This window comes from Petromyzon marinus, chromosome 39, assembly GCF_048934315.1.
Source record: "Petromyzon marinus isolate PM22_M1 ecotype Great Lakes invasive population chromosome 39, UKy_Petmar_22M1.pri1.0, whole genome shotgun sequence".
Classification (NCBI taxonomy): Eukaryota; Metazoa; Chordata; class Hyperoartia; order Petromyzontiformes; family Petromyzontidae; genus Petromyzon; species Petromyzon marinus.
The window spans coordinates 2495431-2567519 of NC_133705.1; the positions used below are offsets into that span (position 1 = coordinate 2495431).

The 72089-nt window shown below is 46.4% G+C and overlaps 1 protein-coding gene across 1 annotated transcript; it reads right to left on the reverse strand.

The window, feature by feature from the left end:
* Positions 1 to 31770: 31770 nt before the first annotated feature.
* Positions 31771 to 48510, reverse strand: LOC142930457 (fructosamine-3-kinase-like). The gene is made up of 3 exons (XM_076072813.1): positions 48348 to 48510; positions 34643 to 34765; positions 31771 to 33834 (listed from the first exon to the last, which is right to left on the reverse strand). Exons 1-3 carry the CDS (start codon positions 48423 to 48425, stop codon positions 33673 to 33675), a joined length of 363 nt encoding a protein of 120 aa, XP_075928928.1. The 5' UTR covers positions 48426 to 48510; the 3' UTR covers positions 31771 to 33672.
* Positions 48511 to 72089: the final 23579 nt, after the last annotated feature.

Sequence of the window (72089 nt, forward strand, 5' to 3'; positions counted from 1 at the left end):
CTCTGTATCATAGAGCCCAATGCATATCCGACCAGGAACACATAAGCAGTGAACTCAAGCACGTACACCAAGCTCTTAGGGCTAATGGTTACTCCGACTATACAATCCGCAAAGCTATCACTCAAACCATGAAGAAGAACCCTCTTGAGGAGCCTTTCAAAACCATCACTTTACCCTACATTGCTGGGATCACAAAAAAGATCTCCAAAATCTTGAATAAACACAAGATCCAGGTCCGTTTCAACACATTACATAAAATCCGTGATCTGGTTCCGTCTGTAAAAGATGTGATTCCGGACATACAATACCCTGGTGTCTACAAACTAAGTTGCCTCTGTGGTAGTAGTTACATTGGAGAAACCAAACGCCATATCTCGGACCGCATTCGTGAACATAAAGCAGACCTTAAACACGGTAGGACCAACACCTCGGCCGTAGCAGATCATTGTTCTAATTCAGTAGGCTCACATGCCATTGACTTTTCCAAGACGGAGGTTCTTTGTAAGCCATCTGGCTTCCATGAGAGATTCGTTCATGAGGCTATCCACATATACAAACACAGAGACAATTTCAACCGAGAAGATGGATTCTATCTTAGCAATCATTGGAAAGATTTGATAAATCATTTCAGTTCTTGATTGATTGTTCACGCTTACAGTGGCTTTCAGACAGCATACATAAAAACAAATTTCGTCTCCCCCCTCCTCTTTTCAAAAAATAGATGGACTAGTCCTGGCAAACAGCCAATCGTTGCGCGTGACGCAAACGTTATTTTATATAAATAAATAAATATGCCGTTTTCAAAATAAATTTATGCAAACCGACACACCTGATGATGACCGTTTGAGTTATGGTCGAAACGTCGTGAGAATTTTTATTGTTTTATATATATTTTGTTATTTTGTTGTTTCTCTTCAACGTGACTTTACCGAAAAAACTAAGAATATGAATTACTGCAGTCACGAAAGCTTTAAATCAAAATTTAATCGCCTCTACGGGGAGGGTTTTCACATAACTTTAAGATCCTTCAACAAACTCCGGGATAAGAAAGCTCAGCTGATCGAGTCTCTCACCTTCCTGAAGAGATGCCGCGACTCTGGGGTAATACCAATCGCATTTACACTCACCTCTGCTACTGTAACTTCTTCTAATGCGAAACGAATTCTTTTCAAAACTAGCTTAGCTCTTATCTCAGAAAAAATCAGACTTATACGCACAGAACTAGATCAGTTAGACAAGACACTCTACAAATCACACTTATCATTGACGGCAATAATGTCCACATCGGATTGGGAACATGTAGACAATATGACTGCCTCTTCAGCTGCTACTATGTCGACCAAATGTAAGGAAAACCTGATTTCCAAATTTAACCTCCTATTCAACAAAAGACCGGACCCACACACCAAAAAGTTAGACGTTAATAAAGTCGTAATTAATCGCAGTAACAGTTCTATTTCCGATGGTCTGAAATCCGTTTTAGCTAAAGGTCTAAACTTTGCAGTCACACCTAAACACATACCAGTTAATGATATAATTGCCCAAGTAGACGTTGCTCTCAGGGGCCTGGGTCACATCGCTGCAGACGTAGCAAAATCTGAAATCGCTGCAACCCTCAAAAACGCTAAGATGCCAGCTAGCAACCTCAGCAAAAATGAGCGTTTTGAATTATATAAATTAAAAAAGAGGAATGATATTGTAGTTCTCTCAGCTGACAAAGGCAATGCTACTGTTATCATGGATAAAATAGAATACAACAACAAAATTAAAGAATTACTCGACGATGGTAGTTATACAAAAATAAAAAGAGATCCCACCAACAGCCTCGTCACACAAACCAACAAAATAATTTCTGATTCAACCGCATTAATTGATCAATCTAAACAGTTTTCATTGAAACCTTCTGCTACCAGGCCACCAAGATTATACGGCTTACCAAAAATACATAAAGTTGATACACCTCTTCGTCCCATAGTCTCTACTATCAGCTCCCCCACCTACAAACTAGCTCGTTTTTTGTCTGAAATCCTGCGTCCTTTCACTGGAAAGACCACCTCTGCGGTACAAAATTCTACTCACCTGGTATCAACAATCAAGGGTATTTCCCTGTCCCCAGACGACCTGCTTGTCAGTTTTGATGTAGTTTCCTTATTCACCAAGGTTCCTGTACCTGACACCATTGCAATCATTGAAGACTTGGTTCATCAAGGACTAAACACTGAGGTACCCCCCCTGGTGAGACACTGTTTAACCAATACATACTTCACTTGGAATGGAACTTTCTACAAACAAACTGAGGGCACCCCAATGGGCTCCCCCCTTTCTCCAGTTATAGCTAACATTTTCATGGAGAAATTTGAGACTGACGCCATCCAGACTGCCACTCTGCGCCCAACCTTATGGAAGAGGTACGTGGATGACACTTTTGTCATCTGGCCACATGGCCGGCCTGCTCTAGACCAATTCTTCGACCACATCAATTCCATACACCCAGCCATCAGATTTACCATGGAAGTCGAAATAGATGGCAAGATACCTTTTTTGGATGTCCTAATTAAAAAGAGACCTGATGGTTCAATGAGCCACTCTGTCTACAGGAAAGCTACCCATACGGATGCTTATCTGAAACCGGATTCCCACCACCATCCATCACAGAAGAATTCTCTCATCAAGACTCTGTATCATAGAGCCCAATGCATATCCGACCAGGAACACATAAGCAGTGAACTCAAGCACGTACACCAAGCTCTTAGGGCTAATGGTTACTCCGACTATACAATCCGCAAAGCTATCACTCAAACCATGAAGAAGAACCCTCTTGAGGAGCCTTTCAAAACCATCACTTTACCCTACATTGCTGGGATCACAAAAAAGATCTCCAAAATCTTGAATAAACACAAGATCCAGGTCCGTTTCAACACATTACATAAAATCCGTGATCTGGTTCCGTCTGTAAAAGATGTGATTCCGGACATACAATACCCTGGTGTCTACAAACTAAGTTGCCTCTGTGGTAGTAGTTACATTGGAGAAACCAAACGCCATATCTCGGACCGCATTCGTGAACATAAAGCAGACCTTAAACACGGTAGGACCAACACCTCGGCCGTAGCAGATCATTGTTCTAATTCAGTAGGCTCACATGCCATTGACTTTTCCAAGACGGAGGTTCTTTGTAAGCCATCTGGCTTCCATGAGAGATTCGTTCATGAGGCTATCCACATATACAAACACAGAGACAATTTCAACCGAGAAGATGGATTCTATCTTAGCAATCATTGGAAAGATTTGATAAATCATTTCAGTTCTTGATTGATTGTTCACGCTTACAGTGGCTTTCAGACAGCATACATAAAAACAAATTTCGTCTCCCCCCTCCTCTTTTCAAAAAATAGATGGACTAGTCCTGGCAAACAGCCAATCGTTGCGCGTGACGCAAACGTTATTTTATATAAATAAATAAATATGCCGTTTTCAAAATAAATTTATGCAAACCGACACACCTGATGATGACCGTTTGAGTTATGGTCGAAACGTCGTGAGAATTTTTATTGTTTTATATTTATTTTGTTGTTTCTCTTCAATGTGACTTTACCGAAAAAACTAAGAATATGAATTACTGCAGTCACGAAAGCTTTAAATCAAAATCTGTTCATGATTATTGAGGGCGGCTGTTCGATGTGGAGTGACGTCACTTGTTCATGATTATTAGTGAGGGGGGGAGTACTGCATCTTGAGTGACGTCACCCGCTTATGATTATGAATGAGGGGTGGGGGTGTGTCCATTTGGAGGACGTCACCTTCTCATGAATATTAATGAGGGGGGCTGGTCGATGTGGAGTGACGTCACGAACGTTAAGGACATACATTCCTGGGTGATTACAGTAGATAAATAACAGTTATGGTTAACGTTTGCGTGAGTACAAGCGCAGGGAGAGTTGCCACTCGTCGGATTGTTGTCGTTTCTTCGTCACAAATTAATGTTTGCCTCAAATATTTGTTCAGCTGAGGTAAAATAACCACGTGCCCGTGGGCGGCGTGTAGGCACGCGGGAAGGCCTCGCGGCCTCTGTGTCGGTGTCTGCTGAGAGTAGAGACGAGGAACGAGAGACGCCGCGTCGCTCAACAGGGAGAAGAGTGTCGCGCGTCACAGTCGGCTTCTGCCATTGTCTCTCCACTGCTGGATGAAGGCATCTTCCACCGGTCGTCGCTCACGGTCCCTCGCTCCCAGCGTGCGTCCGTCTCTTGCACGTCAAACTCGTTCCGTCTCTCCGTCTCCGCCCCAGTGGAAAGGGCTGAAATCAAAGTGTCGCTTTTTGCGTGCAGGTACGTGAAATAAAGGGTCACTGGGTTGGTTTAATGTATTATACTTGGAGTTAAGTAGCAGTGGGATACGGTCACCACTTGTACGCATAAGAGTTATTTGATTAAGGGTTTAACGCGTCTGCAAGCGTTCTGAGGTAAATCTTTAATAACATTACAGATTAAAGTTGCTAATGTCAACATTCATAGTAACAGTTATATAGTTGAGGTAATTCTCAAAACGCGGAATTATGACTAGAATCAAAAGTCGATATGATTGGTAAGAATTCTGTATAAAAAATATTTTTGAAATAAATATAGCATTTATAGCTGTTAAAGTCTATAAAAGCATGTTAAATATGTGATATGTATATTTAAACACTCACAATAACATAGTTCCGTAGCTTACACGATAAAAAAAAACTATTTTGCATGTTTGTATATGATTACAATAAAATCGATAGGGAAATATGCTGTAATTAAAGTTTTGAGGCAAATCATTAATTATTTGTCTTAAGGCTTAAATCATAATACTGTAATGGTTTAACCATTTTACAATAATTCTATATTTCAGTTTATTTTGGTATAGCCCTGTGAGCCATCCGGCTCTTGAAGCGGGTGCACCAAACCCTAGAAACATAGCTGGCTGCATTAGTTACTCCACAACAACAGAAGCATCGGTCGGAGTATCAAATTTTTCAATGCACCTTTAAGATCAGCACGCTAAATCAAAATACATAATACTTGGCAGCGTCATCCGGAGCGAAACATTTTATTTTATTTTACGCCAATGAATAGCAGTGGCAGCTAGGGGTGTACAACTCCTCTAGAGCAGTTTTGAGAGAAGATCTCATTGGTAGAGATTCAAGTTGCAGTTTATTGGCAATAGCATTCCAGACTCTGGGGGCATCAATAGCAAAGGCCCTTCCTCGAGTTTTTGTACGGCAATATTGAAGGTGAAGCTGGCAAATGAGCGAAGACCTGAGGTCAAATTTGTTCTTTGAAACAGAGAGGAGATCCAGCAGGTAGTCTGCGGATTTTTTTGTAAGTTCATCGTGAATAAATAAGATCTGGTGCACAAGCCGTCGAACATTAAGATATGTTAAGTTTGACCCAATGTAGAGATCACAGTGGTGAGTCCTATATGGGCAGTTCAATGTAAATCTTAAGGCCGAGTGATAGATGGAATCAAGCTTCTTCAGTACAGTGCTTGGGGCTGATTTATACACGATGTCACAGTAGTCAAGTAGAGGCAGAATGGTAGCTTTTATCAATTCCAAACGGAACATTGGGGGGAAGCAGTGCTTGTGTCGATATAGAAAACCAATTTTTATTTTTGTCTTTTTTCCAATATAATCAATGTGATCTTCAAAATTCAGTTTTGAATCCAGATCAGAAAGTAATTTGTTAAATGTTTATTTTATTAAAAGTGACTGCTGTATTAATTTATATGATTACTCGCGACCAATAACAGTGCGGATATTTGAAGCGGTCCTGGGCATCTCCTAGGTCGACTCAGCCTTCGAATGAGTTACCCGGTGCGATGTGTAAATATCAGCACTGGGGAGACACAGAGGCGGCCGGGTGAAGTTTTGGCCACCCACCCCCTCATATGCCGTATTTGTCTTCATAGGTGCTAGGGAACAGCACTTGCCCCAACAGTCTGTTAAGTTCATGTAGGGGTTTTGTATTGGCCCGCAAAAACTCCTATTCGGTCCTCAGTAAGGAAAATGTTCCCCACCCACTGCTCGCTTCAACGTTGATATATATATAAACTTGACTTGAAGAACGACAGACCCATTGGCCTCATCACAAGGATAGAAATTGAAGACAAGCTGGGTTGAAAATGCATTGGCTCAGTTACTATGTAGACAGTCTTTGAGTACTGCAATAATTAAATAAAAATAATGTATAGTTTACAGCGCCTTTGTCAGTCCCCTGCTGGATGAAGACCTCCCCCACGCCATGTTGGCGATGGTTGATTTTACTTCCCCCACGGTGTTCAGTGTTGGTGAAGTTGAGCGGGGTGGGGGGAGGGAGAAGTGGGCAGGATCGGTTCTAGTATTACTTTCCACTGTTAACCGTGGCCAAAAATCAAACTCCGTTCATAACACAGCACGTTAACCACTGCACCACCGCTCCTCTCGTCAGTGAAGCCAGCCACACAGGACTCGTCACGAGAAGAGACGACGACCAGTGGTCGAGACTAACGACGGAGAGACACCCAAAGGGTGTGAACGCGCCCGCGGGGAGGAAATCCAGCGCGGAGATGGAGCGACGACATCAGCTCACGCGCTGGAGATGACATGGATTGTTGCGGCACCAGTTCGAGACAGGTGACGACGGATTTGGAGGAGTCCACCATCCAGCAGTGGATAGATCATAGCCGATTATTCTGATGGGTGGGTTGCCAGCACCTCGTCCGGCCGTCTTTGTCTGCCAAATGCTGGTGTTTACACAGGGAACCAGGTACTCATTTGAGGCTGAGTCGACCTAGGGGGTGCCCAGAACCGGTTAAAATATTCTGGACCCCCCCATGGACGCTTATATCCGCCTATTTTGGGTGCCCCGGTGGCGAGATATTAACTACCTCGCCTGGTGTGCAGGAGGTCGTGGATTCGATCCCGACCCTAACACCTTCTGTATATTTGATGTTTGCATGTCTCTCTCCCCAGGGTCGCGTCGTTTTTCTTCTCCGGGTTCTCCCCTTCACATTTATAAACATGCGTTTAGAGCAGTGGTTCTTAACCTTGTTGGAGGTACCGAACCTCACCAGTTTCATATGCGCATTCACAGAACCCCTCTTTAGTGAAAAATAAAATGTGATTTTTTTCAAATTCAAGACATAGATATGTTTTTTACTGGTACACAAAATGAGCCGTGCATGAACATTACCTTGTTCAAAGAATAAAACCAACACAATGCATAAACTCACAACAAATTACATACCTGGAAATCTATGTGACTTCTGCTGTTGCCTTTGAGAGATCAGTTCAGATATGCGTGGCTTCACCTTGGCAAGTGCCACTCTCATGTCATTTTCACAGCAAAGTCTGTTCCTTTTCTTCGTTTTTATGTCCAGCATCCTCGAAAAGGATTGCTCACAAAGATATGTTGTAACAAATGGTATAAAAAAAAATCCAGGGCTTTCTTAGCAATAACTGGATACTTGTTCATTTGTCGACACCAAAACGTTGAGAGCGTTGTTGTTCTGAAGAGTTGCTGTTGAACCTGGCTCTGCTGAATTTCAATGATTTCGTCGAGGAATTCATCATTGACATCTGCTGTTTCAACAGCAAACGTGAACGGCTGTCTCACCCATGCTGGATATGACTCTCTTGTAGGGAAATATCCGTCGAGAGACTTTGCAAGCTCATCTAAGTGCGTGGCAATTGTTTGCTTCAGTTCCGTGGATACAGAAATATCTCCGATTCCAGACACATCTTCGATCTTACTTGCACAGTCGTCCAGAAGCGGGAAGTTTGCGAAGTTATTGTTCTCTGTTCGTCGTTTCCATAACGGTAGCTTTTTTTGAAAAGCCTTCAGGTGTTCTTCCGCTTCCATGATATTGACTCCACCACCCTGCATCTGCTGATTGAGATGATTGAGAGCTGCGAATATATCAGCCATGTACGCTAAAATGAGAATGAACTCAGGATTTTTGAAGCAATCTGCATGGCAGTGTTGGTGCTCTTGCAAAAACAGGGCTAATTCCACACGCATGGCAAAAACACGATTCAGCACCTGTCCCCGGGATAACCACCGAATATTAGAATGGAGCAGAAGTACCTCAAATTCAGAGCCCATTTCTTTACACAGCTCACTGAAGATGCGGTGCCTCAGAGCACTTTTTCGCACATAGTTCACACATTCCACCACAGTTTTTAATACTTCTGCCATTTTTGGAGGTAAGGTTTTTGTTGCCAACGCATGCCTGTGCAGAATACAATGCGTCACAATGATGTGTGGTGCATCGGCCTTTACTAGCGCACCAAAACCAGACTTTCTTCCCAGCATGACTGGAGCTCCGTCCGTACAAACTGCAGAAACCATATCCCATGAAAGATTGTTGTCTCTGAAGAAGTCATCCACAAGCTTCTTCACATCGGCTGCCTTCGTTGTTGTTGTAAGAGGCTTACAAAATAAAAACTCTTCTTTTATCATGTCGTCTTTCACATAGCGTACAAAAACAGCAAGCTGGCTTAGATCAGAAACGTCTGTGGTTTCGTCGAGTTGAAGGCTGAATTTTGCCGGGCTTGAAATCAGATCCGCGCTACTTGAGCCAAGATGTCTTTACTCATGTCTTCTATTCTGTCACTGACGGTGTCATTTGAAAGGGGAATTTGGGATAATTTACCTTCGGCCGCTGTTCCGAGTATCAGATTTGCCATCTTTAATGCAGCTGGTTTCACAAGTGTTTCCCACCCAAAACAAGGGGAGAGAACAAACTCCACACAGAGAAATTGGCCCAAGTTGGGAATCGAACCCAGATCCCTCTAGCTATGAGGCACAGGTGTTCCAGCTCTGCCACCCGCACAAACACACAGACAATGCAAACCCCACATGTACATTCGGCTATATAAATGTTCTCCATAATTGGTTTCTGGGTGAGACCATGTAACAATGCGGCCATACATTCACCATGTAACCCTACATCCACTATATTGTTGCCAGACTAATGCTCGTTTCATGGCCAACTGCCAAGTTTATTTGTACTGCACAAGGATAGCTGCCATTGGGAGGAGGGTTGCCCCCTTTCAAATGCATTGAGACGAGAAATGCAAGATGTGAGTGGCTCATCACGTGTAAAGCGCTCTGAGATGCCATCAAAGTCAAAGGGGGCGACTTAGTCGACCACGAATCACCATAGATATTTTCCACAATCGTGCATGGGTGAAGCGGGCCAGCGATAGCAGGTTCATCACTCACTGCTCACAGTTCCGCTTTGGCGTCCTGCCCTGGGTATTACTGCTGCTGCGTTAACCACAAAGACACGCACACCCTCTCCTTCGTAGCAGACGTTAAAAATCTCCCCTGATGTCATTGGAAATGAGTAGGCCATTGTGTGCCAGGGATCAATTATAATACACATATACAAATGTCACTGCAAGTGATTCGATTGTATTTACACAGCAATGCCAGCCACTGCTGTGAAACTACAGGAGTCTGTGTTAGATTCAGCAGCATCTTTCTTCGTGCTAGCCTTGCATTGAGAGAATGACAGCTGCAATGCCAAGCGTACTCACTGATTGTGTTGTTTTGTGTGGTTATTAAATTCGAATTAATCCGCCACATAGTCCACCCACAGATTATAAGGAGACGACTGCGATGTCTGCCGTAGCAGGAAGGTTGAACGGTGTCATGTGCGTCTCTTCACAGAGCGGAGTCAGCGCAGCAATCCTCGCAGGCCGTTGAAGAGAAGAGAGAGGTTGTGGAGAAGAAGATGAAAGAGGAAGTGAAGGAGGAGGTGAAAGAGGAAATGGAGAAGGTGGAGAGGGAGTTGGAGAAGACAAATGAGGAGATAGCGGTGGAGGACGAAGAGGACGACAAGGAGATGGAGGAGAAGATGGCTGTGGAGGAGGAAAAGGAGAAGATGGTGGTGGTGGTGGAAGAGATGGTGATGCAGGAGGTCGAAAAGACGGAGAAAGAGAAGACGGAGGAGACAGAGGAGGCGACGGGGAAGGAGACAGAGGAGGAGACAGGAGACAGAGTGGCAGGAGGCGGTGGTAGTGCAGGAACGAAAGGGTCTGGCTCGTGTGGCGAACGCGATCCGTGCGCTCTTCCGCAGCATGATGCTGTTTGGTTGCGGCCGGTCGACCGCACAGTTGGGGTGATGGAGGTGCCACTGGGACCGCAGCCAGGGAAGGAAACTGAGCAGCAGATGCCAGGGCTGTACTGGACACTGACTGCTGCCAACAGACTAATTCTGTTAAGAGTTAGCATCAATCCAATGCATTATGTAATAATTATCATTGTTGTTTTTATTATAAACTTTATGACATAAACCTATGAGGAAACAATGTAACTTTGCATTGCTTGTGAGCGCTGCCTGGGTTGGTTCAATGTGCCTTGGCTCGTGTGCAGTGTCCCGGCTGTGTGTGCGGCGGTACAATGACAACTATGTCATGAGAGAAGTTTCAGGCAATGGCCCTTCTTCAGAACGTGTACAAGCAGTGGTGGGAAAAGATCATCAGGCGATTCGTCTGACACATCCACCCCTTCACTGCCCCTCTGCCAAGCTGCTTCCGCTGTCCTGCTGCCCCTCTGCCCACTGCCCCATTGCCTCACTGCCCCTCTGCTCCGCTGCCCCACTGCTTTGATGCCACTCTGCCCTAATGCCCCGCTGTTCCATTGCTCCACTTTCCCACTGCCATCACATCCATCACGAAGCAGCGAGACGTCCATACCACCTCATTAAATATTACCCTGATGTGCACGCAGAGAGAGAGAGACCCTCGTTTAGCATTGCATACTGAAGGGGGCTGCTATGATGCAATGGCTCGTAAACTTCACTGGCAATAGAGAGATTGCTGGTTCCACCTTCTGGCACAGCAGTTGAAACAAATGGTCGAGTATCTGAAGTTCCCCTGCCTCTGTCCGCCAAACAGTACAACTGGGTACACCAAAATCGAGTGGCAAGTTGCGTGTGGTGGGTAAAAGTGGGGTACTCCTTCCTCTTCAAAATCATCTGACGAGTATGGAAGAATAGACCAAAATATCGTTCAAACGCCTTTCTAGAGGTCTCTATTGTGTAAATTATTCTTGCCAGCAGAGGCATGAGAAAGCAATTGCAGGACTGCTCCACAATACCAATTGTCTTGGCAAAGTATTCCAATAATGCTTCTTACTAAACAGGCTGCATATGTATTTAACATGGGGGGGGATGTTGATTGTTTAGAAATGGTCCAGTGGCTCAGAGGTCAGAGCACTAAAATGGGGTTGAATCCAGGCATTCACCTACGATTAAAGCAGGTTCTCAAGTCTGGTGAATTAATGGTCTCAGCGTGGTTGCCATTGACTGCACATTATAAACCATCACATTACTGCTTGGGTGAGTGGGAAATTGAGTAAGTGGGTGGGTAGGTGGTGGATGAATGAGTGCATCGGTGTGTGGATATGTGGGTGAGTGGATGGGTAATTGGATCAGTTGGTGCCTGGGTGAGTGGATGGTTGGTGGTTGAATGGGTGGATGGGTAATTGAATGAGTGGGTTAGTGTGTAAATTGGTGGATGTGTTAATGAGTAAGTGGATGGTTGAGTTGGTGAATTATTAGGTGGGTGGATGAGTGAGTGGGTGGGTCAGTGAGTTAGTTTGAATGAATCAGTGGTTGAGTGGCTAATTAAATGAATGGGGAGCTGGATACATGATTTGGTGCTTGGGTGGGTCAGTGGGTAATTGAGCGAGTGGGTGAATGAGTATAGGGGTGAGTGGATTTTTGAATGAGTGATTGGGTGAATGGGTGAGTTCGTGAGTCTGTGTGTGAGAGGGTAATGGAGTGGTTGGATGTGTGAGTGGGTAAATTAGTGGGTGAATGAGTGGTGGGTGAGTGGGGAGGTGATTGAGTGAGTGGGTGAGTTAGCTGGTGGGCAAGTGGGTGCGTGGGTGGGTGGGAGAGCGGGTGGGTGAGTTAGTAGGTGGGTGAGTGAGTGAGCGGGTGAGTGAGTGAGTGGGTGGCTGGGTGAGTGGGTGGTTGAATGGGTGGGTGGGTGAGTGGGTGGGTGAGTGAGTGGGTGAGTGGGTGGGTGAGTAGTTGAGTGGGTGGGTGAGTGGGTAATTGAGTGAGTGGGTGAATAAGTACGTGGGTTTAGTGGTATTTGAATGATTGAGTGATTGGGTGAGTTGCTGAGTGTGTGTATGAGTGAGTGGGTGGGTGAGTGAGAGTGGGTGGGTGGGTGAGTCAGAGTGGATGGGTGAGTAGGTGGGTGGATGGGTGAGGGTGAGTGGGTGGGTGGGAGATTGAGTGAGTGGATGAGTGGGTGGGTGAGTGAGTGTGTCGATATGTGGTGAGTCTGTCCCTGGTGAGTGTCTCTGGTGAGTCTGAGGACCAGACACTGTTCTGACCATTCCGTCCCTTTCGAGCGCCTTGCTGGCCTTCATCGGGGCTCACTACCAACACGAGCTGCCCCAGATATGTATATAAGAATCAAAATCTGAATATGTAATCATACTGGAGGAATCCGATGAGCTATAAAGCTTTTTTCAGAGATGTCCAGTAGGGACGGCTTTGTACGTTACAGCAACAATCAATACAAACAAAAACGATCGGAGTGCAAGGTATAGGAAAAGTAAACAAATCACTAAAAAAAGAATAAACTAAGCAATTTTTAAAAATATTATCAGGTAAAGTCCAATGAGGCATTAGCTTATTTTTAAGAAGCCACTTGACCACAAATGATAACTCATGTCTGGGGGCAGCTATTGAAGGCTGAATTTCTTTCGCACCGTACATAGCCAACCGTGCTAATCGGAGGTGCCGGGGAAGGACACCAAAAGTATTAGGTTAGGGTCAGGGCTATAGGGTCAGGGCTATAGGGTCAGGGCTATAGGGTTAGGGCTACAGGATGTAGGGGCACTGCAGGTTCTCCACAAGGCACGTGATGCCCTCTAGTGGACAAACGCATAACTACAGCTGCTGCTGCTGCAGCTCAAGGAACAAGATATCCGAGCTGTACAGCCTCCACATCGCCACTTCTCCACGCACACAATGCGAGTGGTGCTACTCAGCCGCACAAGCTTCTAAGAGTGCATCTCATCATCAACATTAACTCAACACAAGCAGCACCCTGAAACAGGCTTCGTCTCTCAGTGTCTCATCAGCAGTCAGGCTCGCTTGAACTGGTGAACTGCCAGATGTTACTGAGATGGGGGGGGGGGTACCATGTGGAGGACGTAACCTGTTCATGATTATTGAGGGCGGCTGTTCGATGTGGAGTGACGTCACTTGTTCATGATTATTAGTGAGGGGGGGGGAGTACTGCATCTTGAGTGACGTCACCCGCTTATGATTATGAATGAGGGGTGGGGGTGTGTCCATTTGGAGGACGTCACCTTCTCATGAATATTAATGAGGGGGGCTGGTCGATGTGGAGTGACGTCACGAACGTTAAGGACATACATTCCTGGGTGATTACAGTAGATAAATAACAGCCGCCATTCGCCACTAATTGGCGGTGACGTCACCACGACGCTTGTGCCAGGCCATGTGCACCTTGAGGCCACGTGAAGTGTCGAACGCCCGCTGGCAGGTCACGGGGCAGACCCAGGTGCCACGGGTCGACTGACTGAGATGACTGAGATGACTGGCTGATGCACCACCTGTGCCCCCTATTGTGCCAACCTGCTGTGCCCTAGCCACCCGGCGCTCCGCTCGTTGTTGTGAGCGTCGCTCCTCTGCCCTCCATTGTTGTTGGAGGGCGACTACCTCCAAATGCCCAGTAGCGTCCTTCATGAGCCTCCTCCACAGAGGCCGATTTTGACACTGCTGGTACCAGTCATCGGCAACTCCACTCAGCTCCACGTCCTCCTGTACCACATCACTCCATCTCTTCTCTAGCCCATGCCGCGCACGTTTAGCCCCCTCGATCCGGCCGAACAAAAGCTGTTTCGGCATGCGGTGGCTGGGCATGCGGGCTACATGACCCAGCCATCGCAGCCTTGCCCGCCGGAGGAGCTCACCGATGGGACCTTGCCCAGATCTTTCAAGGATTTGTGAGCTCCTCACACAATCCAGTCTGGTTAAACCCAGGATGGATCGTAGGCAGGCCTGTCTAAATGTTTCTAACCGGCGAAGATGTTCCATTAGGGGGGTCCACGTTTCGCAAGCGTAGAGAAGTGAGGAAATGACCGTGACCGAGAAGACCCGAAGCTTCGTGTGGCGCGACAGACCAGGCAGCTTCCACACAACGTTACGCAACCGATGAAAAGATATTGCCACTCGACTTATTCAGAGTGAGACCTCTGCTGTTAAACTGGAGCCGGTCATAAGCACATTACCCAAGTATGGGAAACTCTCTACTCTCTCCACAACTGCCCCATCACCGATTGGGAGTTGTGGGGGTGGAGTGTCCGATGGTACAAAATACCCAGGCAGGTGCTTAGTTTTGGTGTTGCTGATGGTAAGGCCACATCTATTAGTAGTACGCTCCAGTCTCAGCAGCAGCATCTCCAACTCCTCCTCTGAATGAGCAGCTATTACCAAATCATCGGCATACATAACGTGGTTGAGCAATAGGGAGCCATCCCTTGACCGCACCCGGGCATCGATCAGCCTCCCATTATATCTGTACCATATGGAGATTCCCCCGGTACAGCTATTGAAGGCTTCACGAACTACGTGGTCAAAATAGATGTTAAATAATGTGGGAGCTAGAGGACATCCCTGTCGTACCCCAAGGTATACAGGGAATGGCTCGGACTCCCGGCCACGTAGTTTTACCCGGGCCCGCTCACCCTCATGAAGGTCCTTAATGATCGTGAGCAAAGGGTCAGGTACTCCAAAAGCACGAAGAACAAACCAGAGCCCAGGCCTACTGATGGTATCATAGGCCTTGACCAGGTCAATAAAGCAGAGATGTAGGTCTTGCTGGAATTCCCTACACCTCTGCTGTAGCAGACGGACAGAAAATATGGCATCTGTGCAGGACCGCCCTTTCCTGAAACCGCATTGGGGCTCTGCAAGCCTCTGCTCAGCGTGCCTGGAAAGGCGATGTTGAATAATCCTTGCCAGGACCTTTCCCGGCACACTGAGGAGTGAGATGCCCCTGTAGTTGTTACAGTCTGTGCGGTCTCCCTTCTTAAAGAGGGGGACCACCAGGGCATCCTTCCAATCCTGCGTAACCTGTCAAGTGGTCCTGACTGTTGTTATGATGTCATATAGGGCAGTCTGTGCACCAACGCCACCCTCCCTCAGCATTTCGCTTGGGAGATCATCTTTGCCCGCTGCCTTTCCTGATCTCAGACTCCGGATTGCCTTCAGTACTTCCTCAACAGATGGCACTTCAGCCAGCCACTGACAGGCGGTGACTTCTTCCAATATTTGAGGCACCGCAGCCTCAGCAGAGTCATCCTCACTTTGTGCCACGATTTTTTCCTGGCTGAGGGATTTTCCTTCCCCCAGGACCTCACAGAAATGCTCAGCAGATCTGCAAACCTGTTTCACCGGGGGGTCAGAGATTGGATCACCGTTTTTTCCCCTAATGATGGTAATAGGTGTGGCGCTGCAGGTTACTTTTTGATGGAGTTAAATAGAGATTTGTGATCGTGGGCCACTGAGGCAGACTCCATCTCCTCAGCAACCCGCGACCACCACCCATCCTTGCAGTGCCTCACGGCTCTCCGAACCTCCGAGCGAAGGCTGCGGTAAGCCTCCTCATTCTCTGACGTGGGATTCTGTAGCCGATGACAGTGGGCCTGTCGCTTTTTCTCAACCATCTTGAACGCCTCCTCTGTCAACCAGGGTATCTGGGGAGGTCTGGACCGCGTACCCAAAGCAGCCATTGCAGCTGCATGAGTCACAGTCCTAAACCTCGCCCATTTACCCTCGACATCAGGAGGAGTGGGGGACGATGCCAACCCCAGCCGCAGGCGATGATGAAATTCTCAGTAGATATATGGGCCCTGCTTCACCCACCCACCCATTCACTCCCTCATCCATCCACTCACCTACTCACCCATCCACTCACTTACTCAATGAGCCGCTCACCTTCTCACCCAGTACTTACACATTAACTGACCCTGCCACCCACTCAATTTCTAACCCACCCACTCAATTTCTAACCCACTCACTCACCCAACCAGCTGCCCACTCCCTCAGCCACTCACCTACTTACCCACCCACTTACACATCCACTTACCATGCAACCCACTCAATTTCTAACCCACCCACTCACCCAACCACCTGCCCACTCATCTACTTACCCATTACCACGGAATTATTCACCCACTCACCCATCAGTCAACCACCCAATAATTCAACCACTCACAAGCTAAATCACCTATTAATTAAATCACCCACTAACTCAACCACCCACTAACTCGACCACCCACTAACTCAACCACCGAGCCACTCACCCACTCAGCAAGCCACCCACTACTATATCTCTAACCCACTATTTCACTCACACACCGACTCACTCACCTATCCACTTATGCACTCACTCACCCACCTCCCACTCACCTACACACTAAACTAAATCTAAATTATGTTTATTTTACCAGGTAAGGCACACTGAGCTATATAGCTCGTTTTCAAAACAACCTTCACCACAAATGATAGCTCAACAATGTGGCGTATCACGGATACATTTATAGCAGACAACTCCTCTAAATGCATGTTTCTAAATGTTTAGACTTTAAGGAAATAGAGACGCAACAAGGTAGGGATTGAACCTAGAAGCTCCTGGATACCAGGCAAGATAGTATCTCGTCACCATGGCGCTACGCTCTTGGACTCTCTCACCCACTCAAACACCTACCCACTAACTTAACCACTCACTAACTCAACCAGTCACTTACTCAACCACCCACAAACTCAACCACCGAGCCATTCACACACGCACCCACTCACCATGCCACCCACTGTTGTTATTCTGTCTCTCACTGTTCAAATAAACCTACCATTAAAATTATAGACTGATCATTTTTTTTGTCAGTGGGCAAACGTACAAAATCAGCAGGGGATCAATTATCGATTTAAAGCTTTCGTGACTGCAATGATTCATCTTCTTTGGTTCTTTCGGTAAAGTCACGTAAAATGAGAATAAAATAATAAATTGATAAAATAAAATAACACAATAATATTCTCACGACGTTTCGGCCACAACACAAGCGGCCTTCATCAGGTGAAGGGACGAGACTGTCTGGTAGGACAGCGCTGGAGTGAAAGAGCCACGTTCAGATCACGGCCTTTAAGCTGTGTGAGAGGAACAAAGCGCCTTGACAAAGGAATTAGCATATAATTTAGCATTGAAATGGCTGAATGATTAGCTTGTGACTGGTCACAGAAATAGTTATGTTAAAAGTTAAAGCATACACATCCGCAGAGGCACCCCTTGACAATGGAATTAGCATAGAATTTAGCATTGAAATAGCTAAGTTAAAGCATACACATCCGCAGAGGCACCCCTTGACAATGGAATTAGCATAGAATTTAGCATTGAAATAGCTGAGTGATTAGCTTGTAACTGCTCACAGAAATAGCTACTTTAAAGTCAGACCATACACATTCACCGAGGCACTTAGTACAAATCAAACAGGAGAATTTAGCATTGAAATAACTAGGCGAATTTAGCATTGAAATAACTGAGTGATTAGCTAGTGACTGGTCACAGAAATGACTATGTTGAAGTCAAGGCCTACACATCTGAGCTATTCACAGTACTATATAGTGAACCAATACAAAACTAAAATATAAATTACCTTCATGTTATCAATAAACTCTATATTCTCCAATCAGCTAAGCTACCAACAATAAGTCGTTATATATCACAATGCTATATGGCGAAAAAATGGGTGGATTCTTACCCTCAACTTCAGCACCACGGATAGCTACGGGCTCCGTTCAGACGGACGAGTTCGTCCATGGTCGGAACAGAGGAGGGGGAGAGAGACAGCTGCGAGGCCCTAGTTTACTCCATGTTGTAAAACCATACCATTAACCGTGGTGTGAGAGGTATTAAGAGGCAATGCTGGCGAAAGAGCTGCGGTCTGAAGGTCATCGTAAAAATACAATTAATTAAGAACAGAAATGATTTAAAACATCTTTCCAGTTGTTACTAAGCCAGAATCCATCTTCTCGGTTGAAATTGTCTCTGTGCTTGTATATGTGAATGGCCTCATGAACGAATCTCTCATGGTAGCCGGTTGGTTTGCAAAGAACCTCCGTCTTGGAGAAGTCAATGTCATGTGAGCCCACTGAATTATAACAGTGATCTGCCACGGCAGAGGAGTTCGTCCTACCATGTTTCAAGTCTGCTTTATGTTCGCGGATGCGGTCCGAGATATGTCTTTTGGTTTCTCCAATGTAGCTACTACCACAGAGGCACTTTAGTTTGTAAACGCCTGGGTACTGTATGTCTGGAACAGCATCTTTTACAGATGGAACTAAATCACAAATTTTATGTACTGTGTTGAATCGGACCTGGATCTTGTGTTTATTCAGGATTTTGGAGATCTTTTTAGTGACCCCTGCAATGTAGGGTAAGGTGATGCTTTTGAGTGGCTCCACAAGAGGATCCTTCTTCATGATTGGAGTGATGGCTTTGCGGATTGTGTAGTCGGAGTAGCCATTAGCCCTGAGAGCCTGGTGTACGTGCTTGAGTTCACTGGTAATGTGTTCCTGGTCGGAAATGCATTGGGCTCTATGGTATAGAGTCTTGATGAGGGAGTTCTTCTGGGATGGATGGTGGTGGGAATCCGGTTTCAAGTAAGCATCTGTATGGGTAGCTTTCCTGTAGACAGAGTGGCTCATTGAACCATCATGTCTCCTTTTAATGAAGACATCCAAAAAGGGTAGTTTGCCATCTTTTTCGACCTCCATGGTAAATCTGATGGCTGGGTGTATGGAATTGATGTGGTCGCGGAATTGGTCTAGAGCAGGCTGGCCATGTGGCCAGATGACAAAGGTGTCATCAACGTACCTCTTCCATAAGGTCGGGCGTAGAGTGGCAGTCTGGATGGCGTCAGTTTCAAATTTTTCCATGAATACGTTGGCTACAACCGGAGATAGGGGGGAGCCCATTGGGGTGCCCTCAGTTTGTTTGTAGAAAGTTCCATTCCAGGTGAAGTATGTGTTGGTTAATCAATGTCTCACCAGGGGGGGTACATCAGTATGCAGTCCTTGATGAACCAGGTCTTCAATGATAGCGATGGTGTCAGGTACCAGGACTTTGGTGAACAAGGACACCACATCAAAACTGACAAGCAGGTCGTTTGGGGACAGGGAAATGCCTTTGATTGTCGATACCAGGTGAGTAGAATTTAGTACCGCAGATGTGTTTTTTCCAGTGAAAGGTCGCAGTATATCAGCGAGAAAACGTGCCAGTTTGTAGGTGGGGGAGCTGATAGAGACGATGGGACGAAGGGGTGTATCTTCTTTGTGTATCTTTGGAAGGCCATATAATCTTGGTGGTCTGGCAGCAGAGGGTTTCAACGAGAACTGTTTGATCTCATCAATTAATGCTGTTGAATCAGAGATGATTTTGTTCGTTTTGGTGACCAGGCTGTTGGTGGGATCTCTTTTTATTTTTGTATAGCTGCCATCGTTGAGTAGTTCTTGAATTTTGTTGTTATATTCTGTTTTGTCCATGATGACAGTGGCATTGCCTTTGTCGGCTGAGAGGACGACAATATCATCCCTCTTTTTTAATTGAGATAATTCAAAACGTTCATCTTTGCTGATGTTGCTGGGTGGCAACTTAGCGTTTTTGAGGGTTGCAGCGATTTCAGATCTTGCTACGTCTGCAGAGATGTGACTCAAGCCCTTGAGTGCAACGTCGACATGGGCAATGATATCATTAACCGGTAAGTGTCTCGGTGTGACAGCAAAGTTTAGACCTTTAGCTAAAACGGATTTCAGACCATCAGAAATGGAACTGTTACTGCGATTAATTACGACTTTGTTGACGTCTATCTTTTCGGTGTGTGGATCCGATTTTTTGCTGGAGAAGTGATTGAATTTGGAAATCAAATTGTCCCTACATTTGTTCGACATAGTGGCAGCCGAAGAGGTAGTCATATTGTCTACATGTTCCCAATCCGATGTAGACATTGTTGCTGTCAATTTTAAGTGTGATTTGTAGAGTGTCTTGTCTAACTGATCGAGTTCGGTGCGTGTAAGTCTGATTTTTTTTCCGAGATAAGAGCGAAGCTAGTTCTAGCTAGAATTCGTTTTGCATTGAGAGAAGTTGCAACAGCAGAGGTTAGTGTAAATGCAGTTGGTATTACCTTAGAGTCGCGGCATCTCTTCAGAAAGGTGGGAGACTCGATTAGTTGAGCCTTCTTATCCCGAAGTCTGTTGAATGATCTTAAGGATGTGTGGAATCCCTCCCCGTAGAGGCGGTTAAATTTCGATTTAAAGCTTTCGTGACTGCAATGATTCATCTTCTTTGGTTCTTTCGGTAAAGTCACGTAGAATGAGAATAAAATAATAAATTGATAAAATAAAATAACACAATAATATTCTCACGACGTTTCAGCCACAACACAAGCGGCCTTCATCAGGTGAAGGGACGAGACTGTCTGGTAGGACAGCGCTGGAGTGAAAGAGCCAACGTATTCATGGAAAAATTTGAAACTGACGCCATCCAGACTGCCACTCTACGCCCGACCTTATGGAAGAGGTACGTTGATGACACCTTTGTCATCTGGCCACATGGCCAGCCTGCTCTAGACCAATTCCGCGACCACATCAATTCCATACACCCAGCCATCAGATTTACCATGGAGGTCGAAAAAGATGGCAAACTACCCTTTTTGGATGTCTTCATTAAAAGGAGACATGATGGTTCAATGAGCCACTGTCTACAGGAAAGCTACCCATACAGATGCTTCCTTGAAACCGGATTCTCACCACCATCCATCCCAGAAGAACTCCCTCATCAAGACTCTATACCATAGAGCCCAATGCATTTCCGACCAGGAACACATTACCAGTGAACTCAAGCACGTACACCAGGCTCTCAGGGCTAATGGCTACTCCGACTACACAATCCGCAAAGCCATCACTCCAGTCATGAAGAAGGATCCTCTTGTGGAACCACTGAAAACCATCACCTTACCCTACATTGCAGGGGTCACTAAAAAGATCTCCAAAATCCTGAATAAACACAAGATCCAGGTCCGATTCAACACAGTACATAAAATCCGTGATTTAGTTCCATCTGTAAAAGATGCTGTTCCAGACATACAGTACCCGGGCGTTTACAAACTAAAGTGCCTCTGTGGTAGTAGCTACATTGGAGAAACCAAAAGACATATCTCGGACCGCATCCGCGAACATAAAGCAGACTTGAAACACGGTAGGACGAACTCCTCTGCCGTGGCAGATCACTGTTATAATTCAGTGGGCTCACATGACATTGACTTCTCCAAGACGGAGGTTCTTTGCAAACCAACCGGCTACCAGGAGAGATTCATTCATGAGGCCATTCACATATACAAGCACAGAGACAATTTCAACCGAGAAGATGGATTCTGGCTTAGTAACCACTGGAAAGATGTTTTAAATCATTTCTGTTCTTAATTAATTGTATTTTTACGATGACCTTCAGACCGCAGCTCTTTCGCCAGCATTGCCTCTTAATACCTCTCACACCACGGTTAATGGTATGGTTTTACAACATGGAGTAAACTAGGGCCTCGCAGCTGTCTCTCTCCCCCTCCTCTGTTCCGACCATGGACGAACTCGTCCGTCTGAACGGAGCCCGTAGCTATCCGTGGTGCTGAAGTTGAGGGTAAGAATCCACCCATTTTTTCGCCATATAGCATTGTGATATATAACGACTTATTGATGGTAGCTTAGCTGATTGGAGAATATAGAGTTTATTGATAACATGAAGGTAATTTATATTTTAGTTTTGTATTGGTTCACTATATGGTACTGTGAATAGCTCAGATGTGTAGGCCTTGACTTCAACATAGTCATTTCTGTGACCAGTCACTAGCTAATCACTCAGTTATTTCAATGCTAAATTCGCCTAGTTATTTCAATGCTAAATTCTCCTGTTTGATTTGTACTAAGTGCATCGGTGAATGTGTATGGTCTGACTTTAAAGTAGCTATTTCTGTGAGCAGTTACAAGCTAATCACTCAGCTATTTCAATGCTAAATTCTATGCTAATTCCATTGTCAAGGGGTGCCTCTGCGGATGTGTATGCTTTAACTTAGCCATTTCAATGCTAAATTCTATGCTAATTCCATTGTCAAGGGGTGCCTCTGCGGATGTGTATGCTTTAACTTTTAACATAACTATTTCTGTGACCAGTCACAAGCTAATCATTCAGCCATTTCAATGCTAAATTATATGCTAATTCCTTTGTCAAGGCGCTTTGTTCCTCTCACACAGCTTAAAGGCCGTGATTTGAACGTGGCTCTTTCACTCCAGCGCTGTCCTACCAGACAGTCTCGTCCCTTCACCTGATGAAGGCCGCTTGTGTTGTGGCCGAAACGTCGTGAGAATATTATTGTGTTATTTTATTTTATCAATTTATTATTTTATTCTCATTCTACGTGACTTTACCGAAAGAACCAAAGAAGAGGGGATCAAATACTTTTTTCCCTCACTGTATATGTGATAAACCACTTTTTTTCCTGTCATTTGTAACAAGGTCGCTTTTGAAAAAGATCTATATATCTCTGTGGGCCTTAGCTAGTACGATGAAAAATAGTTCAGTTTTAGTTTATTGAGTGGGTAGGTGTGTGATTGAATCATGGGTGGTTGGGTAGGTGGGTGAGTAGGTAAGTGGCTGGGTGAGCAGGCGGGTGAGCGGGCGTGTGAGTGTGAGTTAGAGAGTGGGTGGGTAGATGGGTGGGTTTGTGAGTGGGGGAGTGAATAGGTGAGTGGGTGGGTGAGTGGAGTCTTGAGTGAGTGGGTCAGTGATTGAGTGAGTGGGTTGGTGGGTGGGTCGTAGAGTTAATGAGTGGGTGTGTAGGTGGGTGCACAGGTAAGTTTTTGAGTGGCTGGCTGTGTCCATGAGCGAGTGGGTTGGCGGCTGAGTGGGTGGCAGGGTGACTGGGTTTGTGAGTGGGTTTGTGAGTAAGTGTGTGGGTGGCTTTAGTAGTTGACTGGGTGGTGAGTCAGATAATGAGGCGCCACAGTGGCGAGATGTTAACTCCCTCGCTTGGTATATTGGACATTGTAAGAAATAAAATAAAACCCCTCTTATGGATGATATTGGTCGCGAAAGCTGACGTGTTAAACTGGTATATTGGAATTCATAGGTTTGACCCCAACCCTGATGCCTGTATATTTGGAGTTTGCATGTTCTCCCTGTGGTCGTGGGCATTTTTCTCTGGGTTCTCTGGGTTTTCCCTCCACATTTACAAACATGCCTTTATAGGAAATTAGCTGCTATACATTTATATGTGCTAACCCACTTGGTTGAACCATCATTTGTGGCCACGTCGCTGCTGAAAAAGATCTATATAACTAACTTGTAGTTTTTTTTTTTTTATTGAGTGAGTGAGTGGGTTCCTGGGTGGTTGGGTGGGTGGGTTTGTGGGTGTTTGAGTGAGTGGGTCATTGTGTGAGTGGATAGGTTAATATGTGAGTGGTGAGTAGGTGAATGTGTGGGTGGTTGAGTGAGTGGGTGGTTGGATAAATGGTTGGGTGACTGGTGGGTGGGTAATTTAGTGTGGGAGGTTGAGTGGGTGAGTTAGTGTGTGAGTGGGTGGTTGAGTCAGAAAATGGGTCACTATGGTGTTGAGATGTTAACTACCTCGCCCAGAATACAGGAAGTCATCAATCCCAACCCTGAGCCTGTATATTTGGAGTTTGCATCTTCTCCCGTGGTCGCGTCCATTTTTCTCTGATTCCTTCGGGTTTGTTTAACACGTAGACTTTCATGACCAATATCATCCATAAGAGGTTTCTTTGGGGGTTAGATCGCGTAAATCTATAAATGTGTCGTTAAAACCCACCACCACCCGACACAGCCAACTAGTAAGGGTTGTCACGTAAACAGAACATTCCAATTTGTAACTAGTACAGCACACCGGTGTGTTGGAGAGTCAAGCCACAACATTTACAATCTGAGTACGACGTTTCGCCAGTAATTACAACTAGCTTCAGCAGGCGACTGCCAGATTTGTGGAGGCGTTCACCCTGTTTCGTTCCTTATATAGAGACGTAGATGTCGTGCCCGTCTTTATCATTTGCCTGTTATCAATTTAAAAGTAGAAATAGTTATTATTGTTGTAATCACGTTATAAGGAGAAAAAATTGTGATTATTTCGTTAAAAGAAGAAATAATTATTGTTATCAAGTTGTAAGTGGAAATAATAATTATTGGTATCATTCGCCTGTTCTTACCATTCGTCTGTTCTCATTCGCCTGTTGTTATCAAGTTATAAGTAGAAAGTTATTATTGTTATCATTCGCCTGGTGTTGGTAGCGCACGTCTCTAATCCAGCACTGTGGAAGGTAGCGAGGGTTGGCGAATCACCGCACAATGATGTTGTCAAATCCCCTTCCCGTGGGCGTCAAGGTGCTATAACCTGACTCGCCAGGAGAAGGCAGTAGAGCAAGTGGACTAATCACCATCTTCACCTTGTTGTATATCTGTACAGGGATAGAGTGTTTCACCCTCGCACGCATGGGTTTTCTATGGGTACTCCGGTTTCCCCCACGTGTATAAACACTCGTAATTAATTGGCGCATAATGCCTCCATAGAGGACTGCAGAGCTTGGACAATCGTTGGTACTGGCTCACCACGTGGCTTCCTTCCTGCACGTGTGTGGTTCCTCATGCCTCTGAGTCGTTCTTGTGCGCGCTATAAAACTTTAAATAATTACTATTATTCACCAGGCGGTCGTGTTGCAAGCCTGTAATCCAGCAGTGGAAGGCAGCAAGGGTTAGTGGACCACACAGTGAATGTTGTGAAACCCCCTTCCCGTGGGCGTCGAGGTGCCTTCTCCTGGCTGGCTGGCCAGGAGAAGACGGTACAGAAATTGGGATAATCGCCATCTTTGCATGTACGGTTTAAAGTGCTGCCCCCTCGTATGCGTGGGTTTTCTCCAGGTGCTCTGGTTTCCCCCACTTGTGTAAGCACTCATCATTCATTATAGCTTCAACCGAGAGGATGGTTTCAAATTAAGCAACCACTGGAAGGACGTTTTAAATCATACCAAACGTCAACTAATTTCTAACAGCAATTTCAAGTAGTGGTATACCAAGCATATTCCTTCCGAACTTTCTATTTCCCTTTTTTATACTTCCCCCTTACAGCACTTTCTTGCCGATCTTTAATTTTTATATTTTTTTCCCGTTTCTATTGCACACACACAGTGACCCATCCCACGCACCCTCTACACAACAAAAGACGGATTAACTCAGCCCCGCACCCCACCAAGGTCCCCCTACATGGCTCCTCCCCCCCCCCCCCCTTAACCTGCATTTAAGCTTTTCTATTTCCACGGTTTTCTACTCCGCACCTTGCTGCACATTCTTGCCGATCTTTATATTTTTTTCTATTGTTCCTTTTCTATTGCACACACACAGTGACCCACCCCCTCACCCTCTACACAGCAAAAGACGGATTAACTCAGCCCCTCACCCCACCAAGGTCCCCCTACATGGCTCCTCCCCCCCCCCCTCCCTTAACCTGTATTTAAGCCAGAGGTTCCCAGAGCCTCGCCACTTGGTGCAGCAATTTTTTGCTGTGACTGTTTCCACCTGAAGACGGAAGCTTGTGTTGCCTCCGAAACGTCGTTTTAATTTTTTCATTTATTTAATTTTAATTTGTTTTTTACCTACGTGACTTAACCGAATAAAACCAAAGAGTATGAATTCTTGCAGTCACGAAAGCTTCAAATCTAGAATTAACAACTTCTACGGGGAAGATTTTCACCTATCTGTCAGAGCTTTTAACAGACAACGAGACAAGAAGTCACAGCTCATCGAGACGCTGACCTTCCTCAAAAGATGCCGCGACCAGAAGGTAATACCCATCACTTTCACTCTCACATCTGCAGCTGTATCTTCACCGAACTCTAAACAGATTCTATTTAAGGCAAGTCTATCATTAATCTCAGAGAGGATTAGGTTAATTCTAGATTTAAAGCTTTCGTGACTGCAAGGATCCATACTCTTTGGTTCTATTCGGTAAAGTCACGTAGGTAAAAAATAAAACAGCAAAAATCACGACGTTTCGACCACAACACAAGCGGCCTTCATCAGGTGAAGGAACCAGGCTGTCTCGAGGACAGCGCTGGAGTGAAACACAGCCACGCTCAGACCGCGACCTTTAAGCTGTGTGCGAGGAAACAAGGTGCCTTGACAAAGGAATTAGCATAAGAATTAGCATTTGATTGGCCGACTTAGCATGATGAACGGTGTACATGCGGGTGCACATGCCGGTTGGCGCGGGGGGGGAGGGGGAGTTTACCTATTGATGGTGTGAAAAGGGAATTTTTAAGAGCTGCGAAAGTTTGGGGTACCACTACTTGAAAAATATACTGTACCATTGAAAATTAGTTTAATGTTTGGTTCGATTTAGAACATCTTTCCAATGGTTGCTTAATTTGAAACCATCTTCTCGGTTGAAATTGTGTCTGTGTTTGTAGATCTGAATTGCCTCGTGAACAAATCTCTGATAAAAACCCGTGGGTTTGCAAAGAACCTTGGTATCGGAGAAAATTATATCATGATCAATCACAGCGTTGTAACAGTGATCAGCTACGGCAGAAGAATTCGTTCTGCCGTGTTTCAAATCTGATTTGTGCTCGCGAATTCGGCCAGAGACATGTCGCTTTGTCTCCCCGATATAGCAATCACCGCAGGTACAACTCAATTTGTAAACCCCGGGGTACTGTAAGTCAGGAATGACATCCTTCATGGATGTGATCAGATCACGAATTTTGTCTACTGTGTTGAACCGGACCAGGATCTTGTGTTTGTTTAGAATTTTGGAAATCTTTTTGTAACGCCTGCTATATATGGTAATGTGATGGTTTTGACCGGAGTATCAAGTGGTTGTTTCTGTATGGAGGGAGAAACAGCTTGGCGGTTGGTACGGTCAGAATATCCATTCCTTTTGAGGGCCAGTTGTACATGTTTTTCATTCACTGGTCAGGTGGTGTTGGTCCGAAATGCAATGAACCCTATGGTATAAAGTTTTGTTGAGAGAATTCTTTTGGGCTGGGTGGTGGTGGGAATCAGGTTTCAAGTAGGAATCTGTGTGGGTGGGTTTCCTGTAGACAAAATGCCCCAATGAGCCATCAGGTCTCCTCTCAAACAGAACATCTAAGAATGGTAGCTTGCCATCTTTCTCCACTTCCATGGTGAATTTGATGGCGGGATGTCTGGAATTGATGTGGTGTAGGAAAAGGTTCAGAGCTGGGAGGCCATGTGGCCAAATGACGAAAGTGTCATCCACATATCTCTTCCAAAGGGAAGGTCTGAGGGTGGAAGTCTGGATGGCATCTGATTCAAATTTCTCCATGAAAATATTGGCTATCACTGGTGACAAGGGGGATCCCATGGGGGTACCCTTATTTTGTTTGTAGAAGGAGCCATTCCAAGTAAAGTAGGTATTGGTGAGGCAGTGCCTAACCAGTGCAGGTGTATCGGGGTCTAGTCCATGTTGGACCAAATTTTCAATTATTTCAATGGTATCAGGTACTGGGACCTTGGTGAACAAAAAGACCACATCGAAGCTGACAAGAATATCATCAGGGGAGAGTACAACGTCTTTGACCATAGAGACCAATTGGGCTGAGTTAAGTACTGCTGAGGCGGTCTTGCCAGTGAAAGGCAGCAAGGTATCTGACAGAAAATGGGCTAGTCTATAGGTAGGGCAGTTGATCGTGGATACGATGGGTCGTAGTGGGGTGCCTTCTTTATGAATCTTGGGAAGACCATAGAATCTAGGGGGTCTTGCAGCAGAAGGTTTTAGGGAGGGACGTTTAGTTGGGTCGATTAGGGAGGTCGAACTTGTGATGATCTTGTTGGTTTTTATCGCTAGGCTATTGGTAGGGTCATTTTTAATTTTTGAGTAACTTCCATCGTTGAGCAGATTCTGGATTTTGTTGTTGTATGAATCTTTATCCATAATAACAGTAGCGTTGCCTTTATCGGCTGAGAGGATGACTATATCACTTCTGTTTATTTAAATTCGCGAGTTCAAAGCGTTCATTTTTGCTGATGTTACTAATGGGTTTCTTAGCATTCTTAAGAATAGTGGCTATTTCAGCTCTCGCAACGTCTGCTTGGATGTGTCCCACGCCTTTGAGGGCTACATCGACCTGAGAGATGATATCATCTACTGGTATGTGTTTTGGGGTGACAGCAAAATTCAGTCCCCTAGCCAGTACTGTTTTCAGATTGTCCGAAATCGGCGTGCTACTCTGATTAATGACGATTTAGTTGACGTCGAGTTTTGTTATATGTGGAACTGGGTTCTTCTTTAATAGCTGGTTGAATTTAGAAATCAGGTTAGCTTTACATTTGACTGACAATGAATCAGCAGAAGAAGCAGTCATGTTGTCTATGTGATTCCAATCCGCACCAACCGGCATGTGCACCCATATGTACACCACCTCTACACCGTTCATCATGCTAAGTCGGCCAATCAAATGCTAATTTTTATGCTAATTCCTTTGTCAAGGCACCTTGTTTCCTCGCACACAGCTTAACGGTCGCGGTCTGAGCGTGGCTGTGTTTCACTCCAGCGCTGTCCTCGAGACAGCCTGGTTCCTTCACCTGATGAAGGCCGCTTGTGTTGTGGCCGAAACGTCGTGATTATTGTTGTTTTATTATTTACCTACGTGACTTTACCGAATAGAACCAAAGAGTATGGATCCTTGCAGTCACGAAAGCTTTAAATCTAGAATTGATAACCTCTACGGGGAGGGCTTTCACCTATCTGTTAGAGCTTTTAACAGACAACGGGACAAGAAGTCACAGCTCATCGAGACGCTGACCTTCCTCAAAAGATGCCGCGATCACAAGGTAATACCCATCGCTTTCACACTCACTTCTTCTGCTGTATCTTCTCCGAATTCTAAACAGATTCTGTTTAAGGCCAGCCTATCTTAAATCTCAGAGAGGATAAGGCTACTCCGATTTGAACTCGATACTTTAGACAGGACTCTCCTACAAGCTCATTTAATGTTAACACAAAAAAATGTCACCTTCTGATTGGAATTACATTGACAACATGACTGCTTCTTCTGCTGATTCACTGTCAGTCAAATGTAAAGCTAACCTAATTTATTTCTGATTGAGAGGGGGTCAAATATATAACATTTTTGACATGCGTTTTTTCTGGATTTTGTTGTTGTTATTCTGTCTCTCACTGTTCAAATAAACCTACCATTAAAATTATAGACTGATAATTTCTTTGTCAGTGGGCAAACGTACAAAATCAGCAGGGGATCAAATACTTTTTTCCCTCACTGTATACATAAATAAATAGTGCATATTTAGTGTATTATTGAGTGCATGTTTACGTGCTCTAACCCAAAAATCTCGATCATGGACTCAAAAAAACGCTGGGAGACTTCTCACCCAGACCCGTAGCAAGACGATATCGCCCCAATATTCAAATTGTTCAAATATCCCCCGAACGAGTCCAGGATCAATTTAAAGATCATACTCGGCATTCTGAAGGTCCTCCGTGGTCTGACAATGATCACGTTGCCATGTTTACGCTTCTTACAAATATTTTTGCCCCGTTGAATCGATCGCCAAACCCAAGTGACGGTAATGTTACGATTAAAAAAATCTCAGTGGGTGACCTCTGGGCAGAGCATGACCTTGCAAACAGACGACCAATCGAGTGAAATAAACATGGGAAACGCACCTCGATGAACAGGCTGACTTCCCTGTGTGTTTGGACAAACTCATTCATCACAGGCAAAACGAACATGTCCCGAATGCCCACGTCCTTCAGGAACTGCATCTGGAGGTGTTGGCACACCAATTGCATCACCTAGCAAAAGAGGAAAACAGCAGGAACGACGTGAATACATCATCGCCATGCAGCAGTCTACGCCCGTCAATTTCTCACAGCGGTAGTAAGGTCCTTAGGTGTCTGGGAGCACAAGGCAGGTGCAGGTGGGTGAGTCATAATTTCCATCCCTGACGCCAAAACTTATTTCAGGCTGTGCAAGAGATAATGACATGGGTTAATTGTCACACAAGCCAATTAGAAAGCTGCCATGCTGTTAATGGTTAGTAAACTGAACTCACAGACCAGAGGTCGCTAAATGGGTACACCACAGTTAGCTGATCGGCAAGTCACGTGTGATGCAGCCAAGTGTGGCTTTCAGCCGGCTCTTCCAACACACCTGGTCAACGTGGAAAAGTAGAATATGGGACCTTCCTGGTGTGGACTAATCAGTTTCAAAGACAATGCATATATTATCAGAGCATGTTTGCATGTTCACCACAAGTACGTGTGGTTAATGCAGACAGGATTCCTTGAATAAGGATTCTGTTTGGTGTTTTAACATCTTGACACCTGTTGTATTGCCAGAAAGGGTAAAACCTATTGTTATATGGAAAAGTAGACCAAATACTCGTAAAGAGTTTGCTCTCATGAAGGTCTTTTCACCAGCGGTGGTGTGACCAAGCAATTGCAGAGCTGCACTTTTATATAAGTCAGGTCAGAGCCAGATACACATTGGAGGATAAACATCCCACGGTGGCTGGGCAATTGTTGTGCAATAATGTCAGGTCAAACTTACTTAGGATATTTACAGGTGCGTTTTATTCATGCCGTATATATTAATGCACACATTGTGTAGTAGTGGTATTATTATTAAACTCACCTTTAATGACGATGACCATAAACATGATTAAGAGTGTGACTATTAAAGAATGTGCGACTGTACAATGTGGACGTAGCGGAGGGGCCCCCCACGGTGAGCGGTGACGCAACGCGCGCAGTGGCCCGCGTCACGTGGTTGGCACCTCACGTGCACAGAGCGAGGCAGGCAGAGCCAGAGGGGGGCGGCGTTGCCTAGGCGACTTTGGCGTCCTCGCGGTCTACTCCACGGTCAAGCTGCGTGTCACTTGGTGACCCCCCCACCGCCTCTTACTGGACACCTGTGAGTGAGAGCTTGATAGCGCTTCGGATTTCTCCAGGGTCAAAACAGATTTTGATTCCGAGTACAGTGTGCACAGCACCTGTATGACGGGTCCTCGTTTAACGCAGTAGATGCGTTCCTGAAAAGTGGCGCATTAAGCGAAAACTATTTCCCCCGTAATGAATGTCCAAGCGCAGTCAGAATTGGGTTACAAATAACTTGAGGGGACGCCGCCGCGTTACCGTCTCGTCTCGCTCAACCGCGCAGCTCAAGAAAGTAGTTCGGCGTCGACCGCTCACAAGTCGCCTTATGGCGGTGCGCGTTCCCTAAATGAAGGCAGCCGCATTATAGCATGAACACGCGGGACAGACCCAGTTGTCGTGTGCGGGTCAACTCCCTGAGATAAACTTGCTGCCGACTTCATGCGTTGTATACGCCCAGTGCTCAGCCAATTGTTGTGAGCGTCGCTCCTCTGCCCTCTGTTGTTAATGGAGGGAGACTGCACCCAACTGCCAAGTATCATCCTTCGCGAGCCTCTTCAAAACGCTCATCTTGACACCGCTGGAAGCAGCCATCGGCCTTGACCTCACCCCACAACAGTGCAAGTTTAACCGCTCAACATTAAAACACAACGATGGGTCGCTTGCACCAATCGCACAACATCACAGCGTTGACTCTCAGCTGTTGCTTGTGTAGAGGGGGTCAGATTGTCCAGACATTCGGTTGATACTAATAGGGTTTATTTGCCAGTATTGTAGATTATTTGAATTCCATTTGTTTGGGCGTCAGGGTGGTGCAGTGGACACGCCCGTGCATGGCATCTTCTGAAGGAGTGCCTGGCTTCGCTTTCCTAATTCTGGTCCCTTTCTCTGCATGGGTTTACTCCCATAGCAAAACAACAACAAAAACATACACTGTAACTGGTACTAGCCAAACATCTGGGATTGTTTTTGTTATGCTGCATTGCCCAAAATGGCATTTGGTGATAAAAAAATTTGGCAGGAATTGATGCACTAATGCAATTTGAACTCTTATATATTTTTATTTCATGACTTGCTTAGCGTTCATATTCTTGGTTCTTTCGGTAAAGTCACGTAAATAGAAAACAAGAAATAAAATTCAAATGAAATAAAAAAATAAGAAAATAAATAACCCCCAAAAAATCAATTGAAAATAATAAAAGCAAAAAACCCAGGACGTTTCAATCGCAACACAAGCGATCTTTATTTTATTGTTTTTGTTTGTTGTTTACGTGACTTTACCGAAAGAACCAAGAATATGATTTCCTGCAGTCACGAAAGTTTTAAGTCAAAATTTGCTTCGCATTCCTTTACTTTGCCCTCCCATCTGTTTGTACTGTTGTTTGTTGTTGTAACTTTCTGACTCACCCCGACTGGACATATGTGAAAAAAAGAGCTTCATAGCTCATCAGATTCGTCCAGCCTAATTAAAGATTCTGATTCGGACATTAACTGACCCAGTTTTCGCGTGGAGATCACGGCCAGGATGTGGAACAAAGGGACCCCCGGTCACACTCACGTGGAATGCCTAGGGCATTGCACAGCATTTAAATGGACAAGTTTCGTGAGATTTAGTGGTGGCTTAGGGAAGGCCTTTATTCAACAATGTATATCATGGCCGATAAGAATTTTTATAGTCATACACCATAGCCCACGATTTCCTGCACCGTTCATTCACTTGAGGAGACTGCGCATGGTGGAGATGGATGACCCTCGGTATCCTGTCCCAAAGTGATTCCAGTGGTTCAGGTAGTGGAAGAGTTGCTAGCGCTTCTGGCTCTTGCCGAAGCCTTGTGACTTTGGGATGAGAGCGTGGTAGGATGAGTGAAGCGTGGAGCTAAAGCTCCTGGAACATCCTGTACCCAAACAACACCAAACATTCAAAATCTTACAATGCTGCTGTTCCAGCACGAACAACATAACAATGAACAACATTTTCACAAATTCAACGTAATGCAGAAAATTGAGTGGCTCGAGGTTAATTTCAATGTCAGAGCACCGACCCAATGCCATTGAGGTCCTCCGTTCAAAATTCAGTGAGCCATCTATCAACAAACGTTCCTGCGAATTGAGGGCAGGAATGCTGTGGTCTCAACTTGGTCACCAATGGCTGCACAGTAAACATCATGTCAAATGTGTTTTTGTTCACTGAAGCATATCCCAGCTCTGAGGGTTTGAATTCCATTTGACGTGTAATGAATTATCTTCAGCTTGGATTTCTGGTAAAGCACATCAGTGGCAACTTGTCTCTGAACCAGGGGTTCCTTGTTCGACAAACTGTGTTTTTGGAACATTCAAGCATCCTCAAGTGCCGTGGATAAGTAAGAGTTTTATCGTTCCACTATTGTTTTGTGCACCGTATCAGCTTTAACAGGATTTGCCCAAAAAGCCTTAGCAAGGAAGGATGAATCTTTGTAAGTTAGCAAATAGAGAGGGTGGAGACCTCAGCATGTAGACATCTCAACCACAACTCTACCTGGTCTCTGTTATTTATTTAATGAGCCAGCCCTTGCCACACTGAGGTTATACGAATGAACCTTGCATGCCACAGACAGGGCAGTGAACGGCAGTTGCTGCTATTGTTTTGGTTGTTTGTAGTTTTTTCTTACCCAGCGATGGCAAGCTCGTACTCCGAGTGCCCATAGAAGGAGGCTGGGTCAAAGATGACGGGCCCTTCATTTATCTCTGCAGCGTTCCCAGTCCATAGGTCACCGTGGAGCAGTGCCGGAACCACCTCTACGTCCCGGAAAAAATCCCCCAACCGAAGCTGCACACCACGCAAAAAACAACACCATTTTATTCATGATAACGTTTTTTTCGAGTTAGATCGCATAAATTTACATGCGTCGTACACCCACTCCAATTGCCATTAGGCAATTGCCAGAAGTCAGAACGCTTCTGGCAATTGCTTGATGATGCTGGTTGTAATCACCAGCTAAAGGTCGTACTCGTTTGAAAATGTTCTGCGTTTCCTCTCTAACACACCAGAGTGCCGAGCAATAACATAAATGGCACGTTCTGTTCATGTCAGAAACATTACTAATGGGCTGTGTTGGGTGGATGTGGGTGTACGACGCATTTACACTTACGCGATCTAAGCCAAAAAAAACTTTATCATGAATAATATTGGTCGCGAAAGCCTGCGTGTGAAACACCACTTTACCTTTGTGCACATGATGAACTACACTGCTGCATGTATTAACTCTTTCCTGCTCCGAGATGACTGCAAGTTGCGGGGTGCATCCCATTCACCGCTGAATCTCGTGTACGTCATCGGAACGTAATAGGAAGTAAATATTAAATAACTTTATCGGTACCGAGGATCCCACAAGGCCGTGCGGGAAGGTGTGTAGCACAGTTTGGTACCAGCTATAACAGAGTGCTGTCCTGTCGCTACGGTGCTCTGTGGTGTGTACAATGTCTTTAAAAACAACGGCGCTATGCCTCTCTAAATAAAATTACCGCTGAACCGCTTGCGCGTTCCGAGATTCGGTGGTGAACGAGACCCATTCTGAAATGAGCAGTCGTCTCGGAACGGTAAAGGGTTAAGGGCGAGAGTGAAACGGCTTACGAACCTGAAGCCGAGACCAGAGCTCGCGGGTTTCCCGTTCACCGTAGTCCTTCTCTATCATGTCCAGCTGAAGCTGCAGTCGCTGCCGTGAGAAGAACGTCACCCAGTCCTCCTGCCACTCATTCAGCTGGTGGCATAAATATAGTTTTATTACAGACATTTAAAAACATAAGCAAATAATACCTACTTTATTTGGCCAATCCTTGACCTAAAACAGTGATATTCACTCATTTTCGGAGGGGGGCCACTTTCGCGAATAAGACATTATCAGTGAAAGAGCCATCTCACATTTGAAACCATTGGGGGGTTTGACAGCATGATGGGGTGTTTTCACTTGTGTGTATTGTCGGGGACTGCACGTCAGGGGTCGCAGTAAAAAGGACACCAGGGACTGCCACCGGCCCGCGGGCCTTGCAATGAAGAACACGGACTTAAGATGTCACCCAGAAACGTTGAATTTTACGTACAAATGGCTGGGTAATTCTTAAGACATAATTCGACACTCATGTTATGTACCGATTATCATGCTGTAGTCTTTGAACATCTCATTTTAGCCACCAATTGATATCCTCATAAAAAATTACAACAGCATTGATCCTAACGATAGGTTCTGCGCTTAATTCCCGCACCTCCGCTTAGCACGGTTGGCTATGTACGGTGGAAAGGAAGTTCAACATACATTCATACAAGTCTGTCATACCCGGCTGAGTGTAATTGGTAATTAGCGAAAACATAACTGATTATGTGAACACTGGTTATGCAAGATCGATCTCTCAGGGAACTTGAGTGACATCTGGTGATGTCAGTTGTAACTGTTTGCCCTGTTATCAATGGTACAACTGTGTGCAATGGAAGAAAATATATGCATTCTTTAATCAAATATATTGTTTTATAAATTTGTGTACTTATGCAAGATAAAATGTAAGTCAATCTAGTTCTTCTTAAAATGTAACCTTAAACCAATGTTACCATCATCAGTGGTTAATAGACTATTACACAAAGGACTCTCATATTTCTACGATGTAATACTAATTAGACTGACATCTGAACAACAGCTGATTTCACCGCTCCATGATAAAACTAATTTAATCAAGTAAACATTATTGCCGTTCCTATAAAACTTTGGTCACCCAGGCTGTCCTTCAACAAAAGGGTATATTAAATCTATAATATAGTTTTTTCTGGGTTAGATCGCATAAAAATAAATGAGCCGTTAAACCTAGCACCACCTAACAGCCAATTAGTAAGGTTGTCACGTAAACGGAACATGCCAATCCGCTGCTAGTACAGTAAACCGAAGTGTTGGAGGGAAAATCCACAACATTTACAATCTGAGTATGACGTTTCGCCAGTAATAACAACTATCATCATTAGGTGGACAGCCAAATTCGTAGAGAAATCCTCCTGTTTCATTCCTTGGAGGGATAGATGTGATGATGTCACTTGTGAGCCCTTCACGAATTGGAATGTTCTGTTTATGTGACAAACCTTACGAATTGGCTGTGTCGGTGGTGGCGGGTTTAACGACAAATTTATATTTCAACGATCTAACCCAAAAAAAAACGATATTATGGATGATATTGGCCGCGAAAGCCTACGTGTTAAACGGGTATATTAAAATTTAAATGGGCTACAACCAGTTTCATGACTTTAAAGCGGAGATCACATGTGGAATGTAACCACAGCATATAGCCGTATGAAACCCACATACTCTACATCCTCCTGCCCAGGGTCCATACCTGTTGGGAGAAATTCAAGACTGAAATTTTTATCAAAATCTGTAAAGCACATGAGAACCTTAATTTAGCAGTGTCAAACTGACTGGGACCCCTGTCGTGACGGAGCAGCTGAACATTGCACAAAATCATCAACGCATATACAGATATATACCAAGGGTGACCAACTTTCCTGACCCTACCAGCAGCATACCATAATCTTCAGATGGCCGCGGGAGCCACAAGAGATAAAGATTAGCCATACAGAATTTGACTCGTGTCGACTGGCTGTGGAATTTTGAGTTTAGAAATCTGAGTGCCCTGAGAGTACTCATGGCCTGCCTCCGATACCAGATTGTTCTCACTTCATATAAAGTTAAATTGAAGAGTTACAAATTAGCAGCGCCTCTGCAGAGCCACACTTGAACTGCCCAGGAGCCACATGCAGATGCCGAGCAATGGTCTGGCCAACCATGGTATTTTCTGTACATTACAGACTTGTAAATCTGGCGTATATAAAAAAATTAGCTGGAAACATTTATTTTAGCATTTACTGTATTGCCCTTTAATGAATGAATAGCAAAACTACATGAACTCTCTCCTAAAGCCTTCTTTTGGCTAGCAGACCTTGACATTTATCTCCTGAACATATTGCGATTATATTCTTGGTTCTTTTGGCAAAGTCACGTAGAAGGGAAATAATACAAATAAAACATAATATAATAAAATTCTCACGACATTTCGGCCACAACGCAAGCAGCCGTCCTCAGGTGAAGAAACAGAGCTGTCGGAAAGACAGCGTCTTAATGAACACTGGGCAGTGAACACTGGGCAGTGTTCATTAAGACGCTGTCTTTCCAACAGCTCTGTTTCTTCACCTGAGGACGGCTGCTTGCGTTGTGGCCGAAACTTCGTGAAAATTTTATTATATGTTTTATTTGTATTATTTTATTATTTCCCTTCCACGTGACTTTACCGAAAGAACCAAGAATATGAATCCCTGCAGTCATGAAAGCTTTAAATCGAAAAAAATTGCGATTAGCAAAAATATAAAGGGACGCAATGTTGAATGCTCTAAGTCTCCTTTGCAGAAGAGTTTGCCCTGATGGACTTAAATACAGATACTTTTAATAGCCATAATTCATATATTACCCAACATAATTCATATTCTGAAAAGTACATTGCACACACATGAACAATACAGTTCCCTTCATCACAAAGATGGCTAAAACAAAGAGATGAATGTGATTAGGTGTGGAAAATCATGACCGCTGGCTGGCTGGTTGTGTTCATGTATGAAATAATGACAGCATGTGTCTATCTCATTCACTAGCTCAATCGCTTGATTTTTACGATTAATAAACAGCTGTATGAAATGTGTGTTTGTTTACACATATTCATTAGATCCGATTAGCATGCCTACTCTCAGTGCGAAGGAATGTCAACATAATACATAGTTGACATGATGCTAGGGTTGGATCAGTGGGCCTAGTTTTACACATGTTTTACATTTTCATGATTCAATACCGATAGTTTTCTCTTCCTTGTGAAGCCTCTCTCCAATCTTCCTGTTGTGAAGGTGCATTTCAGCCAGATGCTGCCCCAACAAGCCTGAGCCCCTGTCAGAGTGTACAACACAATAGACCTGTCAAAGAAAACATTAACTTTATCATGTCAACAAACCCCAAGTAATAATTCATATGCAACCTAAACTACATCATATTTGTCCAGGTGGTCTGTGGCCGAGAACCTCGCTGGAAAATACGAATATATCAGTTCACATTCTGGTTTGGGTGACTCAAAACAATATTCTTCTGGGGTTTATACAATGTGTGTTACTTCCTGGGAAGTCAATCCTATGTAGACTATAAATGAAACCATTTTTTATTTTACAAGAGCTATTTTTCAGAACCGACCTGGCCACAAATGATAGCCTAACGAAGTAGCTTATCACATGGAAATTTATAGCAGCCAAATGCTCAAAATACTCATGTTTCTAAATGTGCAGGGAAAAACTGGAGAAACTGGAGAAAAACCTGCACGACCACGGGGAAAACATGCAAACTTCAAATATACAGCAGGCGTCAAGGTCGGGATCGAACCTACGAAGTTCAATATACCAGGCGAGGTAGTTAACATCTCGTAGCCACCATGGCGCCCCATTCTCTGACTTATCCACCCACCCACCTACTCGTAAAGCCACCCACCCACTCACTCACCCTGCCACGTACTGAATCTCTAAACCAACAACTCAACCACCCACCCACTCACTCACCCTGCCACGTACTGAATTTCTAAACCAACAACTCAACCACCCACCCACTCATCCAACCTCTCACTTACTAAACCAGCCACTCACCAACCCACCGACCCACTCATCCACCTATTCACTTAAAATAGTTCAACTACAATTGAATTATTTTAAATTCACCAGGTAAGGCCCACTGAGCTATACAGATCCTTGTCGGAAACGACGTGGCAAACAAATGGTAGCTCAAAGAAGTGGCTTATCACGTGGACATTTATAGCAGCCAAAGCCTCTAAATGTATATTTCTAAATATGCATGAAAAACTCGGAGGTCCCAGAGAAAAATCCATGCAACCACAGGGAGAACATGCAAACTCCAAATATACAGGCGTCACGATCGGGATCGAACCCACGATGTCCTATACAAATGGCGAGGGAGTTAACATTCCGCTACCCTGGCGCTCCACTCTGACTCAGCCTCCCACCCACCCACTCAAACACCCAGCCAAGCACTCATGAACCCAATCACCCTGGCACCCACTCAATCGCGAAACCCACTCACTCATCAACACACCCAGCCACTCACTTAAGCACTTACCTACGAACCCACCTGCATACCCCCCACTCACTAACTCAACGACCCACTTCACTCAACACTCCACTAACCCACCCACTCACCTATTCACGCCCCAAATCACACACTGACCCATCCACCCACTTAATCTATAACTCACGCACTCACCCACCCACATGCTCACCAGCCACTTATCTACTCACCCACCCACTCATCCTGCCACCTACTCAACCTCTAACCCACCCACGCACCGAACTACCCACCTACCCAATCACCCATCCAATAAACTACAACTAAACTATTTTGTCATTTACCAGGTAAGCCCCACAGAGCTATATAAACCATTTTAGAAGTGATCTGGTTACAACTGATACGTGAACGAAGTGGCTGATCACGCTGACATTCATTGCAGCCAAATCTTCTAAACAAATCTTGACTCTAAATGCGGAGGGATAAATCTGGAGGACCGGGAGAAAGATCCACGAGGACACAGGCAAAAACATTAAAACTCATAATATACAGGCAGCAGGGTCAGAATCGAATACACGATTTCCTGTATACTCAGTGAGGTAGTTAATATCTCACCATAGTGGCACCCCGCTCTCTGACCCACTCACCCAATTACACACTAACTCACCTACTCAACCTCCCACATTAACTTACCCACCCACCAGTCACTCCCCCATTCACCCAACCACCCCCTCACTCACCCAACCACGCACCAACTCACCTACCCACTAACTCACCCACCCATCTTCTCCCGCACTCAGCCAGCCACCCGCTCAATCACGTGCCGACTAACTTACTCACACACTCACCGACCAATACACCCATTCACCCACTCACTTACCCACCCACAATCTCACTACCCAAGCCAACTACCCAGCCCCTCACTCACCCACTTATTCAATCACTCACTACCCCACACACTCACCCAACCACTTGCTCACCTACCCATACGCTAACCCAACCTCTCACTCACCGACTCACCCACCCACTAACTCATCAAAATTAATTCTCAACCACTCACCCAACCACCCACGCAATCTCATACCCACTAACTCACTCACCTACCCATTTATGCACTCACGCACCCACTTACTCACTCACTCACGCACCCACCAACCAACCCACCTACCCATCTCTTCACTCACTCACCCATCCACACAGTCAATCACTCACCTACATACCTACCCACTAATACTCACCCACTCATCCAACAACGAACTCACCAACCCACCCGCCGACTCACTCACTCAGGTACTAACCCACTCAACTTCTAACCCACACACTAACCACCTAACCACCTACCCACACACTCACTCACTCACCCACACACTCACTCACTCATCCACCCACCCAAACATCCACTCACCCACCCACTAATTCACCCACCCACTCACTCCCTCATCCATCCACTCACCTACTCGCCCATCCACTCACTTACTCAATGAGCCACTCACCTTCTCACCCAGTACTTACACATCAACTGACCCTGCCACCCACTCAATTTCTAACCCACCCACTAACCCAACCAGCTGCCCACTCCCTCAGCCACTCACCTACTTACCCACCCCACTTACACATCCACTTACCCTGCAATCCACTCAATTTCTAATCCCCCACTCACCCAACCACCCGCCCACTCATCTACTCACCCATTACCACGGAATTATTCACCCACCCATCAGTCAACCACCCAATAATTCAACCACTCACAAACTAAATCACCTATTAATTAAACCACCCACTACCTCAACCACCACTAACTTAACCACCGAGCCACTCACCCACTCAGCAAGCCACCCACTACTATATCTCTAACCCAATATCTCACTCACCCACCGCCCACTCACCTACACACGTATGCACTCACTCACACACCGCTCACTTACCTACACACTAAATGATGTTTATTTTACCAGGTGAGGCCCAATGAGCTACATAGCTCGTTTTCAAAACAACCTTCACCACAAATAAACCGACCATTAAAATTATAGACTGATCATTTCTTTGTCAGTGGGCAAACGTACAAAATCAGCAGAGGATCAAATACTTTTTTCCCTCACTGTAAATTGTGGGGGTCACAAAAATATCTCCAAAATCCTGAATAAACACAAGATCCAGGTCCGATTCAACACAGTACAAAAAATCCGTGATCTGGTTCCATCTGTAAAGGATGTGGTTCCAGACATACAGTACCCGGGCGTTTACAAACTAAAGTGCCTCTGTGGTAGCAGCTACATTGAAGAAACCATGCGACATATATGGGACCCCATCCGCGAACATAAAGCAGACTTGAAACACGGTAGGACGAACTCCTCTGCCGTGGCAGATCACTGTTATAATTCAGTGGACTCACATGACATTGACTTCTCCAAGACAGAGGTTCTTTGCAAGCCAACCGGCTACCATGAGAGATTCGTTCATGAGGCCATCCACATATACAAGCACAGAGACAATTTCAACCGAGAAGATGGATTCTGGCTTAGTAACCATTGGAAAGATGTTTTAAACCATTTCAGTTCTTAATTGATTGTATTTTATGGTGATTTTCAGACCGCAGCCCTTTCGCTGGCACTGCCTCTTAATACTTCTCACACCACGGTCAATGGTATGGTTTACAACATGTAGTATAATAATTAATAGTATAACATTGTAATGTTTAACATAACTCATAAGGCAATATATAGCATCGTAATTGCATAATGAATCTACATCAGTGTGGTATATAGTTGGGTTCATAGAATAAGACAGTGTAATATCACAAGTCTAATAGTTTATAATCTAAAGTATAGGGTAGTGTAAAGTAACGCATTGTATAATTCAAAAGTGGAATTTGTCTATGATATGATGTTATACCATGTAGTTTAGATTGGAAGGTATACTATTGTATTATATAGTAGTCCAGTTTACAGCATAGTCATAAGGCAACTCAGGACACAACAGCGCACCTTGGCTGTTGCACTTGCCCCTTTTCTTGTTTCCTCTCTGCCTGTGTTCCCAGCCCCCTCCCTCCTCCTCTCCGGAGGTGATGCAGGTAACATGCAAATTCATATTTTAACTCCGCCCACACAGCTTAATAGACGCGGTCCTTGCATGTCAGCGTTCATTCAAGCTCTGTCTTCCGGACAGACCTGTCTCTTCACTTGAAGAAGGCCACTTGTGTTGTGGCCAAAACGTCGTGAGAATTTTATTGTCTTATTTTATTTTATTATTTTATTCCCATTCTACGTGACTTTACCAAAAGAACCAAGAAGATGAATCCTTGCAGTCATGAAAGCTTTAAACTGAAATTTACTTTTTATTTCACCAGGCAAGGCCCATTAAGCTATATAGATCATTTTCAGAATAGACCTGGCTACAAATGATAGATATACGAGTGGCTTATCACAGATACATTTATTGCAGCCAAATCCTCTAAACGCATGTTGCTTCTAAATGCAGAGGGAAAACCCTGAGGTTCTAGAACAAAATCCAGGCGACCACGGGTGAGAACTTTCAAACTCCAAATATACAGGCGACAGGGTCGGGATCGAATCTACCACCTCCTGTATACTAGGCAAAATAGTGAACATCTCACCACCTTGGCGCCTCACTCTCTGACTCAACCATCCACTCACTTACACGCTAACTTACCCACTCAACTTCCCATGTTAAATTACCCACCCAGCCGTCACTCACCGATTCACTCACTCACCCAACCTGTCACTCACCCCTCCGCTTACCCACCCACTCACTCATTAACTTGCCCACCTATCTTCCCAACCACTAACCCAGCATCCCACTCAATCTCATACCAAACTAATCTACACACCCACTCACTTATGCACTCGCCCAACCACCCACTTACTCCCTCATGCACTCACCAACCCACCCACCCATCTGCTCACTCACACACCCACCCCATCAATCACCCACCCACTAACTAACACCGACACACTCACCTACTCACCCACTCACCGACCCAGCACTCACTCACCGAGCCACTCAATTGCTAACCCACCCACTTACCCACCCGCCTGCCCACTCACTCACCCAGTCACTAACGCACTCACTCAATGTATAACCCACCCACTACCCACCTAACCTCCTTCCCACACACTCATTCACCCAACCACATACCCACCCACACTCACCCATACACTCACCTACTCGCCCAGCTGCTCAATAATTTACCGAGCCACTCACCTAATTACCCAGCCACGCACCTACTCACTCACCCACTTACACATCCACTCACCCTGCCACCCACTCCATTTCTAACCCACACACTCACCCAACCACCTCCCACTCCCTCAGCCACTCACCGACTCACCAAATCACCCACTACCCAAATAACTAATCATCCACCCACCCATCACTCAACCAAACAATAATAAAGCCACCCAATAATTAAACCACCCATTAACTCAACCACCCACTAACTCAACCAGGTTTATTTTACCAGGTCAGGCCCACCGAGCTATAAATATCGTTTTCAGAAGCACCATCGCCAAAAATTATAGCTCAAAAAAGTGGCTTATCATGTATACATTTATAGCAACCAACTCCTCTAAATACATGTTTCTAAATGTGGAGGGAAATATACAGGCATTAGGGTCAGGATCGAACCCACAACCTTCTGTATACGAGGCGAGGTAGTTGACATATCGCCACTGTGGCCCCCCACTATATGACTCTCCCACCCACTAACCCACACAGTCACCCACTCACTTAAACACCCACCGTCACATGCATCCAGGCACTGACTCACCCAGCCACTCAGTACCCATAAACCCACCCAGGCACTCACCCATGCACTTGCCCACTCATCCACCCACCCAATTATCCACACACTAAACTAAATTTTGAATATTTTTTTTTATATTTTACCAGGTCAGGCCCACAGCAAAATAGATATTTTTCAGAAGCCACGTGACGACAAATAACAGTTCAATGAAGTGGCTTTTCACGTAGAACGTTATAGCAGTCACATTCTATAAATGCATGTTTCTAAATACGGAGGGACAACCCGGAGAACCCGGAGAAAATTCCACCCGACCATGGGGAGAAGATGCAAACTCCAAATGTATACAGGCTTTAGGGTTGGGGGGAACCTACGAACTCCAATATACCGGGCGAGGGAGTTAACATCTCGCCACTGTGGCGCCTCATTATCTGACTCACCCACCAACTCAACTACTAAAGCCACCCACACACTCACTCACCCACTCACAAACCCACTCACTCACTAACCCACTGACTCATCAACACACCAAGCCACTCACTCAAGAACTTACCTATGCACCCACCTACACACCCACTCACTCTAAATATACAGACGTCAGGGTCGGGATCGAACCCATGACCTAGTTTATAAAAGACGAGGCAGTTAACAACTCGCCACCATGGCACTCCACTCTCCGGCTCAGCCACCTACTCACCCACCCACTCACAAACCCACCCACTGGATCTCAAACACACTCACTCACTCACCAATTTACCCACCCACTCACCCTGACACCCACTCAATCTCCAACTGACCCACCCACGCACTCAAAATCCCACCTACCCACTCAACCATCCAATAAACTGAAACTAAACAATTTTTTTTTATTTTACCAGGTAAGGCCCACAGAGGTATATCAAGTGACCTGATTACAAATAATAGGTCGACGAAGTGGCTTATCACGTAAACATTTATTGCATTCAAATCCTTTAAACGCATGTTGATTTGAAATGCGGAGGGAAACCCCGGCTATTTTAATGCACACAATGGACCGGAAGGACAAGCGCAAAGGGTTCGCATAATGCGCATGCATAATGTACGTTGACTCATTAATCTCCCCCCCCTCCCCACTTTGCATCAAGAGCGCCAAAGTGTGGTCACCACATCTATGCCTCTTTATAAGAAACGAAACAGACTAACTTCTCCACAAATCTGGCTGTCGCCTGATGAAGCTAGTTGTAATTACTGGCGAAACGTTGTACTCAGATTGTAAATGTTGTGGCTTGACTCTCCAACACACCTGTGTGCTGTACTAGTGATAAATTGGCATGTTCTGATTACGTGACAACCCTTACTAGTTGGCTGTGTCGGGTGGTGGTGGGTTTTAACGACACATTTATATATTTACGCGATCTAACCCAAAAAAAACCTCTATTATGGATAATATTGGTCGCGAAAGCCTACGTGTAAAACAAACCCCAAGGAATCAAAAAAATCGACGCGACCACGGAAGAAGATGAAAACTCCAAATATACAGCTTCAGGGTCGGGATCGAATTGATTACAGCCTGTATTCTGGGCGAGGGAGTTAACATCTCGCCACTGCGGCGCCTCATTATCTGACTCACCCACCCGCTCAACTACAAAAGCCACCCACACACTCACTCACCCACTCACAAACCCACTCACCCTGCCACCCACCCACTCCTACAAATCGGGCATCAATACCGTTGCTTTGTATGATCTGTGAAACGCAGAATATTGCAGATAAAATCGGACATTTTGAGCTTGCTGCCGGATCGATTGAGTGGAATCAATACAATTAGTCTCGATTCACGATCAACAAAGACCATATATAGGAAAATCTCTGATCTGTGATTTTGATTGCATCATATTGCAGCGCCCCTTTGATGATGTTATAAAGCACTTGCCCCAACAGTCTGTTAAAGGCTACACGGGGGATCTTTGTGTGCGAGTAGCTCACAGATCCTTGAGAGATCTGGACACTGTCCGATCATCAGCGAGCTCCTCCGGCAGGCAAGGCTGAGTTGGCTGTTGTCTGTGCATTAAGAGGTGTTAAATATCCCACGTAGAGGAGTCTGCTTACAGGACAGATAAGAGGTTCTTCACGTACCGTGCCCCGTGTCACCTGAACGTTAAATGGGGCCCCGGTAATTCAGTGTCCACCGCTGAATCATCTTTCACCATCACCACTCGTCCATGAAGGCCAATGCGACGAGGCCATAGATAGACGGCGCGTTATAACGGAGGGGGGGGGGGACCAGGATAAACGTCGTACTACGTGACATCACAACACCCTGCACACAACCGTAGTGGCAGATTAGGGTGCGCATCGTTAACGAATATGTGGTGTAAGTGGTTGAGAGTAGATGGGCGGGCACGCCATGGGCTGGAGTGGAGGTGGACTGATGCGGTACGGGAGGATGTGGAGTTGAGTGGGCTTTGCCGACGACTGGTACCAGCGGTGTCGGGATCGGCCTCTGCGAGGGAGGCTCGTGAAGGACGCTTCTACTGGACAGTTGGAGACAGTCGCCCTCCACCAACAACAGAGGAGTGACGCTCACAACAACGAGCGGAACACCGGATGATAAATATGCAGCAATTTGGCACAGTACAGGGAACAGGTGGTGCATCTGCCAGTCATCTCTGTCAGCGAGCCTTCGACACTTCACGTGGCTTCAAAGTGCACCTGGCCTGGCACAGGCGCCGTGGTGACGTCACTGTCACTTATTGGCGAATGGCGACGGTCGATAACGCAGCGGTGGTTGTGAGAAATGCCATTTTGGGGGGGGGGGGGCGCCAAATCTGACCAGCTGTAAACCTCACGTCGCCTCGCAGCCACACAATGGCAACAGGGAGTTCTGGATGGGTGCAATGGGTTGGTAATCCCCCTCCACCTTCAACTAAATAACCACACACGCGAGCCCTTGGGTCTCTCTGTGAGTCGATGGATCTGTGTGTGGTGAGTCTATGGGTTTCTGTGAGAGTCCGTGGGTCTCTGTGTGGTGAGTTTATGTGTCTCTGTTTTATGAGTCTATAGGGCTCTGTGCGAGTCTGTTTGATTCGGTGGTTCTCTGTGTGATGAGTCTATGCGTTTTTGTATGACTCTATGGGTCTCTATGTGGTGATTCTATGGGTCTGTTTGGTGAGTCTATGGGTCTCTCTCTGAGTCTATGGGTCTCTGTGGTGAGTCTATGGGTCTCTATGTGAGTATGGGTACGATTGAGTCTATGGGTATCTGTCTGGTGAGTCTGTCTCTCTGTGGTGAGTCTATGTCTCTGTTTGGTGAGTCTATAGGGCTCTGTGTGAGCCTGTGGATCTGTTTGAGTCTGTGGTTCTCTGTCTGATGAGTCTATGGGTCTCTGTGGTGAGTCTATGGTTCTCTGTGCAAGTCTGAGGGTATGTGCGTGGTGAGTGTATAGGTCTATGTGTGATGACTCTATGGGTCTCTATGTGATGGATATCTCTGGTGCACATATCCTGGCACAAGCACCGTGGTGTCGTCACCACCACTAAGTGGAGAATGCTCCTACCCCTGCTCCTGCTTGTTGTTGTGCTCGGGAAGGAGAGAGAAAACTAGACTAAGGTCCACTGAGCTAAACATCTCTTCTTCAGAAGCGACTTGGCACCAATGATAGCTCAACGAAGTGGCTCATCATCACAGTCACTAAAGTTTTAAGTCAAAACTTTAAACGAATGTTTCTAAATGTGGAGGGAAAAACCGGAGGACCCGGAGAAAAAGTCCACACGACCACAGGGAGAGACAGAGACACGCAAACTCCAAATATACAGCAGGCATCAGGGTCGGGGTCGAACCCACAACCTCCTGTACACCAGGCGAGGTAGTTAGGGGGGAAAGCAGAGACAGCGAGAGGGAGGAGAATTAGTCAAACTCACACTCAGTATTACTAACTAACCATGATACACTCACCATTATACTCACCATCATACTCACGCATTCACCATCATACTCACACACAAGCCCACACACACCATTCACCACTACGTGGCGGTGATGTCCCCACAATAACTCAGGTGCCAAGGTTTGACGGCTGTGCCAGGCTAAGTTCAGGAGGAGGTCACGGGCCAGACTCAGGTGCCATGGGTTGACTGCTCTGCCTGGCTAGGTACAAGAGGAGGGCTAGACCCTGGTGCTATGGGTTAACTCGTGTGCCACCACCTGCACAACCACCACAATAACAACCACACAACAATAACCACGACCAACAACTGTAACCACAACTATAATTTAACCACAACTATAATTCCCATCAGCCACACGGCCCTCTGGGAGTGCCTCTCAACAGCAGCAGCAGGGCCGAGCTCCGCTTGAAGCAGCGCCGTGAACTCAGCAGAACGTGACGGCTGTGGGCCAGGCGCCTCCTCTGTCTCCCCCCACCGCCGCCACTGCTGATGTGGACACACCGCGCGAGGTTCTCACCTTCAGGCTGAGTCGACGTAGAGGAGGCCCAGCGAGCCGCCGCTTCAGAAGCTTTCGCGAGCCACTGACGGTGGCCATGAGCGGGAAACCAAATCAGCCGCTCGCCACCCACAATCCACAGCGCGCGCCGCCTCCACTCGGCCCCGGCCAAAGCGGAAGTAGCAGCGGGGGAGGGGGGCGGGGCATGGGGGGTGAGGGGGCGGGACACGAGGGGGAGGGCAGGGGGGGCAAGGGGGGGGCATAGAGGGGGTTCGTTAGGTGGAGAAAAAGGGGGGGCATGGGGGGTTGTGAGGGGGCATGGGGGGGTTGCGAATGTGGAGGGGCGGGGGGGGGAAGGGGGGTCACGAGGAGGGGCAGGGGGAGCAGGGGGGTAGTGAGGGGGAGGGAAATGGCGGACCATGGGGCGTGGTCGCGAGGGGGGGGCAGAGGGGAGGAGCTCAGATGTGAGGGGGAGGAGCTCATGGCTCTGACGTCACGGGGGGCGTGGTTACCTTGGACCACCACCCGCGTCTCGCGCCACGTGATTCCCACTGGCAGTTTGGCCGTTAGAGAGACGCGGACCGACCCCAGAGCAGGAGTGGAACCGAGCTGTGGGTGAGTGGTGGCGGTGGTGGTGTGAGTCTCTCTGTGCGAGTCTGTGTTTGTGTGAGGCTTTCTATATGAGTCTGTGTGTGTAACTCTCTGTGTGTGTGTGAGGCTGTGTGTGTGTGTGAGTCTCTCTGTATGAGTCTGTGTGTGAGACTCTGTGTGTGTGTGCCTCTCTGTATGTGTGTGCCTCTCTGTATGTGTGTGACTCTCTGTATGTGTGTGAGTCTCTGTGTGAGTCTCTGTGTGTGTGTGAGACTCTCTGTGTGTGTGTGACTCTCTGTGTGAGTCTCTGTGTGTGTGTGACTCTCTGTATGTGTGAGTCTCTGTGTGTGTGTGTGAGTCTCTGTGTCTGTGTGTGTGTGTGTGAGTCTCTGTGTGAGTCTCTGTGTGTGTGTGTGAGTCTCTGTGTGAGTCTCTGTGTGTGTGTGTGAGTCTCTGTGTGAGTCTGTGTGTGTGTGTGAGTCTGTGTGAGTCTCTGTGTGTGTGAGTCTGTACGTGTGCGAGTCTCTGTGTGAGTCTGTGTGTGTGTGGAACGGTCGTAGAGCTGACAGCGCGCCGCGCTATGAACCCGGCGACCCCGAGTTGGATTCCCTCTAAAGGCCAACAGCAGTAACGATTATCTGAACCGGTGCTGGGCCTCCCCTAGGTTGACTCAACCTCGAATGAGTACCTGGTGTGGTGTGTAAAGATCGCCACTGGGGAGACAAAGGCGGCCGGGCGTGGTGCTGGCAATCCAACCCCCTCATGTGTCGTGCCGGCCTTCATACGTACTGCTGGCTAACAGCACTTGCCCCTACAGCCTGTTAAGTCTCTACGGGGATCTTTGTCTTTGGTGTCCCATACTGGCAGGGGGAGGAGTGGTGGTGTTAATGTTGGTGGTATTAGTGGTGGGGGTGCTCGTGATGGTGTTAGTTGTGTTAGTGATGGTGGTGTTAGTGATTGTGGTTGTTAGTAGTGGTGATAGTGGTGGTGTTACTGGTGTTAGTGATGGTGGTGTTGGTGGTATTAGTGATGGTGGTGTAAGTGAGGTGATCGGATGCCATGGTGGTCCCCATCTTTAAGAAGGGAGACCGCACAGACTGTAACAACTACAGGGGCATCTCACTCCTCAGTGTGCCGGGAAAGGTCCTGGCAAGGATTATTCAACACTGCCTTACCAGGCATGCTGAGGAGAGGCTTGTGGAGCCCCAATGTGGTTTCAGGAAAGGGTGGTCCTGCACAGATGCCATATTTTCTGTCCGTTTGCTAAAGCAGAGGTGTAGGGAATTCCAACAAGACCTACATCTCTGCTTTATTGACCTGGTAAAGGCCTATGACACCATCAGTAGGCCTGGGCTCTGGGTTCTTCGTGCTTTCGGAGTCCCTGACCCGCTGCTCACGATCTTTATGGACCTTCATTATGGTCAGCGGACCCGGGTAAAACTACATTGCCGGGAGTCGGAGCCATTCCCTGTTCACCTTGGGGTCCGACAGGGATGTCCTCTGGCTCCAACATTATTTAACATCTATTTCGACCACGTAGTTCGTGAGGCCTTCAGTAGCTGTACCGGAGGAATTTCCATCTGGTACAGATACAGTGGGAGGCTGATCAATGCCCGGATGCCGTCAAGGGATGGCTCCCTATTGGTCAACCACGTTATGTATGCCGATGACGTGATAATTGCGGCTCACTCAGAGGAGGAGTTGGAGGCGCTGCTGCTAAAACTGGAGTGTGCCACTAAGAGGTGGGGCCTTACCATCAGCCCCACCAAAACGAAGCACCTGCCTGGGTATTTTGTACCATCGGGCACTCCACCTCCACAACTCCCAATCGGTGATGGGGCAGTTGTGGAGAGAGTGGAAAGTTTCCCATACCTGGGCAGTGTGCTCATGACCGTCTCCGGTTTAACAGCAGAGGTCTCACTCCGAATCATTCGAGCGGCATTATCTTTTCAGCAGTTGCGTAACACTGTGTGGAAGCTACCTGGTCTGTCGCTCCACACGAAGCTTCGGGTCTTCTCAGCCACAGTCATTCTCTCCCTTCTCTATGCTTGTGAAACGTGGACCCCCCTAATGGAACATCTTTGCCGGTTAGAAACGTTGAGGCTGGCCTGCCTCCGATCAATCCTGGGTTTAACCAGGCTGGATTGTGTGAGGAGCTCACAAATCCTCGAAAGATCTGGACAAAGCCCCATCAGTGAGCTCCTCCGGCAGGCAAGGCTGCGTTGGCTGGGCCATGTAGCCCGCATGCCCAATCACCGCATGCCTAAGCAGCTTTTATTTGGCCGGATCGAGGGGGCTGAACGGACGCAGCACGGGCTAGAGAAGAGATGGAATGATGTGGTACAGCAGGATGTGGAGCTGAGTGGACTTGCCGATAACTGGTACCAGCTGTGTCAAGATCGGCCTCTGTGGAAGAGGCTCGTGAAGGACGCTACTGGGCAGTTGGAGGCAGTCGCCCTCCAACAACAACGGAGAGCGCAGGAACGACGCTCACAACAACGAGCAGAGCGCCGGATGGCTAAAGCACAGCAAGTTGGCACAGTAAGGGGCACAGGTGGTGCATCAGCCAGTCATCTCAGTCAGTCGACCTGTGGCACCTGGGTCTGCCCCGTGACCTCCTGCCAGCGGGCGGGCGTTCGACACTTCACGTGGCCTCAAGGTGCACATGGCCTGGCACAAGCGTCGTAGTGACATCACCGCCACTTAGAGGCGAATGGCGATTGTTGTTGTTGGTGTTAGTGATGGTGGAATTTTTGTTGCTGGTGTTAGTCGTGGTGGTGTTAGTGATGGTGGTATTATTGGTGCTGGTAGTGGTGTTCGTGGTGGTCTTAGTGGTGGTGTTAGTGTTGGTGGTATTATTGGTGGTGGTGTTAGTAGTGGTGTTAGTGATGTTGTTAGTGGGGTAGTGTAGCGGTTAGCGTGCTGCGCTAAGAACCTGGCGACCTGGGTTTGATTCCCGCTCACGGCCAACATTGGTGACGATTATCTGAACTGGTCCTGGGCCTCACCCTAGATCGACTCAGCCTTAAATGAGTACCTGGTGCGAGGTGCAAACATTGCCACTGGGGAGACAAAGGCGGCCGGGCGTGGTGTTGGCCACCCACCCCCTCGTGTGCCGTGCCGGCCTTCATAGGTGCTCGCGGACAGCACTTGCCCCAACAGTCTGTTAAGGCTATACGGGGGATCTTGTCTTTGTTCGTGGTGTTAATTGTGGTGTTAGTAGTGGTGTTCATAGTAGTGGTGTTCGTAGTGGTGGTGTTCATAGTGGTGGTGTTCGTAGTGGTGGTGTTGGTGGTGTTAGGAGTAGTGTTAGTAGTGGTGTCCGAACAGAGGAGCAACGCTCACGACAACAACCTTTGAGCCGGGCATCTAAAATGCAGCAAGTTGGCACAGTCATCTCAGTCAGACAACTCATGGCACCTGGGTCTGACCTGACTGCCTGTCAGTGAGCCTTCGGCACTTCACGTGGTCTCAAAGTGCACCTGGCCTGGCACAGGCGCCGTGGTCACATCACCGCTACTTAGTGGCGAATGGCAGTTGTTGTTTTTTGTGTTTTTCGTATTGTGTGTGACTGGTGAGGATGTGAGTCCGTGTTGATGATGAGAGTCCGCATTGTGACGTGACGTGCGTTTAGACGTGGGTGTGTCACGCCCCTTCAACTCTGCGTGTCCCTCACCTCTGTCTCCCGCTCTCCATGCAGAGACCCGGACCGCGCGAGAGACACCGTGAGCTCTGAGCACCCTCGTCTGCAAGTTGCTACCATGGAGGTACATGTGGCTCCTCGACTCGTGTGGTGAAGTATGGGTGGACGTGTGTTCTCCCCACTGCGTGTGCCTACCTGTCACCTGTATACCTGGGTGTGCTTCTCCTTGCCCACCTGAGTGTGTGCGCGTCTATCAGAGTGTCTCTCCGAGATCCTGTTGGTGTACGTGCCCGTCTACGCGTGAGCATCTACGGCGCTGTTTTCTATCCACTGATGGATGAACGCCTCCCTCCCTGAGACCCTGCTACCCTTCGCATGCTGTCATAGAATAATCCGCCAAGCGCCGATTTCATCGCACCATCTCTCTGGCGGCTCGGCTCTCTGATGTGTTCCGTTCCTTGGTTGTCGCTCCGTTATTATTCTTGACCGTTAGCCATTGTTGTCCCTCCTAGCCATGGCTCGTCCTGCCCGAGTCCCACTCACTCCTCTTAACAGTTTGAACGATCCCATTGACCTGCGTGTGACCTCGAAATCCACACGTCTTTCATTGTAAATCCAAGCATGGCAACTGATATTGGCCAAATATCCCAACGCTGAGAACTGGCAACATCTCGGCAGGACCCTCCTGAATGTGGAGCCCAGGATGTCAGAGATGCTGGCTCAGTGCTCGCCCACTGCACTTGCTCCAACATCTTAATCAAGCCCATGTGGTGGACCTTTGTCTTTGCATGTGTAGATCAGCCGAGCTGGAGAGGCTCGGAGTAACTGCGAGTCTTGCACCACGTGGAGTGCGCTGTCCTCAGCGCGCACCGGCTCCATCCGCAGCAAATCGCCACAAGGTAAGAACAGAAATGAGTGACGTCAAGATGGCCACGCTGAATGGTGGGACATCACGACGGTCATGTTTCAAGGGGGACGTCACAGTGACCATGATGCATGGGGGACTTCATGGTGGCCATGTTGCATGGGTGATGTACCGTTCGAATTTTGCCGTTCTCTCGTCTAACACCGGCGAGACACGGTCATAAAGAAGGCTGTCTCTGGTGCAGGCCAGTCAGTTTCAAAGACAATGCCCATATATTATCGGAGCATGTTTGTTTGCATATTTTTCCACAAGTACGTGTGGTAAATGCAGACTTCATGCCTTGCAAAAGGTATCTATTTGGTGTTTGAACATATTAACACCTGTTTTTGTGCCAGAAAGGGTAAAAGCTATTCTTATTTTTTATAAAATCCTTCTTGCATATCTGTGTTATATTTATCTAATTCATTAACCCCGTTTTCAAACCCAAGCAACCTAAGATGTCCTCAGAGCTGCATATAGCTGGACATCGAACAAAGATGGTCACTGCATGGCACGCTTTCAGATGTGCTTCTGCAGTCATCTGGAATGCTCTTCCGACATTAGGCAGCCACTGGAGCGATGCACTTTTACATCAATAATTTTTGCGAACTTGTTAGTTTGTTGTCTTTCCCCCTCACTTCTGATTAGCAGGGCTGCCGAAGCACAGTTTAACATACGGACATAACTGGTATTGGCCAAAACATTCAAATCCCCTGCAAATTCCTCAAATTGGGATCACACAGCAGACGTAATGGCAGCAGCGTCGCCCCCATTCTCTGTAAATCATCTGCAGGAACCTCCTAAAAAGGAATCTTGAGACTTTTTGAGGCTGTGCTGCTTAAACGAAAGATCACCGACAGCTGTTTTTATTCTCTTGCCTGCAGCAATCCTGGCTCTCTTTGGCCCACAAATGACCCACCGGGAGAAGCTGGAGCTTGTCGCCATACAGAAAGTATGGTACTTTGCGCTCAGCAACAGATCCCGGGGACACAACAATGATGGATACGACGACCACGAACATCATTACATTCCGGTGAGACTCGCCACAAAGCCCCCACCGTGGGGGCGGTCACAGGGCGCAGCGGTCGCGGGGTTCGTGGCTTCTTGTCATTGCAACTTAAGCACCAACCAACCAGAAAAAGCACACGTGCACTCTCCCACACACTTCACAATCATAAGTTTATTTCCCAAGTTAAGCCCATTGAGCTAAAGAGCTTTTTTTAGGGTGACTCGGCCAGCAGACATCAGAGCATTCCACAATTACAGATTTAAGAAAGCCAAACACTTAATAAAAGCAATTATTTCGTAAAATAATGCTCACATGTTGTGATTTTTAAAATATAGTCAGTCTAAATTTGTGTAATTTTGTGCAGGTCCACCATGAGCACCTTCACTACCGCTATGAGGTGCTGAAGAAGATTGGGCACGGAGGTCAAGGCCAGGTGATCCGGTGCCTTGACCACAAGATGAACACCCTGGTGGCCGTGAAGATCTTGGTATCACCATTGAGGTAAGAATTCAGAATGGTGTCGTCACAAGGACGACGTTGTTGTTACGTCCAGTGCTGTGGGCGGCCGTGTGATGAGGTGGTGACAACTCGTGCCTCACGTAGAGGGTCCCCGGTTCGACTCCTGACTCGGGTGCCCTCCTGTGTGGAGTTTGTATGTTCTCCCCCTGTTCTGGATCAGTTCACTCTTACATTACATTAAGTCTTCATTTAACCTAGTAGAGGCATTCCTGAAAAGTGCCACGTTAAGGGAAAGCACATTAAGCAAACATAATATCCCCATATATAATGTAACTATAAAGTTTTGCAAGATATAATACATGCACACAGTGATGTGAAGAGACCAATAACGGAGGGCATGCTGTCATGTCACGTGATCATTCCGCATTCCGACTACTGTGTCATACCGCTCAGCTGTGCAATTTTATAGTGGGCACATTCCACGTTATAATGGGCGCTTTCCTGCATTAGAACAGAAGCATTCCGGATTATAATGGGTGCGGTCCGCGTTATAACGGGAGCCTTCCACGTTATCATGGGCACGTTCCACGCTATAAAAGGCGTGTTCCACACTGTAATGGAGTTGTCCCATGTCATAACGGGCGCGTTCCGTGTTATAACGTGTGCGTTCTGCGTTATAGCAGCTACATCATGGGACCTCCTTTGCCAGTACCAAAATATACTCCCAAAGGAGGTCCCATGATGTAGCCATTCACCCCGAGCTCTCATTACTCTGAAAACGCTTGTCTTTGTGCTGTACGCCTTTTGGCGTCCCCTGGTCTAACACCGTTTTTGAGACGAGGCTCAAAAGAAAGGTGTTTCTGGTGTGGACCAATCAGTTTCAAAGACAATGCATATATTATCAGAGTATGTTTTTTGTTTGCATTCTGACCACAAGTATTGTGGTTAATGCAGACATTATTCCTTGTAAAAGGTTTCAGTTTGGTGTTTTAACATCTTAACACCTGTTTTCTTGCTAGAAAAAAGGAGAAAATATATTCTGATATTTTGGTACTGGCAAAGGAGGTCCCATGATATTCCACGTTATAATGCCTTGCTCTGTGAGAGCCACATTCAGTCACGACTCAGCTGTGGCTCAGTCTTTAAAACTCAGGCTCAGCTCTAGCTCAGCCATGGTTTGGCCCAGGCTTGAGCCGCTCAGCTGCTGTTAAAGATACATGAGTGGCTCAGCCGTGGCTTGGCTCAGCTCCTGGGAATCCTGAGTGTGGCTGGGGCCATGCTCAGAGTCGGTTCAATTCACACATTAGGGAATCACTACGTTCAGGCAGCACCCCAAACCCCCTTCTATCCCTTGCTTATTTGATCCTCTTCCCGATCCTTTCTGGAACCTTCCATGAGCGCACTACTGGAACTCACAATGCCATTACACTTGGGGAACTAATATTTATTCATTAATTCTGAATAGAATTTGTTTCTGGTCATTCCTTAAGCAAGTCTAAGTCATGATTCATTTGTGGATTTTCTCTGCACAGCTCCAAGCATGATAAATTTCAGAGAAAGGAGCTCCAGATGGCTCTGGAACTTCAGGGCGAGGGCAGTGATGAGGACTACAACGTCATCAAAGTCCTGAACCATTTTGACTTCAGAGGACACCACTGCATTGTCCTGGAGCTGTTGAAGTACGTACCATGTGTTCCCACCGCCCCCCCCCCCCCCATAGCGTGGTTAACTTCATTAGCTAAACTAAAACTTTTATTTAACAGGTAAAGCCCACTGCCCTATCAGTTATTTTTCACAAGCGGCCTGGCTACAAATGATAGCTAAAAAAAGTGGCTGATGTGGAAATGTATAGTAGCCAAATACTCTAAAAGCAAGTTTCTAAATGTGGAGGGACAAACCAGAGAACCCGGAGAAAAATCCACGTGACCAGGGGTAGAACATGCAAACTCAAAATATACATGCGTCACGGTCGGGATCAAAGCCCCGATCTCTTCCACACCAGGGGAGGGTGATAACGTCACACCACCGGGGCTAGATGTTACTTTTGGGATTCCTGTGCCACCCACGCATTGTGATACTGTGGAGCTGTCATGTGTCCCGGGTGCACGAGGCCACACCTCTTTTCTCAATCAGCCCCGCCCACTTTTATATAGCCACGCCTCCACTCGATCAGCGCAGTGGTAATGCTTGAGCCCCTCGGTGAAAATCCCTGAGTTCGATTCTCAACCCGGACGCCTTTCTCTGTGGAGTTTGTATCTCCTAATGGATAATTCCACCACCCGGAAACAGAGCCAATGAAAGCAAGTGGACAAATGTGCTAACTGATTTGGTTTATCAGCAAACCGATGACCTAAACCCACACTGAGCTATGAATCATATTAGTCGTGAATGTGCAAATAGAATATTAATATTGTCGTTATCAGAATCCACGCAGTATTGCAGGGTATGACACTGACGCTGGTTCGTTGTTGTCATTGTTGTTGCTGCTGCTGCCTCTTTCACAGGGAGAGCCTCTATGATGTGATTACGGAAGGGAGGCTCCGGAAATTGCACATGGGGATGGTGAAAACTTACACCAGGGGCATCCTCAAGTTCCTTTGCCACACCAAGGCCAGGAGCATCATCCATGCAGACATCAAGCCAGTGAGTGGACACAGCATTCAGCGCGACTTTGTTCCGGAGTTGTGTCATTATTGGGGACTCGGTCCATAGAGAAAACTTACCACGTTGGTCACAGGGTCGATGTTTTAGCTCTGTCCGTCTATCTGGAAGGAAGCAGGGTCACGTTACCTCTGGTGATGATCTGGTATGAATTCAACTGTCGTGTAGAGTCGTGTCGCTATTGCGGGACTCACCACAGATAAAACCAGCAATGTAGATCACAGCGTTGCCCCAAACTTTGGGAAACACAAACCGGAGCTGAAAAGAATGAATTTCAAAACGTGCCAAATACGCGTTTGAACTGACAGCTGCTCATTGTCAGCTTCCCAAGACAAACACGCGGTGGAAAGCGTCACGAAATCCGTGCGCCCTTGAGTGTGGTTTTTGGTCCGTAACTTGTTATCAGGCAGCTGTGAGCATCTATGATAAGTTGTCTATAGAGCTGCACCCTTTTACTTAGATGGTGCTTCAGAGAGCTTTAAATGTGATGAGCCTCGACTAACATCGCTCATCTTGACACATTTGAAAGGGGCACCCCCAGTGGCAGCTGTCAGAAAACAGCGAATGTTGCACTTGACTCAAGGTTGATGACGGTGCTACGCCTCACCTAGTTCCCTGTTTAGCTTGTACCGTGGTACGTAATTGATCCACTGCTGGCTGAATGCTATCGGCGTAACCTCCGAGTGTGAATTCCTTCTGCCTTTCTTCCTTTAGGAAAATGTTCTACTCAAGGATACCGTGACTGGCACCGTCAGGGTCACGGACTTCGGCACCAGCTTTTTTGTGAAAAGGCAACGTGAGTAACCTCACCTGGGTGTGAGTTTCTGCGTGTGGGTGTGAGTTTCTGCGTGTGGGTGTGTCTGTGTTCCAGTGTGTGTGTGTGTGTGCAAGTCTCTTAGTGTCTGTACATGTGACAGTGTGTGATAACGATGCTGTTCATGACACAGTGAGTATACACACACACGTACATATATATTTGTTGTTGTTGTGCAGCTCTGCATGTTGGTGGGACCCTGCCATACCTATCTCCGGAGGTATTGCTGGGCTACAGATTAACGTGTGCAGTGGACATGTGGGCACTGGGCTGCACAGTGGCGGAGTTGGCAACCGGCAGGGAATTATTCCATTCGGACAGCCGCGACGACCACCTCCCGTGCTGCATGGAGGTATTTCCAACTGGGCGTTCACCCGCTCGTGATTCCCCCCTCCTTTCTTGAAGTTGTAGGCTATGGGGGGGGGGGGAGCCAGGAGAGGGGGGGCGATTGGCTACTTGGTGATCTGGCGAATGGCAGCCATCGTATGTTTTATGTGTGTACACGTGTGTGTCTTGTACGTGTGGGGGGAGCAGTGGTGTAGCAATTAGCGTGCTCAGCTACAAACCCGGTAATGCGAGTTTGATTCCAATTCACGGCCAACATCAGTGATGATTATCTGAACCGGTACTGGGCATCCCCTAGTACAAATCAGCCTCAAATGAGTACCTGGTGCCGTGTGTACCTGCTTCAATATGGCCAACCATCCCCTCTCTGTGTGTGCCACAGTCCTGGCCCTCAACAGGTGCCGCTACTGTTGCTGCTGCTGTTTCTACTCACTACTAAAAGCACTTGCCCCTACAGTCTGCTGCGGCTACACGGGTGACTTTTGCCTTTATCTCAACCATGTGCAGATCCTCGGGTTGCCTCCAAGATGCATGATGGATGCAGCTCCTGACGGAATGCACTACTTTGGTGAGTTGAAGGGTGGGGCGAGCAACCAGCCGGATTCAGTGTTTGGGTGTGGCCTGGAGCTGTTGTAGTTCTTTTTGGGGGGGTGGCCATGGGGGGGGGGGGGCCTCTTTGTATTTTCAATTCCTTGAGTGAGTGGGTGGGTAAATGGGCGCGTGGGCAAGTGGGTAGGTGGGCAAAGTGGTGGTTGGTGACTGTGTGTCTCTCCTGCTGTGCATGTCTCCTGCAGATCGTTTGGGCATGATGTTCTCCCCAGTCAAGAGAAGGGTGCCAGGGAGCTTGTCACTTCACGGGGCACTCAAAAGCCACGACCCGGAGTTTGTTGACTTTGTCAGCTCCTGCCTGCGGTAAGAATCATCCCCCACCACCTCCCCCCTCCCCATGAGGATTTATCCCACCAAGGTGATCAACGAACGCCCTCCACCGATCACCAGGAAGATGTGGAGCTGAGTGAACCTGCCGATAACCAGTACCACCGGTGTTAAGATCGCCCTCTTTGGAGGTCCGTTAAAGATGATCCTCGGCAGTGCGAGGCTCAGGGCATTTTTAGAGTACTGCGTATTGAAGGATTGCCGCTGCTACCGCGACTACCGCTGATGCCGTGCGATCCTGGACCTCATGGGAGAAGGGAAGGAACGTCAATCCTCTCACCACGCCTCTCTCACCACGTGCGCTGCGTGTGACCCCGGTGCGTCTCTCAACAGATGGGATCCGGATTGTCGCATGACGCCAGCGCAGGCGCTGGGTCACAGCTGGCTCCGGACCGTGACCACCAGCACCACCAGCAACGCCACCGCCATCACCATTGCTGCTCCTGGCAGTGTACAGTGTTTTGGAGCTGCTGAGCGACGGTAAGCCATGAGCTGCTTGTCCAATGTTCAAGGCAGTCCATAGGGAGGTGTGGGGCCCGGGGCAAGTCACAATTAAATCGGAAGTATTACCAACAATACAGGGGTTGTTTCGGTTAGATCGCATAGATATACATGTGTTGTTAAACTCACCACCACCCAACACAGCCAATTAGTAAGGTGTATCATGTAAACAAAATGTGCCAATTAGTTACTAGATCAGCACACCAGTGTGTTGGAAAGTAAACCCACCACATTTACTATTCGAATACGACATTTTGCCGGGGATTGCAACCAGCCTCATAAGGTGACGGCCAGAATTGTGGAGAAATACTCCTGTTTCGGTCTTAAATAGTGATAAATGTGAATGTGATGTCATCATTTGTGAGCCAATCTGGTGCGAAAGCCTACGTGTTAAAAAGACATTTTACGTCTGACACCATAACATCGAAGCACAGGGCCGCCAAAAGCACGGTGCCTGGGGCGGTTTCCCCAGTACACCGTACCCGGGGGACGGCTCTGCTCCTGTTAATGTATTTACATTTATTACTACTACCCTTATTTAGCCAGCATGAGCCTCACTCAGTCTCAAGACTCTTTTTCAGTAGAGTCCTGCCAAGTTGTTTGCAGTACAGAACAAATTTGCTTTTGCTACTGCTGCTATGCGATCCCAATTGAGTGATTTGGAGGTTCAATTTCTAACACTGGCGAGGATGTCCATCCAACACTGGTTGCGTTGCGTGTGTCAGGGTTCAGTTACGTGGAGGAAAATGCCAAACCCAAAGGAATGAAAGTTACATTTTAATGTACAATTTTATTGAGGGACTGTGTGTTGTCTTGGTGGGGTCTGGGGCTGTTTTGTTGATGTTTTGCTGCCTTGCCCAAGTTTACATTTAGTGTTGAAAATCTGGCCGGATTTTATGTACTTTGTGCTTATGTGCTCAATTTTTTGTGACTTGCTTACATTTTTACACGTTGCACTCCTTTTGTTTGTTGTTGTAACTTGCTGACGCTGTGCCTCGACTGCATATCTGTAAAGGAAGAGCTTCATAGCTTATCGGATTCCTCTTCATCCAGTCTAAATAATGTATTCTGATTTTGGAAACCAATGCAGGACAAAACGAGGGGGGGGGGTAGAACACACTCCACATTCCACACGGAGAAGTGGCCCAAGTATGGGAATCAAACCCAGGTCCCTCTTTGACCGAGTTCCAGCCCTGCTGCCTGCAAACGAACACATGTACAGTTCAAACCCCACGTATACATTCAGTTATATACGGATGTATTTTTATAATTGGTTCCTGGGTGAGGACAAATAATGAGGCAGCCATATCTTTGCCATGTAGCCCTTCATCCAGTGTGATATCGCAAGACTAATGACGATTCTGTAACCAGACCCACGATGGGCATGGTATGCTGCATTATTGCAGCGTTATTAACCTGGTTAATATATCTCCGCACACAGTTAGTCCGTACGCGGATGATGGTGGGGGGGGGGGGGACTGCGATCTCTGCTGTAGCAGGAAGTTGGAACGGTGTCGTGCGCATCTCTTCACAGAGCGGAGCCGGCGCTGCCCCCATCCTCCGCGTTTGCCCTGGCCTCTAAATGTAAGCTGACGGTTGTGGTGGAAGAGGAGACCATGGTGGAGGAGCTGGTGGTGCAGGAGGAGACCCTGGTGGAGGAGCTGGTGGTACAGGAGGAGGAGACTCTGCTGGAGGAGCTGGTGGTGCAGGAGGAGACCTGGGTGGAGGAGCTGGTGGTGCAGGAGGAGACCCGGGTGGAGGAGCTGGTGGTGCAGGAGGAGACCCGGGTGGAGGAGCTGGTGGTGCAGGAGGAGACCTGGGTGGAGGAGCTGGTGGTGCAGGAGGAGGAGACCCGGGTAGAGGAGCTGGTGGTGCAGGAGGAGGAAACCCGGGTGGAGGAGCTGGTGGTGCAGGACGAAGAGGAGATGGGGGGGGAGACAGAGGAGGTGGAGACGAAGAAGGAGCAGATGGTGGTGCAGGAGATGGTGGTGGAGGAGGAGATGACAAGGAAAGAGGATCAGGCGATGGTGATGCAGGAGGAGAAGAGGAAGCGAGGGGGCCTGGCCCGCATAGGGAGAACCATCCGTGCACTCCTCCGACGCGCGCTGCTGTGTGGTGGCCGGTCCACCACACAGTAGAGGTGGTGGTCATGGATAGTTGTGAACCACGACCACTATCCTCACACCCACCACGCACACTCCACACATACACCCCCCTGTGATACCCACCACCCACCACACACACCCTGCACCCACCTACCCCGTGATACCCACCACACACTACACAAAGAGCTAGTGGTTTAGAGGGTTAGGGGTTTATAAAGTTATGGGTTTAGAGGTTTTGGGGTATTTTGGGGATACGGGGTTTATATGTTTAGGTATTTTGAGGGTTATAGGGTTTAGGGGTTGAGAGTGTTAGGGGTTTAGGGGATTCTAGAGTTAGGGGTTTAGAGGGTTAGGGTTTTAAGGGTAAAGGGGTTTAAAGGGCTAGGTGTTTAGAGGATTAGGCTATTAGGGGTATAGGGGTTTAAAGAGTTAGGGGTTTAGGGGTTCAGAGGGTTATGGTTTTAAGGGTAGAGGGGTTAAGAGGGTTAGGGATTTAGAGGGTTTTGGGTTTAAAGATTTTGTGTTTAAGGGTTTAGGTTAGGGGTTCAGTGGGTTAGAGGTTTGGGGGTTTATGGGTTAGGATTTTAGAGGGTGATGGGTTTAGACTGTTATGGTTTTAAGGGTAAAGGGGTTTTGAGGGTTGAGTTCTAGAGGGTTACAGTTTAGAAGGTTGTGGTTTTAGAGGGTTCTCGATTTAGAGAATTAGGGGTTTATGGGGTTTGATTGTTAAAGGGTTAGTGGGTTAGAGGGTTAGGAGTTTATAAGGTTATGGACTTAGGGGTTTAGAGGTTTTGGGGCTTTTAGGGGGTAAGCAGTTTAGAGGTTTGGGTGGTTTTAAGGGTTATGATGTTTAGGGGTTGAGCATATTAGGGGTTTTGAGGGTTAGGGTTTTAGTGGGTTAAGGGTGTAGAGGGTTAGGGGATTAGAGGGTGAGGGGTTTAGAGGGTTGGGGTTTTCGGGGTATTTGGGTTATGATTTCAAAGGGTGAGGAGTTTAGACGGATAGGGTTTTAAGGGTGAAGGGGTTGAGGTTTTTATTTAGTAGAGTTTAGAAGGTTATGGGTTTAGAGGGTTAAGGGTTTAGAGTTACTGTCGGTGTTTAGAGGTTTAGGGGGTTTATGGGTTTTGATTGCTCGGTGTTGTGGTTTACAAGGTTACGAGTTTTAGAAGGTTTTGGGTTTAGAGGTTTCAGTGTTTCGGGGATTAGAGGTTTATAAGGTGAGGGGTTTACAGGGTTATGGTTTTACAGGTTTAGGGGTCTAGACAGTTTGGGGTTTAAGGGTTTAGAACAGGGGTGGGCAAATTTTTTGACTCGCGGGCCACAATGGGTTCTAAAATTTGACAGAGGGGCCGGGCCAGGAACAGATGGATGGAGTGTTTGTGTGAACTAATATAAATGTCGTGTAAAAATAATAACATGAAAGGATTTGGCCTTTAACAGGTAGCAAAGCATTTATTTGCAAGGCAATTTAACAAATTGCATGAACAATACAAAAACATGTAACTCCCGGTCAAAGTGCGCCATCTAATGGGGAAATGGGGGCATTACAGGAGAAAGGTAAAATTTAATTTAATAATAATAATTGTACAAGTTCGGCGGGCCGGATTAAAAATCCCAACGGGGCCGTATACGGCCCGGGGGCCGTACTTTGCCCATGTCTGGTTTAGAAGGTTAAGGGTTTAGACAGTTAAGAGTTTTTGGGGTTTATGGGTTAGGGTTCTAAAGGGTGAGGTGTTTAGACGGTTGGAGTCTTCAGGGTAAAGTCCTTTATAGGATTTGGTGTTTAGAGGGTTAGAGTTTAGAACGTTTTGAGTTTAGAGGGTTTAGAGGTTTATGGGTTTCGATTGTTAGAGGTTGAATGGTTTAGATGGTTAGGAGTTGAGGAGGTTATAAGGGTATGTGTTTAGGGGTTTAGAGGTATAGGGGTTTCAAGGGTTAGGGATTTAGAGTGTTAGGGGTTTAGTGGTTAGAGAGTTTAGAGGGTTTAACACCTAGACTTTCACAACTAATATTGGGTTAGTCTCCAACACTAAATGGCACTTTTTGTTGATGTGACAAATTTTCCTAATTGGCTGTGTCGGGTGGTGGCTGGTTTAACGACACATTTATATTTACACAATCTAACCCCAAAAAAACATTTATGGGTTTAGAGAGTTAGGGGTTTGGTGGGTTATGTGTTTAGAGGGTTAGCATTTTAGGGGTATGGGTGTTTTAAGGGTTAGGCATCTAGAGGGTTAGTTCTTTAGAGGGTTGGGGTTTAAATGTGTTGGGATTAGATTAGGGATTTAGGGTTTTAGAACGTTAGGGTTTTGAGGGTTAGGGTTTTAGAAGTTGAGGATTTAGAAGGTTATGAGTTCAGAGGGTTAGGGGTCTAGAGGGTTAGTTCATTAGAGGGTTGTGGTTTAGATTGGTTGGTATTTAGAATTTTAGGGATTTAGGGTTTTAGAAGGATAGAGTTTCAAGGTTAAGAGGGTTAGGGATTCAGAGGGTTGAGGGTTTGGTTTTTAATGGCTTCGAAGGTTAGGGTTAAAAGACTAAGGGGTTTGGAGAGTGAGGGGTTTTTGGTGGGTTAGGGTTTTAAGGGTAAAGGGTTTGAGAGGGTTAGCGGTTTAGATGGTTATGGGTTTAAATGGTTAGGGATTTAGATAGTTACGGGGTTTAGAGGTTTAGAGGATTTTATTTGTTCGAGGTTTAGTGGTTAAGGTCTCTGTGCGAGTCCAACAGGTTTATTTTAGTCTATGGTAAGATAAAAACAGTTCAGTTTAATTTGTATATATTTAAACAATTTGTTTACCTTTCCTGTCGTGTTTTTGTATTGTATTTTTGTTATGTTCTGACCCGCCCGATTGGACGTCTGTGAAAACAGATCGTCATAGCTCATCAGATTCATCCAGTATAAATAAATATTCAGATTAAAATTCTATTGACCTCTGTGCGAATCTATGGATTTCTGTGTGAGTTTTTGGGTCTCTTGAGTGTATGGATCTCTGTGTGAGGCTATTGGTCTCTGTGCATGTCAAAAGGACTCTGAGTGAGTCTATGGGGTTGCCGTGTGAGTCTGAGTGTCTGTAGGAATGCATGGGTCTCTGTTGGAGTCTATGGGTTTCTGGGTATGGTTGTTTGTGCGAGTTTTACATGCATAAATGGAACTTAAAAAGGCCATTGAGGGTTGCAGAATCCAAATTGAATATTAAGTTCCCCGCAGTGCAAGCCAGCTCGCTAGTCGTGTCATCAAACAGCCCCTGTAATTCTTTATAATAATAAAAGGCTTACTCCAAGAAATCCACACAGTAAGGTCCTGAATTGGGGTTTTATTTTATAATCTTTGGTTTTATTCGGTTAAGTCACGAAGGTAAAAAATAAATTAAAATTAAATTAAAGAAAAAATTAAAACACGACGTTTCGAAGGCAACACAGGCTTCCGTCTTCAGGTGGAAACAGTCACAGCAAAAAATCGCTGCACCAAGTGGCGAGGCTCTGGGAACCTCTGGCTTATATACAGGTTAAGGGAGGGGGGGGGGGAGCCATGTAGGGGGACCTTTGTGGGGTGCGGGGCTGAGTTAATCCGTCTTTTGTTGTGTAGAGGGTGCGGGGGATGGGTCACTGTGTGTGTGCAATAGAAACGGAAAAAAATAGAAAAATTAAAGATCGGCAAGAATGTGCTGTAAGGGGGAAGTAGAAAAAAGGGAAAGAGAAAGTTCGGAAGGAATATGCTTGGTATACCACTACTTGAAATTGCTGTTAGAAATTAGTTGACGTTTGGTATGATTTAAAACGTCCTTCCAGTGGTTGCTTAATTTGAAACTATCCTCTCGGTTGAAGGTATGCCTGTATTTGTATATCTGAATGGCTTGGTGAACACATCTCTGGTGATAACCTATAGGTTTACAGAGAACCTTGGTATCGGAGAAGACAATCTCATGATCACCCATAGCGTTGTGACAATGATCAGCCACAGCAGAAGAATTCGTCCTGCCGTGTTTCAAATCTCATTTGTGCTCGTGAATTCGGTCAGAGACATGTCGCTTTGTCTCCCCGATATAGCAATCACCACAGGTACAACTCAATTTGTAAACCCCGGGGTACTGTAAGTCAGGAATGACATCCTTCACGGATGGGATAAGATCACGAATTTTGTGTACTGTATTGAACCGGACCTGGATCTTGTGTTTGTTTAGAATTTTGGAAATCTTTTTAGTAACGCCTGCTATATATGGTAGTGTGATGGTTTTGACCAGAGTATCAAGTGGTTGTTTCTGTATGGAGGGAGAAACAGCTTGGCGGATGGTACGGTCAGAATATCCATTCCTTTTGAGGGCCAGGTGCACATGTTTTAATTCACTGGTCAGGTGGTGTTGGTCCGAAATGCAATGAATCCAATGGTATACAGTTTTGATGAGATAATTCTTTTGGGCTGGGTGGTGGTGGGAATCAGGCTTCAAGTAGGAATCTGTGTGGGTGGGTTTCCTGTAGACAGAATGCCCCAATGAGCCATCAGGTCTCCTCTGAAACAGAACATCTAAGAATGGTAGCTTGCCATCTTTCTCCACTTCCATGGTGAATTTGATGGCGGGATTGTCTGGAATTGATGCGGTGTAGGAAAAGGTTCAAAGCTGGGAGGCTATGTGGTCAAATGACGAAAGTGTCATCCACATATCTCTTCCCCTGGGAAGGTCTGAGGGTGGAAGTCTGGATGGCGTCTGATTCAAATTTCTCCATGAAAATATTGGCTATCACTGGTGACAAGGGGGAACCCATGGGGGTACCCTCATTTTGTTTGTAGAAGGAGCCATTCCAAGTAAAGTAGGTATTGTTGAGGCAGTGCCTAACCAGTGCAGGTGTATCGGCGTCTAGTCCATGTTGGACCAAATTTTCAATTATTTCAATGGTATCAGGTACTGGGACCTTGGTGAACAAAGAGACCACATCGAAGCTGACAAGGATATCGTCAGGGGACAGTACAACGTTTTTGACCATAGAGACAAATTGGGCTGAGTTAACTACTGCTGAGGCGGTCTTGCCAGTGAAAGTCAGCAAGGAATATGACAGAAAACGGGCTAGTCTATAGGTAGGGGAGTTGATTGTGGATACGATGGGTCGTAGTGGGGTGCCTTCTTTATGGATCTTGAGAAGACCATAGAATCTAGGGAGTCTTGCAGCAGAAGGTTTTAGGGAGGGACGTTTAGTTGGATCGATTAGGGAGGTCGAACTTGTGATGATCTTGGTTTTTATCGCTAGGCTATTGGTAGGGTCATTTTTAATTTTTGAGTAACTTCCATCGTTGAGCAGATTCTGGATTTTGTTGTTGTATGAATCTTTATCCATAATTACAGTACCGTTGCCTTTATCGGCTGAGAAGATGACTATATCACTTCTGTTTTTTAAATTCGCGAGTTCAGAGCGTTCATTTTTGCTGATGTTACTAATGGGTTTCTTAGCATTCTTAAGAATAGTGGCTATTTCAGCTCTCGCAACGTCTGCTTGGATGTGTGCCACGCCTTTGAGGGCTACATCGACCTGAGAGATGATATCATCTACTGGTATGTGTTTTGGGGTGACAGCAAAATTCAGTCCCCTAGCCAGTACTGTTTTCAGATTGTCCGAAATCGGCGTGCTACTCTGATTAATGACGATTTTGTTGACGTCGAGTTTTGTTATACGTGGAACTGGGTTCTTCTTTAATAGCTGGTTGAATTTAGAAATCAGGTTAGCTTCACATTTGATTGACAGTGAATCAGCAGAAGAAGCAGTCATGTTGTCTATGTGATTCCAATCCGCACCAACCGGCATGTGCACCCACATGTATACCACCTCTACACCGTTCATCATGCTAGGTCAGCCAATCAAATGCTAATTTTTATGCTAATTCCTTTGTCAAGGCACCTTGTTTCCTCGCACACAGCTTAACGGTCACGGTCTGAGCGTGGCTGTGTTTCACTCCAGCGCTGTCCTCGAGACAGCCTGGTTCCTTCACCTGATGAAGGCCGCTTGTGTTGTGGCCGAAACGTCGTGATTTTTGTTGTTTTATTATTTACCTACGTGACTTTACCGAATAGAACCAAAGAGTATGGATCCTTGCAGTCACGAAAGCTTTAAATCTAGAATTGATCACCTCTACGGGGAGGGCTTTCACCTATCTGTTAGAGCTTTTAACAGACAACGGGACAAGAAGTCACAGCTCATCGAGACGCTGACCTTCCTCAAAAGATGCCGCGATCACAAGGTAATACCCATCGCTTTCACACTCATTTCTTCTGCTGTATCTTCTCCGAATTCTAAACAGATTCTGTTTAAGGCCAGCCTATCTTAAATCTCAGAGAGGATAAGGCTACTCCGATTTGAACTCGATACTTTAGACAGGACTCTCCTACAAGCTCATTTAATGTTAACACAAAAAATGTCACCTTCTGATTGGAATCACATAAACAACATGACTGCTTCTTCTGCTGATTCACTGTCAGTCAAATGTAAAGCTAACCTAATTTCTTTCTGATTGGGAGGGGGTCAAATATATAACATTTTTGACGTGCTTTTTTTCTGGATGTTGTTGTTGTTATTCTGTCTCTCACTGTTCAAATAAACCTACCATTAAAATTATAGACTGATAATTTCTTTGTCAGTGGGCAAACGTACAAAATCAGCAGGGGATCAAATACTTTTTTCCCTCACTGTATATATAAATAAATAGTGCATATTTAGTGTATTATTGAGTGCATGTTTACGTGCTCTAACCCAAAAATCTCGATTATGGACTCAAAAAACGGCTGGGAGACTTCTCACTCAGACCCGTAGCAAGACGATATCGCCCCAATATTCAAATTGTTCAAATATCCCCCGAACGAGTCCAGGATCAATTTAAAGATCATACTCGGCATTCTGAAGGTCCTCCGTGGTCTGACAATGATCACGTTGCCATGTTTACGCTTCTTACAAATATTTTTGCCCCGTTGAATCGATCACCAAACCCAAGTGACGGTAATGTTACGGTAAAAAAAATCTCAGTGGGTGACCTCTGGGCAGAGCATGACCTTGCAAACAGACGACCAATCGAGTGAAATAAACATGGGAAACGCACCTCGATGAACAGGCTGACTTCCCTGTGTGTTTGGACAAACTCATTCATCACAGGCAAAACGAACATGTCCCGAATGCCGACGTCCTTCAGGAACTGCATCTGGAGGTGTTGGCACACCAATTGCATCACCTAGCAAAAGAGGAAAACAGCAGGAACGACGTGAATACATCATCGCCATGCAGCAGTCTACGCCCGTCAATTTCTCACAGCGGTAGTAAGGTCCTTAGGTGTCTGGGAGCACAAGGCAGGTGCAGGTGGGTGAGTCATAATTTCCATCCCTGACGCCAAAACTTATTTCAGGCTGTGCAAGAGATAATGACATGGGTTAATTGTCACACAAGCCAATTAGAAAGCTGCCATGCTGTTAATGGTTAGTAAACTGAACTCACAGACCAGAGGTCGCTAAATGGGCACACCAGTTAGCTGATCGGCAAGTCACGTGTGATGCAGCAAAGTGTGGCTTTCAGCCGGCTCTTCCAACACATCTGGTCAACGTGGAAAAGTAGAATATGGGACCTTCCTGGTGTGGACTAATCAGTTTCAAAGACAATGCATATATTATCAGAGCATGTTTGCATGTTCACCACAAGTACGTGTGGTTAATGCAGACAGGATTCCTTGAATGAGGATTCTGTTTGGTGTTTTAACATCTTGACACCTGTTGTATTGCCAGAAAGGGTAAAACCTATTGTTATATGGAAAAGTAGACCAAATACTCGTAAAGAATTCGCTCTCATGAAAGTCTTTTCACCAGCGGTGGTGTGACCAAGCAATTGCAGAGCTGCACTTTTATATAAGTCAGGTCAGAGCCAGATACACATTGGAGGATAAACATCCCACGGTGGCTGGGCAATTGTTGTGCAATAATGTCAGGTCAAACTTACTTAGGATATTTACAGGTGCGTTTTATTCATGCCGTATATATTAATGCACACATTGTGTAGTGGTATTATTATTAAACTCACCTTTAATGACGATGACCATAAACATGATTAAGAGTGTGACTATTAATGAATGTGCGACTGTACGATGTGGACGTAGCGGAGGGGCCCCCCACGGTGAGCGGTGACGCAACGCGCGCAGTGGCCCGCGTCACGTGGTTGGCACCTCACGTGCACAGAGCGAGGCAGGCAGAGCCAGAGGGGGGCGGCGTTGCCTAGGCGACGTTGGCGTCCTCGCGGTCTACTCCACGGTCAAGCTGCGTGTCACTTGGTGACCCCCCCACCGCCTCTTACTGGACACCTGTGAGTGAGAGCTTGATAGCGCTTCGGATTTTGATTCCGAGTACAGTGTGCACAGCACCTGTACGGCGAGTCCTCGTTTAACGCAGTAGATGCGTTCCTGAAAAGTGCCGCGCTAAGCGAAAACTATTTCCCCCGTAATGAATGTCCAAGCGCAGTCAGAATTGGGTTACAAACAATTTGAGGGGACGCCGCCGCGTTACCGTCTCGTCTCGCTCAACCGCGCAGCTCAAAAAAGTAGTTTGGCGGCGACCGCTCACAAGTCGCCTTATGGCGGTGCGCGTTCCCTAAATGAAGGCAACCGCGTTATAGCGTGAACACGCGGGACAGACCCAGTTGTCGTGTGCGGGTCAACTCCCTGAGATAAACTTGCTGCCGACTTCATGCGTTGTATACGCCCAGTGCTCAGCCAATTGTTGTGAGCGTCGCTCCTCTGCCCTCTGTTGTTAATGGAGGGAGACTGCACCCAACTGCCAAGTATCATCCTTCGCGAGCCTCTTCAAAACGCTCATCTTGACACCGCTGGAAGCAGTCATCGGCCTTGACCTCACCCCACAACAGTGCAAGTTTAACCGCTCAACATTAAAACACAACGATGGGTCGCTTGCACCAATCGCACAACATCACAGCGTTGACTCTCAGCTGTTGCTTGTGTAGAGGGGTCAGATTGTCCAGACATTCGGTTGATACTAATAGGGTTTATTTGCCAGTATTGTAGATTATTTGAATTACATTTGTTTGGGCGTCAGGGTGGTGCAGTGGTCACGCCCGTGCATGGCATCTTCTGAAGGACTGCCTGGCTTCGCTTTCCTAATTCTGGTCCCTTTCTCTGCATGGGTTTACTCCCATAGCAAAACAACAACAACAACAAAACATACACTGTAACTGGTACTAGCCAAACATCTGGGATTGTTTTTGTTATGCTGCATTGCCCAAAATGGCATTTGGTGATAAAAAAAATTGGCTGGAATTGATGCACTAAAGCAATTTGAACTCTTATATATTTTTTATTTCCTGACTTGCTTAGCGATCATATTCTTGGTAAAGTCACGTAAATAAAGTCACGTAAATAGAAAACAAGAAATAAAATTCAAATTAAATAAAAATAAATAAATAACAAATAAAAAAATAAATTGAAAATAATAAAAGCAAAAAACCCAGGACGTTTCAATCGCAACACAAGCGGTCTTTATTTTATTGTTTGTTGTTTACGTGACTTTACCGAAAGAACCAAGAATATGAATTCCCGCAGTCACGAAAGTTAAGTCAAAATTTGCTTCGCGTTCCTTTACTTTGCCCTCCTATCTGTTTGTATTGTTGTTTGTTGTTGTAATTTTCTGACTCGCCCCGACTGGATAGCTCCTCAGATTCGTCCAGCCTAATTAAAGATTCTGATTCGGACATTAACTGACCCAGTTTTCGCGTGGAGTTCACGGCCAGGATGTGGAACAAAGGGACCCCCGGTCACACTCACGTGGA

Excerpts from the sequence above, each read along its gene's own strand:
- LOC142930457 (XM_076072813.1), bottom strand. The coding sequence starts at position 48,425 with ATGGCCACCGTCAGTGGCTCGCGAAAGCTTCTGAAGCGGCGGCTCGCT. Across the intron at positions 34,766-48,347 it reads TACGTCGACTCAGCCTGAAG|CTGAATGAGTGGCAGGAGGA; the intron begins GTGAGAACCTCG and ends TTATGCCACCAG. Across the intron at positions 33,835-34,642 it reads AGCTCTGGTCTCGGCTTCAG|CTTCGGTTGGGGGATTTTTT; the intron begins GTTCGTAAGCCG and ends CGTGGTGTGCAG.